General features: G+C 40.4%; 1 protein-coding gene across 2 annotated transcripts; it reads right to left on the bottom strand.

Annotated features, from left to right (window-relative positions):
- Positions 1 to 29,269: 29,269 nt before the first annotated feature.
- On the bottom strand, positions 29,270 to 65,335 carry WDR11 (WD repeat domain 11). Of its 2 annotated transcripts, none has more exons than XM_066554581.1 (29): positions 65,220 to 65,335; positions 64,163 to 64,274; positions 60,978 to 61,131; positions 59,957 to 60,130; positions 58,724 to 58,910; positions 58,091 to 58,256; positions 57,760 to 57,874; positions 56,418 to 56,613; positions 55,255 to 55,358; positions 54,592 to 54,768; positions 52,917 to 53,001; positions 48,171 to 48,277; positions 45,858 to 45,933; positions 44,289 to 44,397; positions 43,862 to 43,986; positions 43,298 to 43,445; positions 42,874 to 42,980; positions 42,295 to 42,409; positions 40,936 to 41,107; positions 38,444 to 38,552; positions 37,631 to 37,693; positions 36,579 to 36,644; positions 35,686 to 35,854; positions 35,354 to 35,449; positions 34,832 to 34,997; positions 33,860 to 33,957; positions 32,773 to 32,918; positions 31,905 to 31,984; positions 29,270 to 31,380 (listed from the first exon to the last, which is right to left on the bottom strand). In XM_066554581.1, exons 1-29 carry the CDS (start codon positions 65,303 to 65,305, stop codon positions 31,223 to 31,225), a joined length of 3,666 nt encoding a protein of 1,221 aa, XP_066410678.1. In that variant the 5' UTR covers positions 65,306 to 65,335; the 3' UTR covers positions 29,270 to 31,222. The 2 variants fall into 2 exon arrangements, with proteins under 2 accessions (XP_066410678.1, XP_066410679.1); XM_066554582.1 differs by having other exon boundaries at positions 54,592 to 54,765.
- Between the last annotated feature and the right edge of the window lie 6,754 nt (positions 65,336 to 72,089).

Here is a 72,089-nt window from a genome sequence, read left to right as displayed (position 1 = left end):
GGCACAAATAAGAGGCTTCATTTTCATTGCCAAAGTCAAGTCAGATTACTTTTTAGAGTTATGCAAACCTCAAAGTTTTGCCTGGAGGAGATCCTGGGAGAGAATTTGAGGAAGGCTCATTTCAATTCCTGCTATTTGATCCACAAAGGAGAAACACTGCTGGCATTAGCTCAGCACACCCTGGGATGCTCTTGGCCTGGGAAAGACGAGAAGAATTGCTGCTGGGAAGGGGCAAGTGGTCCCCACACAGTGAGCCCAAATTGCACCAGCCTCCACCAGCAGGATTCAGAAGCCACTGTGAAGTTAGCTGGCTATTTTGCATCACTGTTTCTGTCATGTTCTGTATTTTTTTTTTATTGTTCCATCTCTAATCAGGATCCTTTCACCCATTTGATAACAAACATTATCAGTTTAACATAATACATCCCCCCAGTTTCTGTGCAAAAAGGTAGAAGTGACCTTTTCTTCCCCCAAGCCCACGTTCTAGTGCCAGCAGGACAGGATTTCGACTGCAGTGTTTTGTTTGTTTGACATTCCGGCAGTTTGGGGGAAGATGGAAACGATGCTTTTGGCACTTGCATACCTGGATCATGCTCCAGCTTGCCAGGAGAAAAGGAACAAAACCTGAGCCTGCAGGGACATCCTGTAGTAATGGCCCATTAATCCAAACAGAGCCATCCCTTACCTGTCAGACTGAAAGAATTTAGACAACATTTTAAATAGCTTCTCTGCTTGTTTGTCACATAATGAGCACTAATCTGCATTTTTCCAGTCTCCTAAACCAAGAGAGCATGAGAGCAGCCCCTGCACCCTGAGGATTGCAATACTACAACTTTGGTTTTGCTCCTTTTTGTACCACTCTTGGTATTGCTCCTTAAGCAAAGCAGATTTCCCCAGAGCACTACCCCTGAAACATCTTCTCCTCCCTGGCAGGGCAGATCTTTATCATGTCACTCCTTGAGAATAATTTGCAGAGCCTAAAGAGACAAAGGAATTGTTTCATCCACATGGTTCTAAGAGGAGGGGGACATGTTGGAATGCAAGCCTCGTTGAGTTCCTCAGAGAGACACAGATGAATGCAGGGGTTGAATTAAAAACCTTTAGAGAAATTAAGATATATTAAGCCACACAGATGTGAAGTAGAAGTGTAGGTTTGAGTCTTAAGTAGAAATACATTTTAAGTGCCTTAAGAAACTGTGTTAGCTAATAAAGGCCCTAAGGCCTAGTTTAAAGTTCAGTAACTTAGCTCCAGACAACCTTACTTATTTTTTATTATGCTTTTAGAATTATTTTTCTTTTCTGATTTGCCTTTGCTGTGGTGTACAGCACCAGCTGGAACATTGCCCATGGTCACATCATCCCAGGAGCAGCAGCAGCAGGACAAGAATAATGTCCCATTACTGCTGGGGCATTTAATTTGCCTTTGCCAGCTGAAAGATTAACCCTTGGACTGACAATTCCAAGAATTCCATGTTTTGCAGGAGTAGAGACACAGCTCTGCACACCTATCTGCAGCATAGCGGAAGGAGAGAGGCCACTGAGAGAGCCAGCCTTGAGAACAAAGATTCTTTGACTCCTGTAGGACCCTGACCCTAACCCTAACCCTAACCCTAACCCTAACCCTAACCCTAACCCTAACCCATGTCCCAGAATGGGAGACAGACATTAACCCTGCTTTTTCTTTCTTACAATGAAATATCAATATAGACCTACAAAAGCCATTTTCTCAAATAAAAGAAAACTTCAAATGATTAAACATTTCATCAAGTTTTTAAACCTGTCAAAATCCCAGGGTTTGTGAATGTCTCCTCAGCCTCGGATCATCTCTTTAGGCTTTTTAATTTTGGATTTTTGACATTATTCCAATAAAGGGAGGTGTCGTAGACATCTTTTATGAAAAATCCCTTTCCTTAAGATTTTTCCTCCTATGAAGCTGAGAAGCCTCAGGAACAAAATGTAAACATTGATTATCTGCTGCTGTAAAATGTAACAGGTTTGATTGACCCATGTTAGTTGTTTTTAATTAATGGCCAATCACAGTCAGCTGGCTCGCACAGAAAGTCTGAGACAGCTGCTTTTGTTATCATTCTTTCTTTTTCTATTCTTAGTTAGCCTTCTGAAGAAATCTTTTCTTCTAATCTTTTAGTATGGTTTTAATGTAATATATATCATAAAATAATAAATCAAGCCTTCTGAAACATGGAGTCAGATCCTCATCTCTTCCCTCAACCTGAGACCCCTGTGACCCCCGTCACAGGGAGATTTGTTTTATGATTTTTTTTCTGTGAAAACAGGAAAAACAGTAGAAGCTCAATGATGTGTGTTCAGTGTTCCGTGAAAAGCAAACTTGTAAAAATTACATCCTGGGGTAACTTATTAATTAATTACCCTGCAATTATTATTCAATCCAGCTTATCCAGTTCAGCACTGAAAGGATGTTCCTGATTGTCACTGAGAGCTCAGTAAAGGTAAAGCCTGATGTTTTCTGGGTCATGCTTTCTGAAAAGACCTTCTAAAGAGAATGTTGAAAAGTCTCAATATGAGAGCCAGAACCCCATTTACCTTCCACTTCTACAAGGCTGACAAAACCCCCAAAGAGCACCAGTGGGTTATTTAAAGACCAAAAGAAATAGATCTAAGTAGGTACAGGGAACAGGTTAAAATGTCCCTTGATTGTGGCAGGGGAGATTTAGGTTGGATATTAGGAAAAAATCTCTTGATGGGAAGGGCTGCCCAGCCCTGGCACAGCTGGAATCACCACCTGTGGAGGGGTTTAAAAGCCATGTAGATGTGGCCCTTGGGGACATGGTTTTGTGGTGGCCTTGGCAGTGCTGGGGGACTGATTGCACTCAAAGATCCTACAGATATTTCCTATTCTTTTCCACCAGGTGTCTGTTTGAGCCTATAAAGATTCAGGTCAGCTTCAGCCAGCTCAGGGCAGGGATGTATCTTTGTATATCCCAGGAAATTTGTTGTTGGGGCCATGACTACACAGCGTGTTTGTGGGCAGATATGATCCAACACCACACCCAGCCCAGATTCTCTGCAATTGTTTTTTTCCCTCAGAATTACTCCCACACCAATCATGGCTACACAGCCTCCAGTTTGCTCAGATCAGGGGGAAAGAGAGGCCAGGTAAAACTCAAAACGTGGCTCAAATACGTGCTGGATCCTGCAGGCAGAGCCCAGGGAAAGCCTTCAGACAAAACCAACACCCTCTGTGGTCTGAGACCTCCCCAGCTCCTAGCTGGAGTCCAGAGCACTGCTGGGATGGGTTTTATAGGGATGCAGTGACATTACCAGCCAGCACTGTACGTAACTGTGGCATTTTCCTAAGCTGTTACAGATGTAGATGAATAAAATCAAACCTTCTCCTAGCACTGAGCCCACTTGGTGGGCACAGGGCTCCCTTGGTGTGAGGCTATTTATTCTAATTTACTGTGCTCTTGGCTGTGTTCATGAGGCTCAGGACACCCAGGGAGAAGGGGCTGTTTTCCTTTCATTTCTCCCAAAGCCTTGGGCTGCAGCAGAAGCTCCCCTGCCTCACCAAGTGTGCTGCTCCTCATGGCAGCTCATCAGCTGGGAAGGTGTCAACCATGCTACAACCCAGCAGGAAGTTTATAAAGAAATGTAGAGGGAATGAGAAACTAAAAGATCTAATCTGGAAGAAATGTGTGTATTACTCCTGTTACTGAAACACTGGAAGGCAGGCCAAAACACAGATGAAAGAATAATATGACCTCTAGAAAATTCTGAATAACTGTAGAAGCTAGATCTATTTAAACTTCCAAAGGTGACCTGCCACCATTTTGACCCTAATATAGAGTGAAATGTGGAAAAAAAATGACACTAGAGGATTTTTAAAATAAAGCATATTAAACAAAGACAGGCTGAAAGACTGGAAGCTGAAGGTACATAAATTCAAAGTGGAAAACGGGTGATGACTTTTCCTCGGTAGCAGTCAGTCACTGCAAGAACTTCTCATGCATGGTTTCCCCATCACTAAAAATTTTTAAACAAAAGTGGATGTCTTTCTAAAACATATCCTTTTGTGGAATAATGCAGTCTGCCCTGGGTTACATAGGAAGTTAAATATTCCCTTCTGGCCTTAATCTAGGAATGGTTATGTTCTTTTTCTATAAAGTTACTTGCTCCTATGGAACAAGTTTGTTTCCTCCCCACTCGAGGTGATATTTTCAAGACATCAAATGAAACTAGACAAGGTGTGTTTGACAAAAACGTGCTGTCAGCTTGATTTCTGTGAATCACAGCTGGACCTGCAGGGTCCTTAGCAAGTCAATCTAGAGACAGGGGTCTTAGAGCACCCCAGGTACACTCCAGGGCTGTGTCACACCCATGGGTGCAGGTGTGCCATCCTGGGCTGCTCTGGAGGGGACAGCCACCACCTTTGGCCCTTTTCCTCGTCCCTGTGCTGCCCAGTGATGATGGGGAGGTGATTTTCTCTCACACTACAATTACTGGTGTGTGCCCATCTCACTTGCAGGAACAAAACATCACCAATAAATAAAGAGGTGCATTTCTTTCCTGCCTTACAGATGTTGTTGCAACAGCTTTGCAGAGAACTCACAGGTGGGCTTTGGGCTCCTGTTGGGTGTCATGCAAGCAACAAAGCCTTGCAGGTGTTTCCCACATCTTTGTGGTCACTCCTTTGGAAGCACAGCTTGCCCACTGCTTCACAAAACACAACCTGGCACTGCTGGGTGTTTGCCTTTGCTTTAACTGCCCACCCACACCGAGGCAGAGGGTGTTTTATGGTGTTTTATGGTGTTTAGGAAGGCTGTGGGTACAATGTGAGGCTTTGAACAGCGAGGCTCTCCCCTCCAGAGCGGGAGGCACGGTGAGGAAAGGTGACCCAGGGCTGTGGTCACGTTTTTCACCTGGACCTCCCTCTCCAGGAGCTCTGCTGTGATGGTTGGCACTGGCTGCTCTCCCACCTGCATCCCCTCAGCCTCCCAGCCCACAACTGCACAAACCCCAGCCTGTCCCAGCTAACTGCACTCAGAAAGCAGAGGCAGGTCACCCCCGCATTACACATCTTATTAAGCACCTCATGATACCTAAAATTAAGATAAATGAAAGCAAATTTCCTAAAACACTTCTGTGGTCACAGGCTGTGTAGTTGACATGAGTTTGGTAAGCTTTCCTAGGCTATGAGTCTATACTTTCTATAACCTTTTGGAAAAGCTGTGATTTATTTTCATTTTGCTTCTGTAATAATTACCAATACTCCACAAAGCAGTCAAAATAAAAGAAGCAATGGAAGCAGGGCATAGGAAAACACCCAAAAACTTCCAGCCTAATGTAGATGGAGGCTGTACACAATTTTCTTCTCAATTTTTATTGATCTAATAGCTAAGTTGGACTTTCAAAATATTCTGGAAGTCAGAGGATTATATTAGACAGTGCTAATTGACTTTAATTAAAACTAATTTTAATTAAATATTGATTAATTTTATTATAAGAGCAGCATAAGGTTGATTTTTTCCCCTTCAAGATATGGTTTAGACACCACTGGGAGTTATTTGGATGCTGCTTTCCAAACTCTGGGCTTTCACTTTTAAATAACATCATGCACTGGCTAGGCCAGCACTTGCCAAATTCGAGCCCATGCCTTTAGAAGCAGAGCCCAAACCAGACAGGGCCTCACTCACACTTAATTGCTTTTGGAAAATAAACATTTTACTTCATATTTCCAACGCTCTGCCTGACAACATGGTAGGTCCTGTCCTTCTCCTGCGTGGAGAGAGATTAAGGAGGGCTTGAGAGCCCATCTGACCCCAGCCACAACTGGGAGGGGAGAGCTGCTACCCGGTGCTACCTCTTTGCTAAACCAGGCAATCTGTTTGGCAGAGGATCCCAACTTTTAAACAGTCAGTGGCTCATGCAATAAGCCCAACCTCTGCTGTGAAGCTTAGAAAGTTATTTTTCAGGAAAAGTTTTGCACTGGAGGCAGCACCAGTAACTGTGGAGGTACCAGGGTGCTCCTGACCTCCAGCAGTTCTCTGCAGTTTCCATAGGACAGCAATCTGCACATTTGCTTGCCTGCAAGAAAAAAAAAAAAATCTTTATATTTCTGGTACAGTAGATGCCTTGAAGTGAACATCTTTGCAGCCAAATGCTCTGTAGAGCAGGTTCCTGCTATTCTGTGCAGAAATTCTGTGTAATTCCCTTCCAGTTGGGTTAGCTCTAAGCAGCATTGGGATCTCAGAATGAGGACTTTTAATGCACTGATGTGTTATGCACAGGAGCCCTAAGTTCTCTGGTTTTTCATGATTCCCAGTATTGTACTGGTGACAATAGAAGTTTCAGAAGAGCAGCTCTAAGCAGACAAAATCCTTCCAGTCAGAATGGATTGGTCAAGGCAGCTACCACAGACTAATGAGCCCAGTCCACAGTCCTGATATTAGGCTGCTATCTAAATATATTTCCTTAATTACATTATTTATCTGAATGACAAAGTTTTTATGTATTTTAGTATTTTGTGTCTTCTCAGATGGTATCCTGCTCAATTTTTCTTAATAAATTCCCTCTCCTCCAAAAAAAGAATGCATGTTGATAGATTAATGAATAACTATTAATGAATAACTATTTTCCACTCTCTCTTGTTCATCTTTTCCCCCTGGATACCTTGGTCTTCATACCACAGGTACTCAGACAGCTTTCATCTTTCTTACATTTTCATTTCTTCTTACCTCAGGCATAGTAGGTGTTTTAATGATAAGATACACTGACCTAGCTTCTTATTTGTAAGTCTGAAAAATGTATTTTCACCCACAAAGCACAGGTCAACTGCATTTGAAATAATTGCCCTTAAACAAAACCCAGCACGTTCTATTTTGTTTTGCATCCCTGTTAATGAAATTCTGGATGGGAAGGGAGAAGTGTTGAGCTGGGAACAGGAGATCTGTACTGAAGAAAGTGGGAGATGGAAAAGGAATGAAGCAAAAATATAGGATCATTAGAGGTTTGCAGTAAAAAGATGGTAAATAAGGGGGGGGGGGGGAATACAAGAAGTTTCTTCAATATGTTAAAATATATCAAAATATTTATATAAAAACATACAGAGACATTGGATGGCTGATAAGTTAGCACCTGTGTTCAAGTTGTGGTAAAAACTATATTAAATAATAAAGAAACTATATTTTCTAATACTAATGTAAGTATTTCAGATGGAACTTCATGTTCAGGCCTGAGAAACTCTTACTATGCTTATATAGATAAAAAAACAACTAAACTGAAATGTGGGTTTGTGTTTATCACTACTAAAGAGTAACATCATTTGGAAGTTGTTAGCTTGAAATAAATTTATTCCATGTAATGTCACCCCAGACAACTTTGTTCTTTTTAAAATTGGCTTGAATTTCACTGAAGCCTTTGGTATAGACACCAGATTTGGCTCTCAAATGCTAAATTCCTAGGTGAAATACTTTCAAAATAAGTTTTTGAAACAGTTGGGACAGAAAAAGATGACCTGTACTCAGATAGTATAAAACCAAATAGAATTGCTTTCAGAGCTAGAATCCTTTCTCTTTTCCCAGAGTGGTTTTAATTTGTTCTCTCTACAGCATTACTGCCTGATCACTCAAATAATGTCTGTGACTGTGGTCACAAGGGTTTTCAGGATGAAGAAGAGACGAGAATGTTGACTCTATGGTCAGAAGGCTTGATTTATTATTTTATGATATATGTTACATTAAGACTATACTAAAAAGAAATAGAAAAGAAAAGGTTTCTTCAGAAGCTAGCTAAGCTAAGAATAGAAAAGAATGAATAACAAAGATCTGTGTCTCAGACAGAGCAAGAGCCAGCTCTGCTATGAGTAGTCAAGAAATCTTAACATCTACAAGAGACTAATCACAAGTTTACCTGTTGCATTCTACAGCAGCAGATAACCATTGTTTACTTTTAGTTGCTGAAGCTGCAGCTTCTCACAAAGAAAAATCCTAAGAAAGGATTTTTCATGAAAGATGTCTGCGACAAATGTCATCATTGAAAACCAAATAATTAATAAACCCAAGCCCACTGGTCTTCTCAAGCCCTTTAATTTCCTGAAGAATGCATTTCCCACTAAGTCCTCTGCAGAATGATGCTGCACTTAGGTTTCACTGGAATTAGAGCAACACTTTGCATGTTCCCCATTTCCCAGCTTCAGGAAAACGCTGGCAGGACCTGCAGCCTCTCACCCTCCCTCAAGCTCTGCCCTCCTCTGCAAATTCTTGCTGCTGTCTTGTCTTCAGGGAAAGCCTTAGAAGTGCAGGCTTATCTCAGTGATTTAAACTCAGCTACCTCAGGATGTGCTGGATTTCCTCTGCTGCAGCCCCCAGCCAGGAGCTGATGGATGTCTCAGGGCCATGTTACAGCTCAGACACGCAGAGGTGCCTGATGCAGAAATTACAGGGTCAGACTCCCAGACCTGCCTTCTGTGGGAGGTCAGGCAAGGTGAGCTGGCACTTCAAACCAGTGCATCTGCTCTGTAAATCTCAAAGACGTCTGCAGAACTGTGACAGGCACAAGGAATTAAATGGAAAGCACTTACTTTTTCTTTTTTGTCTGAGCTGTAACCCAAGGCTTTGCCTTTCCACCACATCATTTTGAAAGGAAATTGATTTCCCTGCTCACTAGTTTAACTGAAATTATTTAAAGCAATTTTTCAGCTACCACTTAGTAGAGCATAAAAACTTTCTTAAGGCCAAAGCTCTCTCATTTCAACACTTCCCTCCAAAAGCAGTTCCACCTGAAACAAAATTAATTTCCCTACCTTTCAACTCAGGACTCTCTACTCAACTTTAATTATAACTCTAGGGAAGAGGATTTCCCTCTCCTTTTTCTTCATATTTCCTGTGCCCTGCTTCTTATGTCCCAGCATCTTCTGAGCACCAGGCTGTGCCACATTTAACTTCTGGAAAAGATTCTGTGGAGGAAGAGTAGGCACAGAGGAGGCTGGACATTGCTGTGGGGTCATTTCTGGGCTTGGAGAAGCTCAAAAAGAGAAGGAAACAACTCTAGCAAAACAAGTCTCCAGCTTTGTAACAAAACAAGGCAAGGAAGTGCCAGGTTATCACGACATGGAAACAGCTGAGGAATGGTAAAAGAACTGACACTTGCAGGATGGAGAAAAGAGGTCATTGCAAAGAGTGCTGGGGGGAAAGTGGAGTCCTGTAACTCTAAACAGGAATGGGAGCAGGTTGGTTACCTGCAAAAACACAGCCTGGAGAGCTGAGACAGCCTCGGTGGGCTGGCAGCAGCAGCCCAGGTTTCTGAGCACTGGGCCTTTATGAGCTGAGCACTTTAATGAGCATGTTTTCTTTAGTGTTTATTTCCACAGAGTCAGACTGATCTCATGTTCCAAGAATGAAACCCTGGCATGGAAGTGGTATATCTGCCAGTTAATGTCAACAGTTGATGTGCAGAGTGCAAACAGGATTTCATGTTGTGGTAAAAGTTGAGTTACTATTTGCTTTAATTCTGTTTTCTTTGTGTCAGATATATTAAGAGTAAAAAGTAAAAGAATTTTGGTTTTGCTTAAAAAAAAAAAAGAGACAAGAAATACCCTTATTTGCTGAAAGAAAATAAGCTGAAGAAAAATGTTCTATCTACCTACTAATGAATAGCTTGAAATGTCCTCTTCAAAAGGTATGATAATAAAAGACCCCAGTGATTTGCACAGTGCTGTTAAGGAGGGGAAGAACACAGCTGTGAATGAACAGAGTGAAAATCCTCCCCGATTTAAACACAGGCAGATGAAGTTATCACACCAGGCAGGTTCAGCAGTGTCTCAATCTCACCAACAATAGAAACCCTGCCCTGTGTGAACACCCCAGCTCATCCCGTGCTGATCACTTGGGTGATCACAGGAGATCACCTTTCAACATCGTGTCCCAGCTTTGGGGACAGCAGGCCAGCCTGGATTCCCTCAGCTCTGAGCTGCTGCTGGTGCTCAGAGCCAGCAGGATTCAGTCTTAGGCTCAGAAATGCAGTGATTAATGGCACCCACCCCTGGCACAGAACTTCTGGCACACCTGTGGCAGGGCAATGGAGCTGCTGAGCTCACAGCCCCTTCCACCCCCAGCTTCTGGGGTTTCATCAATTGTCAGTCACACCTACGGGTGATCTGGCTGTAAAAGCCCAGCCATGCAGCAAAGCTGGCAGGGCAGCCCTGTGGTCTGAGGCTTAGCTGTGTCTGAAAGGCTGAAAGGGGGGTAGAAAACTTCAGGACTGGTGTTTACACTCGCTTTCAAATACATGCAAAGGCAAAATCCAGTTACACAGACAACAAACTCACCTGGAGTTTGGAGGCTGTAGGACAGATGCAACTGAAAAAAAAAAAAAAAAGGAAAATAAACCAAATTCCATCTAAACACCACCTATATGAAAAAGAGACTGACACAAAGGTGTTCAAAAGGTTGGCAAAGATTTCCCTGTGTTGCAGGAGGTCCCTAAAACAAGGCAAGGGAGCTCAGGAAGGCTCTGTACCCACTGCTGGCTCTCAGCTCAGTGGAAGCAATTGAACATTGGGTTATCTACACCACCTACCTGGCCACTGTGACCCTGACCCTGGGGCAGAGCTCCCTGTTTAGTGCTTGTTTCTGCAGGAGAAGCTCTCTTTGTTCCAAGCACAGCAAGTCTAATAAAGCAACAAAAATATGTACGAAACAGAGAGACAGAACTGGTTTAATCTTCCCCTCCAAACTCCTGTGATGGGAAGGGAAATGCTGGAAAGCAGGTTTTCAAATCACACACCAGCACCCTAAAGCTGTCACTGCCCTTCATCTCCCTGGGTTGTGGTGTTGTGTTTATGTGGCATGGCCTCTGTGCTTGGTTTAAATCATGCTATAGACAAGGGCCATTCAAAGTGCAGAGCTGGAAAGTGCTCATGTAAAGTGTTCTGCACTTTTAAATGAGATTTCAGAGCAGGTCCCTCTCCACCACTGTTGGGAAAGGGTGTTCAGAGCTGCCATGGCTTTCCCAGGTGTTTCCTACAGGGACAGAGTGTGGAGTGAGCAGTTAATCATGAGTGCATTGCAGTGTCCTTGGGTGAAAGCTGCTGCAGACATTGAAAAAGTGTTTAATAATCAGAGCCCCATGTCCTGAGCGCAGCCTGGGTTCACAGGAGTTCATACACCTCTGAAGAGCCTCAGGCCAACACGTAAGGAGAAGCTGCAGCTTCAGGGGCTGCACCTTGCTGGGACTGCAGCCCAGGAAAAGTCAGCCCAAAGGGTGACCCAGGCAATGCTCCTGAGATGCAAACTGATCTCAGAAGGTGCCCAGGGAAACGCCCCTGCAGGTCACCACCCTGGGATCTCTGTTCTCTCTCCAGGGGCACTCAGCTCCAGATTTCCATTCTGCACATACAGTCAGGAAAAAAAAAACCAAGTTCACAAAAAAAACCACCCCAAAAAGTTCACAAAAAAAACCCCCAAACAACACCAAAAACAAACAAACCAAAAAATTCACCAAAACCAAACAAAAAAACCCGAAACAACGTTTTTATCACAATTAACTCACTTATAATTATTTATCTTTGAGAATACATGTAACAACCACTCTCATGAGGAATCAGATTAGGGGTCCAACTCTCTGGAAATGCATTGGCAAGTCAAAATGCCTTTTTCTGCCTCATTTGCATTGTGCTCTCATAAAAGGAAACTGGAGATATGAAGGCATTTTTCCACTAGAGGAGGAGGATGAGGAATTTGTTTTTCCCTTTCTCTCTCTTTATCTGAGGGGAGAACAAATTCAGCAGGTCCTTCTCACAAACACAGGATGGTTTGGGTTGGAAGGGACTTGAAATCCCACCCAGTGCCACCCCTGCCATGGCAGGGACACCTCCCACTGTCCCAGGGCTCCAAGCCCTGTCCAGCCTGGCCTTGGGCACTGCCAGGGATCCAGGGGCAGCCACAGCTGCTCTGGGCACCCTGTGCAGAGAAGAATTCCTTCCCAATATCTCATCTAAACTTACTCTCTTTCAGCCTCCACCTTCTTTCCAGTCCTGGTCAGCAGCCACTGCTCTCTCCTGCAGGGTGGAGGTTCCCTGCTGCCCTAACCCTAACCCCAACCCTCCTCCTCCTGTTCTAAAGGCTGTTTAGTATGACTTGCATGCATTTCTTAAAGTGTATGCCACACTCTTGCCCACCTGCTGCACACAGGTTTCACTTCAGACAGTGCACAAAACTCCTCCACACCACTGTGAGCCAGGCCATGGCACTGGGCTGGCTGGGGGATTTTTCTACAAAAATCTATTAAGTATTAAGAGAAGTTAATCATTAGCTGGCTGGTTGTGCATTAAGACAGAATCCCTCCTTTGTCTCTCAGTGTTATTAAATGCTTTCTGCTTTGAAATGCCACATAAAAGTGACAGATGCCCTTTCTCTAAAAGCCAGGCTTCCAGTCAAGCTATGCTTGATGCTAGCTCAGCCACAGAGAGCCCCCCTTGTTTAAATCCTTGTTTAAATATAGAAGCCTGAGGCTGATAAGGTGAAGCCAGGCTGGCTGCTGTGCCAGGCTGCCTTGATAAGGAGCTGCAGGGACAGGGGAGTGTTCCCTGTGCACCATCCCCAGAGCTCAGCTATGGCTGGGCACCAGTGGGAGGCACAGCAATGACTGAGCTCAGGCCAGGGGTGCAAATGCTCGAGTGCGTTTGGGATGATAAGGTGGTGGAAGGCTCTTGGCATTTTGAAAGATGGTTTAGAGTGGAAGCTGCTGCTTAAAACAGCTTCAGAAACAGCAAATCCCACCTGTGTAGGCTGAAAAAGGTTGTGTGTGTACCCACTGTGGAGTTTATCTTTCCAGCTGGGTTTATCCTTCTAGCCGAGTTTAACCTTCCAGTTGGGTTTATCCTTTTAGCTGGGGTTAACCTTCCAGTTGTGATTAACCGTCTAGCTGAGTTTATCTTTCTAGTTGGGTTTAAACTTCTAGATGGGTTTATCCTTTCAGCTGGGTTTATCCTTCTAGCTGAGTTTAACCTTCCAGTTGGGTTTATCCTTCTAGCTGAGTTTAACCTTCCAGTTGGGTTTATCCTTCTAGCTGGGGTTAACCTTCCAGTTGTGATCAACCGTCTAGCTGAGTTTATCTTTCTAGTTGGGTTTAAACTTCTAGATGGGTTTATCCTTCCAGCTGAGTTTATCCTTCTAGCCGAGTTTAACCTTCCAGTTGGGTTTATCCTTCTAGCTGGGGTTAACCTTTCAGTTGGGTTTATCCTTCTAGCTGGGGTTAACCTTTCAGTTGGGTTTATCCTTCTAGCTGGGGTTAACCTTTCAGTTGGGTTTATCCTTCTAGCTGGGGTTAACCTTTCAGTTGGGTTTATCCTTCTAGCTGGGGTTAACCTTTCAGTTGGGTTTATCCTTCTAGCTGGGGTTAACCTTTCAGTTGGGTTTATCCTTCTAGCTGGGGTTAACCTTTCAGTTGGGTTTATCCTTCTAGCTGGGGTTAACCTTTCAGTTGGGTTTATCCTTCTAGCTGGGGTTAACCTTTCAGTTGGGTTTATCCTTCTAGCTGGGGCTAACCTTTCAGTTGGGTTTATCCTTCTAGCTGGGGTTAACCTTTCAGTTGGGTTTATCCTTCTAGCTGGGGCTAACCTTTCAGTTGGGTTTATCCTTCTAGCTGGGGTTATCTTTCTAGTTGGGTTTAAACTTCTAGACGGGTTTATCCTTCCAGTTGGGTTTATCCTTCTAGCTGGGATTAAGCTTCCAGTTGGAATTAACCTTCCAGCTGGATTTATCCTTCCGGTTGGGATTAAGCTTCTAGATGGGTTTATCTTTCCAGTTGGGTTTATCCTTCTAGCTGGGGTTAACCTTCCAGTTGGGTTTATCCTTCTAGCTGAGTTTAACCTTCCAACTGGGATTAACCTTCCAGCTGGGTTTATCTTTCCAGTTGGGTTTAAGCTTCTAGATGGGTTTATCTTTCTAGCTGGGTTTGTCCTTCTAGCTGGCGTTAACCTTCCAGCTGGGTTTAAGCTCCTAGCTGGGTTTATCCTTCTGGCTGAGTTTAACCTTCTAGCTGAGCTTAACCTTCCATCCAACATCTGTGTTCAGAGAGCCCCAGGACTGCTTTCAGGAGCAGTGCCATCTCCTCAAACACACACACACACACACAGAGCCCTAAACAAGAAATGAGTGAACAGGGAGGCAGCAAATCAGGGCTGAGTGAAAGAGCAAGCAAATCCCCCTCCCAAATCGCTAGGAAAAAAAAAAAAAAAAGTTTCTCCCCAGAGGAATGATAAACTATATTTTTGCCTAGCAGCTTTTACAAGGTGAAAGTGTTGCTCAGGAGAATAAATGCCTGCTTTGTGTGGCCCCCCCTGGAACCAGGAGGCAGTCAAGTCTGGGCTCAGCTAATGTATAATCTATATTTACATGTCAAAATCCCCCCTTATTTAGGCTCTTGATTTACAGTCCCTAGTTTTCATAAAAGTCAGTCATTCCTAGTGAAAGAATGCAGAGCAGATTTATAGGATCTGCATTATGCCTTAAATCTTAATAGCATTTTTAAAGCATTTTTATGACTCGTCCTAAGTAATGTTTTCCCTCTTTTTTTTCAAGGCATTACTGTGTAAAACCAAATACAAATCCTTACATTAAAAACAAGATCATTTTAACCAACCCTGCTGCAATGCCAAACCTTGTCAGGAATGTCCTTATAAGCCTCTCTTTTCAAACATTCATAGCTTGAATGTAAAATGTGCTTTTCACTAAGGTTTGCCTGATAAGATCTCAACCTGCACGAGCAGTGAATTTGTTTTCACCATCACAGTCCAAATAAAATAAACTTCTGGAGGCTGCTGTGAGGTAGATGAAGGTAGAGGACCTGATTCCGTGCCTTCTCCCCCACATCGGGCTGCTCCTTGCTTTGCAAAGTCTGCTGGAAATATATGTCAGCTCAGGTTTAGTCCAGTCTGGAGCAGAAATACCCCAAGTCCATTAATCACAGGCAGAGACACAAAAATACTGGCTGGGGCTCATGTCTTTCCACCCATGGGTGGGCCCAGCACTGCAGTGTTGTTGGTTCTTCACCAGCTCTCTCAAGAACTCTCAGCCTTTAGATAGAAATTTAATTTTCAAAGAATAATCTCAGTGGTGTGTCCCAAAGTGGTTTTGTAGGGAATGAGCTTCTCAAGCATTTTCTTTTAGGGAACCAAGCACCAAATATGTTTTGGGGAAGACCTTGGAGCCCCTTCCAAAGGGGCCCCAGGAGAGCTGGAGAGGGACTTTGGACAAGGGATGGAGAGACAGGACAAGGGGGAATGGCTTCAAACTGAAAGGGAGTGGGTTTAGATTGGATATTAGGAGAAAAATTCCTCCCTGAGAGGGTGTGAGGCCCTGGCACAGGTGCCCAGAGCAGCTGTGGCTGACCCTGGATCCCTGGCAGTGCCCAAGGCCAGGCTGGACAGGGCTGGGAGCACCTGGGACAGTGGAAGGTGTCCCTGCCCATGGCAGGGGTGGCACTGGGTGGGATTTAAGGTCCCTTCCAATCCAAATTCTGGGATTCTGTGACTTCACCTGACAGAACCGACAGTGATGGGGACCAAAGAAGTGTCCCCAAATTCTCCTTGGCCACAGGAGAATTAGAGATTTCTTTAGAGAATATATTCTAACCTCTAGTTACTTAACCTGAACATGTTCAAAGGAAATGGAAAATATCTGTTACACACTGTGTTATTGCAAGCTAGAGTATGTATACATCAAATACTATCAAGAGAGAAAGAAAAATAAGTTGGGAACAGCAAATATTTCCAGTAAATTATAAATATACTTTAAGATATCTTGAATAACATTTCAAAGAACTCAGAATATTCTCCCACTAAATCAAGTATTTACTCTGGATCCAGACCTGCAACCTCCAGTCATAAGAGAGTCTCATTCATAGTAACTGGGTTTTGAAGGTGAAGACCACTCAGTTGAGTATACAGTCTTAAAGCCTGCTGTTATTCCCTTAAATGCTTTAAAATTAAACATTTCCATTTACAATAGCATTGGATATGAGAAACAGGTTTTAAAACACCAGTCTCCATTCCAAGCTGGCCAAAATTCACAGATAAAAATCAATCATAAATGCAGATATATACCCTGGCAAATATTTAGATATTTCAAAAGACTTTGTTAAAGTGTATGAAATTTTGTGTAAACAACAATTAAAATCAGTATACTATGCAGAGAAAAAAATACATTAAAAAACCCATCACATTGTGACAAATTATATTAAAAATACCTTTTCCTCAGGGAATTTATTAAATAGCCATAAAGTTTAACCTAACGACTGGTAGATATTGAAAAGTTAATCATATTTTGGATACCTACATACTTGTTTTAAATCCCCCAAAGAGGTCAGCATCAACAAGTAAATAAACCCAAAATTCCTACCTCCTACCTTCCCACAGACAAATATATATTGATATTTGTATACAATCAGTTAAGCATATTCTAAGAGAAGCATAAATGAAGAAAATAAAAAAGAAAGCCCTGAGGACTTATCAACAGAGCTGAAATTGCTTCCAGAAAGCCAGCATTAATAATACACACCTGCTCAAACAGGTATCAACCTGAGATGTGATTATACAATATTCAGAGTTCTTGGCTTTGGTCAGACATGGTTAAACTGAAATTGGAATATGTGGAGAGTGGAGCTGGAGCATCCTGGGACTGTGTGCCAAGCACTGGAGCTCTTCAGGCTGCTCCTCCACACCATCATTTTGCTGCTCTTCAGCAATTTTCAGTGGTTAAAGCTGAAACCTGAGTGCAGTTTCTGTCCTTTGCTACATCTTTGCAGTGAATAGGAAACAAACAGGAAACCTGTCCTGTATTTCCCCATGGAGGGCAAACAGGGAGGGCCACACCAGCCAGAATTCCTGGCTGCTGTCTTCCTAGAGGTGTCCAGCCTGCAAACTCTTCCTAGAGATATCCTATATCAGCTGGAACAGCTCCATGGACAGGCTGGATAAACACCCCCCCAAAACAGAGCAGGCAATGACAAAATTCTGTCCCCAAAACCAAAGCTCTACATTCCTGCCTGTTTACAGAAAGAGAATTGTCTCAAAGGCCACCACTGGTCCCATTTTCTCCTGGTTGCCAGTCTCTAGAGTCCAGTGCCCGGCAGAAATCTCTCCCTGAAAGGCCAGGGGAGCAGGCTGAGATCCTCCATCCTTGGAGGCTCCTGAGAGCAGAGCACAGGGAGCCCTGCAGAGCCCAGAGAGATCCCAGCGCTCACCCTCGCAGAGCACAAGGCTGGACAAGAGCTCTCCTGGGGTCCCTTCCAGCCTGGGGTGCTGAGAAATCATCCTCCCTCTCTCCCCTGCCCCCAAAATCAAGCCTCCCCTAGGAATATTTTCATTTGTGCCTTAATATTTTCTTCAGGAAGTCTGCTGACACTGAACTGAAGGTTGTGTTTGAGAGGGAATTACACTGTCAGCTGTCTCACGCTTTCACTGTTCTTTCATTACTGTCACAATCCCTTTTCCCCCCAGAGTGAGAGCTGCCAGCTCAGACCATTGTAATGAAACACTTGATTTCCAAATGTTCATTGAAGCAGGAAATATTTTACACCCCCTGAACTTTCCAATAGCTCAGGAGCACACTTTTTCCCACTTAGCAAAAGTTTCTAAGAGCTCTGATGTGTGATCTGTATGGAAGAGTTTATGGCTGAGCACGTTGGGATACCTGGATGCCAACTGAAAGGCAATGTCTCTTTAGATAAATTAGAGAATGTCACTTATACAGGCTATATATAAAGATATTTTTCAGAAATAAAACTAGAGTGTGAGACCATGAGATGCCAGTCACTCAACTCTCTGCCCTTGGACAATCAATCTGTGTTGCTCCCAGTAAATGTGCACCCTGCTTTCTTTAAAAATAAAACTTCGATTCTATAGATTCCAAAATCTATATAGGTTTTTAATTCAAGAGGCAAGGACACTATAACATGCTCTGATGCTTTTGGCTGTTGCTGTTATTTGAAACCTGTCCTTTTTTTGCTCTGTTTCTATTTTTTGCCAGTGCATTATGCAAGGGGAGCTTGGACACAAAGTGACCTTGTTTTCTAAATAAATGTGATTACAATCCACCTCAGTGCCTGCACACCTGGGGAAAGCATTCCCTGCCAGCCTGGGAGTGCTGAACCTCTTGACCACTCAGAGCTGAGCATTCCCTTGGCAGGAGACAATCAGCAGGGACAAGCAGGGGCAGGTAATCAGCCTCAGACACAGAACCTGTCAGAGCACGAGTTACTGCTGCCCTGGGACTGCATTAGCTCACACATTCCTCTCTTGAAAGCTTCTTTTTATGAAATGCACACTGTGGATTCCTCCAAGCCAGCACTCCCTTTCTGGCTCCAGCCCATCTGGAGTGGGAATAAACCACTTCAGAGGGAGCTTTTCTGGGATGATGAGAGAGGCACTGGCTAAAGCCCGGAGCTGCCAGCCTCACCTGCTGGCCCAGTGCTGGCCCAGGGGCTGGGATCTGCTTGCCCTGATCAGGAGCTCAGCCTGGCCCTGCAGAGGCCTCCTGGGAGGGTCTGAGGCAGCAGGGCTCCAAGCTGAGTCACCAACACAGCTACAGGGAGGCTCTGCGAGTCAGGAGGGATTCAGAATCACAGAATTCACAGAGTGACCAGGTTGAAAGAGATCTCTAAGACCATGGAGTCCAACCCAGCCCCAACAGCTCAACTCAACCCTGGCACTCAGTGCCACATCCAGGCTTTGTTAAACACACGCAGGGATGGGGACTCCAGCACCTCCCTGGGCAGCCATTCCAGAGCTTTATCACCTTTCTGTGAAAAACTTTTTCCTGCTATCCAACCTGTATTTCCCTTGAGGCTGTGTGCTCTGGTTGTGTCAGTGCTGCTGGAGAAAGAGCCCAGCCCCAGCTGAGCACAGGCACCTTTCAGGAGCTGTGAGAGCGATGAGGGCAGCCCTGAGTCTCCTTTCCTCCAGGCTGAGCACCCCCAGCTCCCTCAGGGGCTCCTCACAGGGTTTGTGTTCCCAGCCCCTCTGGATGTGCTCAGTGTCCCAAGGCCCTTCCCAAGCTGAGGGGCCAGAGCTGGGCACAGCACTCCAGGTGTGACCCCAGCAGTGCCCAGGGCAGGGCAGAGTGACCTCCCTGCTCCTCTGGCCACACCATTCCTGAGCCAGGCCAGGAGCCTTTGGCCTCCTTGGCCCCCAGGGCACTGCTGGCTCCTGTCCAGCTGTCTGTCCACCAGAGCCCCCAGGTCCCTTTGTGCCTGGGCACTGTCCAGCCACACCATCCCAGCCCAGAGCACTGCAGGGGCTATTGTGGCCAAAATGCAGGACTGGGCACTTGGATTTATTAAACTTCATCCTGTTAGACTCTGCCCATCCATCCAACCCTTCCAGGGCTCCCTGCAGAGCCCTCCTGCCTTCTGACAGATGGACACAGCTCCCAGCTCAGTGTCATCTGCAGATTTACTGATGAGAGACTCAATCCCCCCATCCATGTCATCAATAAAGATATTGACCAGAACTGGCCCCAGCACAGAGCCCTGAGGCTGGGCTGGGAGTGATGAGACAAGGGGAATCCATCCTGCAAGAGCTGGGAGGAGACAAAGGTGGTGAAGCAATGGCAAAGCCAACACTGCTCAGAGATTGAACAGCTGGGTGGGCAGTGCTCACTGTGGCCAGGGGCTCACAGGGAGCTCCAGGTGCTGCCTTGGCTCTGACCTCCTCACCAGAGACACAACAGCTTCAGCTGCAAGGTCTCTCTTTGGAATCAGATGCTAAAGGAAACCTCCAGGAAAGACGGAGAGGGATTTGTTACAAGAGTGTGTAGGGACAGAACAAGGGGAAATGGCTTCAAACTGAAAGGTTTAGATTAGATATTAGGAAAAGAAATTCCTCCCTGTGAGGGTGGGGATGCCCTGGCACAGGTGCCCAGAGCAGCTGTGGCTGCCCCTGGATCCCTGGCACTGCCCAAGGCCAGGCTGGAATCAGGCTTGGAACCACCTAGATTTTTAAATTTAATAAAACACTACCAGAGGAAAATTATAAGGAGCAACAATCCCCAATAGACTCAGTTTATCTAAAGATCATCCAACTGTAGTATGTTCTACTCAATTTTTCTTGGTAGGAATACAATTCCACAAACAGAGAAAAAGGGAACTTAATAAAGGAAAGCAGTTCCAGTTTAGAACAAGGTGTTTTACTAAATGGAGTTTTTGCATTTAATCAATATTAAAATAATTGTCACCGAACCTGTTGTGCATTTGTGCATGCCTGAATTGGTGAGAATGAACAGAATTTAAATGTCTGCATTTAAACAGAAATCTCAAAGGCTTGAGAGGGATTTTTAATCCATGAACAGCAAATCTGACCCTGATTCAAAGCCATATGAACCAAAAAACTCCCCAGGCCCCACTGATCCATATATCTGAAAGTTTTTACCCAAAAAAATCATTCTGCTGCTTATATGCCACAAACTTTTGGTGAATTTTGTGTATTTTTTAGCCAAAGTTGGGCCAGACAACACTGGAAGGACTGAGACCAGCACAGAGAATAAATGTGCAAGCAGGGGGATGGCAGAGGAAGGGGCAGGGGCACATGCACTGTGTGACACCAGGTGGGAGCAGAAATGTGGGAGCTGGGTGCCCCAGAAGGGGAAGATGCTGCTGGGATCACCCTGCCCAGGGGCCAGAGCTGCTCCCAGTGGCTTTGGGCAGCAGAAAAATCCCCAGCTCCACCCCAGGATGGATGGCTACAGGCTGAAACCAGGCCAGCTCCATCTGGAGAGGCAGCACACGGGATTTTAGCAGAAACTGTGATTTTAAATGAGACTCCAAATCTGGGGAGGGCGGCTGAGAGCTGAGCCCCTGCCTGACCAGAACCAGAGGGGCAGACGTGGGATCATGTGGCACCTTGGGAGACAGGCTGGGTTTTCCACCTCAGGAATTCATGTGTGTCAAATATGAACTTCATTTTTATCCTCTCCCACTGTCCAGAGATGTCAGAAATCAGTATAATTGCACAGGCTGGCAAGACTCCCTGGGAATTATGTGTATTTTCTCTCTTTCTCTGTCATACAGAATCCATCTCTCTGAATAATTACTGCCAGAGCTGAATCAGAGCCTGCCAGCATTACAGAAAAGAATCCAACCCTTTTCTACAAACTTTCAAAACAAATATGACTTCACTTTGCTGATTTTTTTCCCTTAATTTTTTTGTAGATCCACTGTCATTTGATTCTCTCTGAACAACTTGAATGAGTTTAGGGAAGGCGTGGTACACAAGAGATCTTTGGGCAGACCCTCAGCTGGTGTACAATTGGCTTCAGCAAAAGCCCTGCTCAGTTACATCCTGAAGATGCCTCCCAGTGAATTTGAAAAGCTCTCTTGGAGATTATTCACCTCATGTGAATGCCACTGCTCCCACCAGCTATGTCATTTTAGGGATTTCAGCTGTTAAGTCAGAGGGCAGACAATAGGATGGGACAGAGCCCAGGCAATTAACTCTTCACTTGGTTTTATTACTGAATCCTGAACTGGACTCCCACAGGGAACCTGTAACATGTTAGTCAAAGGAAAAAGGGCAAAACTTTAAATAATTAAAAGTTTGGAAGATGAAATTAAACAGCAGCACACAGAAACTTTAAGAAAAACCCAATGAAACAAAATAAAACCCAAAAGGACGTTAATTGAAACCTTTATCCCAACAAAGTATTCATCCTGAGATAATTACTGCCATAAAACCCTCTGACACTGACAGCAGAGCTGTCTTCAAAAGCTACACACGTAAGCAGCCTGGAACTGAGAGAGGAGCTGGCAAGGATGAAATCCTGCAGAGATGTGAGAAGGAGGGAAGATCCTGGAGGGAACTGGGCCTTGCAGTGTTAAGTCATTTCTCTGTGAAAACATGTTTTCATCTACCAGAGACTGAAAGAGGAAAAGGACGGGGAAGATTTGCCAGCAGAAAGGCAGCTCCTCCTATAAGTCAGAAACCAGTGGGTTAAAAAGAAAATTAGTGGCAACAAACTGGACCTTGAAATGGATTTGGGACAAATGTCAGCAATACAAGGTGGTTAAAACTGGAATCACACAAGTCCTAATTCATGGCGCATGAAGTGATGCAATCTAAAAATCTCCTAATCTCCTGCTGGTGTTCCTCTGCTCTTCCCAATTACAGACTTTTCTGAGATGCACAAAATTGAAGTTTTCTCTGTCCTTTGCTGCAGTCCTGATCATTTTGGCACTTCCCAAAGATGACAGCGACTCTTGGAGCCCAGAAGCAGGGGGGGGCTCTCTCCCTGGGATCAGTTCTGCTCCATTTGCACCTTGCAGTTCATTGTCCCATTCCAGCTTTAGCCCCTGCAGTCCCACCCTGCTTGTTTTTCTCTCTCCAGCCCACGGGGTTTGTGCTCCTGGGCTGAGATTTGGATCATTTGTCCTTGGTGCCCAGCTGGAGCAGGAATTGTTTTGTCTCCCTGCTCTGTGCACAGAGCTCAGCATCCCCTGATGTGAGCCCAGACCCACACACTAAAGCAGCACAGAATGGGAAAAATAGAAAAGCCAAACCTGAGGCATCATCAGCACAAAAATAAACGGAACCAGACTTTACCACAACCAAATTCTGAAGCAAACCCCACCTTTCCAGCATTAGATGCAACACAAAGCTTTAAATCACACCTATTAATGCATTGCCAAGCATTTCCTTTTTGCCAAATCAGAACAGATTTCAAGTGAGGGGTGACTTTGTGTTTAGTGATGACCTGAGCTCCTACTTTTATAGGAAGACTGGACACTCTCAATGCCCTTCTTTCCTTTCCTGTAGCTATTTATAGCTGATGCTAAAATCCATATCTGAGATCATTCCTGCTCGGTGGTGCCTGGGAGCTGCCACTCCTCCAGGACTGAAAAGAGGGAAAGAAAACCCCGGTCCCTTTGGCTGAGGCTGTTCCAACCCTGTCCATTCGCTGATCTCTGCTGCCCTCTCCTGCAGCACCTGCGAACTCCCAGGATTTCAGGGAAATAATTCTGTATTAAAGCTGCTATGGTGAGGTGTTTAAACTCCACGGGGATGGGACAGGAGTTTTAGGAGTAGGGAAAATTTAAGCTGAAAAGGAAAAGTGCTCATGGCAGCGTATTGAGCACAGAGGCAAAATAATGATAAGAGGTAAAATAATGATAATTATAATAATGCTAAAATGATAATAATAATGGTAATAGTGATAATAATTGTAATAAAATAATAGGAACAATGGTAATAAATTAAACAATAAGTTGGAAAAGACATCCAAGATTAACAAGTCCATCTTTTGACTTAACACCACCATGCCCACTAGTCCAGATTGTCCCCAAGTGCCACATCCACTTGGTTTTTGAGCACTTTCAGGAATGGTGACTCTTCCACTTCACTGAGGAGCCTGTTCCAGTGCTTGATCACTCTTTCAGAGAAGAAACCTTTCCCAATATCCGACCCGAATGTCCCCTGGTGTAACCTGGGGCCGTTCCCTCTGCTCCTGTCCCTGTGCCCTGGAGCAGAGCCTGACCCCTGGGCTGTGCCCTCCTGGCAGGAGCTGTGCAGAGCCACAAGGTCCCCCCTGAGCCTCCTTGGCTCCAGCTGAGCCCCCTCCCAGCTCCCTCATCCTCCCTGCGACTTATGTCCCTGAATTCTTTAGGACGTTGTCTCAAAGCGCAGGAGTTTCACAGAAACACAAACATTTTAAAAGTTCGTCAAACATGAAAATGTGGAGGAATGGGAAAGAGAAAAATGTGCTTTGCAAATAATCTTGTGGCCAAAGGAATTTGCCTGCAAAGCAGTCAGAAAGGATAAACAGATGATTTCAGTTCAGTTCAAAGAATGTGCCTTGGCTTCTTGATGAGAAGGTTGTGGCATAAAATAAGAATAAACTCCCTCCACATTGGCTTAGTCCTACTGGGAGAAAAAACTGCTACCAGAAAACATCATATCCAGGTGATGTCTGACAAATTCCCTCCCTGCTCTCTTTCCATATTAGCCAGGCTGCTTTTCCTTGCATTAATCTGCCTTTCAGCTGCCTTTTAATCAAAGCCAGGCTTAACTCTCCAGTGGAAAAAGAAAGCAGATGCTGAGGTAAACCACAGAGCAGAACTGGAAGAAACAGTCAGAAAGAAAAGGCTCCTTGGCTTGATAAGGATTTAAGAACTATTTTTCTAGAGGGGAGGGAGAATGAAAATGCTCCATTTTTTTGCAGCTTGGATAAATGGCTATGCCTGGCTTCTTTTCCCAAATGTAGGAAGCATGGGGTTTGTACAGTATTTTGCATGTGCCAGCTCCTATTTAGTTGTGCAACATAGAAAAAGCAAAAAAATCAATGCTGACAATTTGAAAATCAATCTTCAGATTGTGGAAATGAAATTTTTGTGCTGTCAGCAATTAAGTAACAAGCAAACAAGTACTCCAAACAAGCCAAGTACTCTAAGTCATTCAGCTGCTCTAGGAAGGGATTGTATGCCAACAACCAGAGACTCAGATCCAGCACTGCCATCACTGTAGGTACCAGTTAAAATTCCAGACACAAGAAATTATTGAACTAGAACATGGCAGGAAAGAAAAGACTCAGATATTTGAGGGGAGGGAGGGAGGGAGGGGTTTGTGTTGGCTTTTTTGGTTGGTTGGTTTTGTTTTGGTTAGTTGATTTTTGGTGGATTGTGTTTTGGGTTTTTTTTGGTGGGGTTTCTTTTGCGTTTGTCAGCATTTTCTAAATTTTGTTTTGGGTTTTGTTGCAGAGATCCCCAGCTGCCTTTCAAACATAAGGTCCATTGCTTTAATAAATATCCTCCTGTTCCTGAGAGAATTTTCTCCTCAAAAGAAAAGTGGTTGGTGACCAAACCACTGAGAAAAAAGTTCATTTAGGAGCCAGGAAGGTAAGAGCAAAAGCTGGTCTTGAAGAAATTACACCTGCAGCAGCAATCTAGCTGGTTTCTCCTAGCACAAGCAAATACTGGAGCTGAAGCCACACAAAATAATTACACAGTAAATCCAGACAAGAGATACAGAGCTCTGGAGAAGCTCATCACTTTCTGAAATAGCTGATCCTGCCCACTACATAAAACACCAAATGAACTTGCCTTTTATATAAAGAATTACTAGAGAAAGAAACCAAAATGGTAAAAAAGAGGTGTGTATTTAAAAGTTCACAAACAATGCTGGAAAAAAGCATTTCTAAAGGGTCACCAATTTATCCCATTATTCATGAGCCTAGGGTTGGATTCCAAAAGCAGGGAAAAAAACGTTACTCAGTAGGGCCATAAATATGAAAGCAGTTTGAAAAAATGACCACACACACAAAAAAAAAAAAAAAGGCAGAAAGATGACCTTTTTTTGCAACTGAAATTTGCTGCCTGTAGCTTTTTATTAGTTACAGCAAGTGAAATAAAAGCCAGACAAGTCTAATATAACTCTATTATCTCCTGCTACACCAGGGTGAAAAGCAATAACTGCATTTTTAAACAAACACCTGTTGGCATCTGTTTTGCCCAGTGGATGACACAATCACCCAATAAACCTCTGGAAAGCAGCCACCAAAGCAGAGTTTGCCAGGGGAACCCTCCTGACCTGCAGCGACTCTTTGCTAAGTGAAGTAGCTGTGACAATGACATGGACAATAAAAAGCATTTTCAACTTGAGGATCTGATTTCCAGAAAGAAAACCTTAAAGCTGGGCCAAGGAAGTCACACTGGAGAAGGATTTCACAGCCTTGCCTTCACCATGTGTGGAGTTTGGTCTGACAGGGACTTTGGCTTTCCCTGCTCAGGAGCTGCTCCCTCCCCATCAGCCAAATTCCTCCTGTGATGCTGCACTTGCAGGGAAGGAGGAGGAAACAGAAAGGTGGAGGGGGAAGTTTAACCTCTGAAAGGGGACCAACAGCTTCAATGAATAGCACAGAAATAAACTGAGTGTCACCTCATTGGAATTGCTGCTCTGAGATTTTCAAGACTGAAATAAACTTGCACTTACCTTCTGTGGCTGCATTTTAAATGTGCTGCTTCCCTCCTTTGGGGATCCACTGTTTTCCTTTTCTTCCAAATTGTTGTATCCAAGTCAGAAAGCCATTTTAAATCTCAAGACAAAAAAAAAAAACAAAAACAAACCCAAAAAACAACAACCAAAAAACTGAACAAAGAAAAAAAACCACATAAAACTCACAAAAAACCAAAAAAAACCCACAAACAAGCAATTAAAACCCACACTAATAGCAAATTAAACACAAAGAAATTCTAGAATTTATTTAAAGAAAACCCAACTTTAACAACTAAAACCTAGATACTCTATTTCAGCTACATTTGCATGTTTTCTGGTTTTGTTCTGCCAGAGCAGACGGATGAGGTGCCAGCTCTAATCCCTCAAACTGTGCCTATGATTTCCACCTGGATGTTAAATTTTACCTTTTCCAGTATTTCCCCTTTTAATTGGTGGTTCCACACCCAACTCATTACAACTTAATTTGTTCAGCTGGGCTCAGGAGGCAGAACAAGAGAGAGCAGGGCAGAGGTCTTTGTTACAGGAGGTTGGGAGCCTTCTAATATTTAATTCTTTAGAACAGGCTGTATTTATTCAGTTATGGCACTGTTAAGATTTGCAGGAAATCACTTAAATTATCAGTTAAGTTGTGAGGATGCACTTTGGTAGGAGGGCTTAATTCACCACACATAATGAATACTTGTCAGAAACCAGGCATGTTTCAAGAGCTGGATGTTGTTTTCTGATTAGAGGAGCAAAATATGAGAGGAAGGAAAGCACTTTGCACATGGGCAGCAAATTTTGACTCCATATTCTGCCAAGCTCTGCCCGTCCTTAGGGAAAGCGAATTCAGATCTGCAAATAAAGTTTGCATGGTCCTTCCACAGAACAGAACTTGAACGAGTCCAAATCCACCAATCTGCTTCTTAAAAAATTAATTTCATGTTTTAAAGGTGTTTCTTTCCCCCTGGAATCACCAGGAGTGGACAAAATGCACTTGGCCTGTGAGGTAACTGTGAGATCCCAGCTCCACAAAGCAATGACAACACAGCCCTGACTCGGGCAAGGGGGTGTGGAGTTGGAAAAGAATTTGAATCAGCTTGGGAAATGAACAGATATTGACTTTGCAACTCAATCTTTCAGTACTGCAGCCTTTGGAGAGGTGAGAACACAGCTCTGCTGAACCCCTCAGTGAATACTCCTGTATTAAAGCTGCCACTTTTAAGAAAAATGCTTTTGCCTTGAGTATCTGCAAATACTTCAGCAGCATCCACCTCCTGGTTTTGTTTTGCAATTCTTCCACTCCTACAGAAGCCTTTTAAACACTTTTCCCCCATCCTTATTTTTTCCTCATTCTTATCTTTCCCCCTCCTTATCTTCAGTGTTTAAATAGAAACAATTTACTATGAGAATTCCCAACTCAAAAATATCAGTGGGTCAGTATCAGCCTCATGAAAGAATTTTATGTCACTGCTTGGATCTTTGGGTATCAGTTTTTTACCCTGAACTCATTAATGATTGGTTCACATAAACATCAAAGTTGTGATGAGTTATTCTAAGAAAGTAATAAATCATTATAAAAAACCCCAAACCCTACTATTTTGTAAGCTATTCTCCTTCTCCCCAGCAAGTAAATTTTTAGCTCAACTTTTAGAATACAATTTTGGGCAGCAAGTGATCACCCTAACCAAATCCATTTCCCATTGAAGAGTCTGTGATTGTCCTCATTTTCTGTCTCCAGAGTCAGCTGCACCAAAAATGATCTCTCACATTATTTGCTCAGACTCTCAACATCAACACTCTGGGCCAGGTTTCTTGATGTATAATAAATGCCTCTCTCTGGCTGCAGTGTCTCTAAACTGGCAGACTCCATTTTAATGAAAGCAAATGATAAATAATTTGCAATATAGTACTAATACTTTTTACACTGCAATCAAGTATTTTGTGTTGTCATTTTCCCTAATTATTCCCTCTGAATCAATTCTATGCATATGTGTGTGTATAAACACATCCACACACCATTAAACTGAATTTTTTGAGAAGGACTTCAGAAATTGACCCAAGTTAGGCAATTTTAGACACTGTTGGTCAATATGTTTAATTTACAGGCTGCCTTTATTGTGAAGCACATGGTGATCTAATTAAAACTCTAATTAGGGCTTGCCTTTACTGAAGCCAAGCTGAAGGAACATTTTCTAGACTTTTCACTGACAGAATAAATAAATCCATTCTCATAGAACTGAAATAATTCGGACTTTTTTGAAGGATCACATCAGGAACTGGAAAGAAATAAGCCCATTTTTAAAATTCAGCTGTGCCAAGAGAGTCCCATGACAATATTCACCATGAGCTTCCCTCAGGTTTTACAACCACCAGTGGAATGTACAAATCTCAGATGCTTCACTAAACTGAAGACAATTTATGCAGCCCTGCAGACTCAATTTTAAGCTTTATTTTTGATTGTTGTTTTTTTGTTGTGGAAGGCCATGGAAGGTGAAAATTCTTCATATAAAACAATGAGAGGGGTAACCAGCACTAGTTGTGCTGCAAGATTTTCTCCACCTAGAAGTTCCTCATCTAGACAACTTAAATGCCCAAAAAATTCCTTATTTTCAAAGGTCCTGCCTTTTGCAAAAGAGTCTTTCAACAGTTATTGAATACTCTGCTAATCAAACATCCCAGTTAATTAATACAAGGCTGGTGTTCAAAGACAAATGCACAAAGAATCTCTGTATATTATACAGAATCTCTGTATATTGACCTGCAAACACAATTTCACCATTTCCTCATTGCCAAGGATGGTCAAACACAGGTTCCAGAGTTAGGGCTTCACTGCTGACAGAAGCTTCAAAATGCAAAATGGAAAATACAGATTATAAACCTCTGGGGCCACTTGCAGTATTCACAGGGCTTTGAGGAAGGCATTCTCAAAGGGGTTTAAAGGAGTTAAAAACATATTTATTTTAAAAATTCATTCCGTTCACTTTCTAGCCTGTGAGAACAGAAAGGGAGGAGGTTTCTTTCATCACTTATTTCTGTGCTTTGCAAAAGTCAGGATGTGCAGACCGTGTCCTGCCCTAATTTAACCCATACAAATTTGATGTTTGCTGCTAAAGCCTGGGAATGAATACTGCTCAAACCCAATGTTTCATTAGAACTAATATGGAAAATGTGACTCAGATGTACAAAGGATAATCACTTCCTCCATTAAAGCAGCCCTGAGCATTGTTCCTGTCCAGAAGGCAAAATGACAACAGTTGCACAAGCAGCACTCAATTCCAGTGATGGGCTTGTATTAAATCAAGGACACACAGAGATTTTAAAAATATTTTTATTATTGTAATGAGACTGCAATATTATCTAAATAAACTTTTCAATCACTATTACACTCTATTTTCCTCATGAAGGTTCCAGTTGGGAATGCCACAAAGTGTCCTGCAACCTGTACACTTAAAAGTTTATAGAAACATTCAGTATGAAAAGGCCTTTGCAATATGTTGTTGTTTTTATTTTTTTAACCATCAAGAGTTATAAATCCAAGTGTTTACTGAAGTAGATTTATCTCAGAGACCCACTGACAAACAGCTTCAAGGGCTCTCAAAGAACAACTTTGGGTGTGCTCACAACTCTCTGGGAGTCTTGTCCATCAGGGCTGCTACAAAAGCAGGAGATGGAGCAGAGCTGTAGCAGTCAGTGTGAGCCAGAATTCAGGCCACTGCTAATTACAGTTAATTTTAATTAATTCTGTTGCTCACGTAATACTTAAGGCAAATTTCCTTGTGTACTCATTTTCCCAAGCTAAAGCAACAACATAAGCACAGTTCACAATACACTGAACAAAAGGTATTTTAAGGTAATTTATGTAAGATGTGGCAAGAACAAATACAACACATTGCAGTTTAACTCCTACATTTCTGCTGAGAATGATGGAACTCCCTTTTTCAGTTTGCATTCAGACTTGGAACAGTCTTTTTATCATTTTATCAGAAATGTTATTTAAGACTTGAACCAAAAGTTTTCTGGAGCTGGAGGTGTCCCAAAGCTGATGGGAGTTCTGAACACATATCAACAAATCCTTGAACAAAAGGAGAATCCAATGCACTGTTACTGCAAGTAGACAACACAAAAATTACATTCAAATGAGAGACATTTTATAGGATTCTTTTCATGACAACAAACTCAACTTCAGTAGCTCCAACAAGCTGGGAAAAAGAAGAATTTAGGCTTTTAGCCTAAATGCCACAGCCTTCAGTTTGCAAGGGCAGTGTACCATCAGCAGCCACTCCTCAGCTGTAAAATTCCTCATCAGCAATACACAGAAAAGAGAAATCTGACATTAGAAACAATAACACAAACAAGTACTGAAATACTGGCAAAAAATCAGAATAGAGGTTTTTGGTGGCATCCTTGTGTGTGTGGACCATCAGGTGTGTTAGCAGGAGAAGTATCTCCTGAAAAAGCCATTGTTTGGCCTTTGCACAATGCTTTTTTCACCTTTTGTCAATCAGACATTCAATAACCCAGCAGTGACTGGGGACAGCACCAGCAGTGTCCTGACCCTGCTGCTCTGGAGGTAAAACCTTCTCCCACCCTTTGACAGACAGAATTCAGTCCCCAGGGTGTGCAGGGAGTGCACACTTGAAAATAAAATGGAATATAACACTCCCTTAACAGGAAAAAGCGATGTTTTATGGAATGTCAGGAGAGCAACATTTGTAAGTGAACCTGTTAAAGATTCCATCCCAGCCAGTTATGGAAATGTCAATAGTGAACTGATTTAAAATAACAGTATATTTAAACAAGAAATTGGAGTGGAAAAGCCATGATGTTCCAGGAAAGAACTGTGTGCTTTGTGATCTCTATTTATTTTTAAATATATTTATATTTTTACAGTACAGACTAAGTCATTTTTACATACAAATACAACAGTATTGAAGTTTTATTGAGATTTGATTTTTAGAAGTAAATGGACCAGACTTTGACACAGGTATGGAAGCCTTTCAGCACATCTTTAAATTTGATTCCTGCTACAACTGAAAAAGTGGAAATATTATTGTATAACTTTATCATAAGCTTCTTTCCCCTCTTGTGAAAGTGCAGACAAATTTAACAAAAAAGCAACACCACAGTTCTTAATCCTGACTTCCAAGACATTTAACAGTGTTTGCTCAAATCCCACAGATCAGGTATGACAGTGATTCAAGAGAAAAGTGAATTTTCACCCAGTGGAATCCCAGTCTGCCAGACAACCTCACAAGCACAGAACTCTCACTCCTGTGTCACCTCCTCCTTTGGCTGCTTGAGTTCACTCAGAAGCTCCTTCCCACTTTCCCCTGCTTTTGAGGCAAAGAGAGCAGCTCCCCCCTTAAAGCCCAGGAGCTTCAAGCTTCTGGCATAATCTGCATACACAGCATGGATCAATTTATGTAAATGAGGCATTAAGGAAAATACAAATTAATAGCAAAACAAAAAAAACTCAGAATCCTTTTTCCCCCCTTCTTACTCCTTTCCTCTCCCAAGGTGAAAATGCTGAACATTGCTGCCAATTGTGCTAATCCATTATTTTTCAGCACAAGTAAGAAAAAAAAAGTTGCTTTAATTCCTCCTTTTGAACTCATATTGGTATTTATAAAGTAACATGCAGAGTACTGTAAACTAAACCAGACAGATTTCAGACATGCTTAAGTACCTACCATGATACAGTGGCATAAATTGCAACAGAAATCTTTATATCACAAAGATTTTTTCATTAATCAGACCTGAAGTTATCTACATGACCTATTAGTGGCATTTTTTATTTACAGGCTGATGACTCCATAGGTATTATTTACATAAGCATTATTATTTATAGTATATAATACAAAAATCTGGGCAACTGCTCAGCTTCCCAGAACAGCAGGTCAGATGTGAAGATTGAGTGAGCACAGACAGGATTTCAGAAAAAGGATATTTGTGTCATCATTAACTTCAAATGCCCCGTACTTCAGACAAGCTTCTACAAATAAAGCTGCTCTATCAAAGTACCTCATACTGTTACATGGAAAACAAAAAAAGAGAATAATTTGTTAGGATACAAACCAGAACAGTATTCCAGGACATCACACCAAAACACTTGCAGAGAGGCTTTCTAAAACACTTTTATATCTCCCCTTCCTCCTTGCACTCATGAACTGACACTTGCTATAAATTTTCCTGAAAGATCAGGGCTGAAGTTACTCAGAAAAAATCATAGGTACTATAAATCATTACTGCTGGCTCCATGGGAGCTGGCAATCTGAAAGCCTGTAGTAAAATGAAATGTCAGTCAGAGCCCACAGGTTAAAACTAATTAAAGAAAAACATGCTTGTGGGAAATGGATTTGTAAAGAATTCTCAAAGTTTGACAGAAAGTTCTCCTAGTATGCATTTGTATGTAAACTTTGAGATAAGAAATACTGACTTAGAAATGCTATGGAATTGGATAGACATTGTTGAGAGAGAAATGGAACTAGAAACAAGTTTTAAAGGATGGGTATGTAAATAAGATTAGATGCTTTTGAGAAATATAACAAGAAACGCTTATAATGTATTGTAATTAGGAAATAGTTGGCTTCTGACTGTAATAGCCTGAATTATAACTATGATATAATAGTTATATTATATTATATATATTATCTGTATTGTCTCACCCTTCACATGAGAGTGAAAATGGAATAAAAGTTTGTAAAATGCCTCTCAGCTGCCCCATCTCTGGGTCAGAAAAGGATGTGAAAATAGAAACAGATACCAGAAATAGGTGTGGACAAGAGCAAACACAGGTTGTGCTGTTTCACCTTTACCTGTGTAACATCTCTGCAACTTTTGTGAAGCAGCCAAGAGACAAGAGGACCAGAATGGCCTTGGATTTCTGGTTGACCTGTGGGGAGCAGAGGTGATCGACCCAACGGCGCAGCACGTCCGCGCACTCCTCCGAGCTCAGCCGCACCTGGGGACACAGCAGAGCCTGAGGGAGCCCCCAGTGCCACACACACCCTGCTGCTGCTGCATTCCCCTCAGGGCAACGCCCTGGGCAGAAGCAAAAGCATCTGAAACCATCAGTTTTTAATAAAAAGCATTTTGCTTGAGTTAATAGGGCATTAAGGAAAATCAGAGATATCTCGGTATAAAAATACCACTTGGGTCACTCCATTTTTAGATGTGATTAACATCATTTTTACCTCAAGCTTTTCTAAATCTAAATCTTCTAAAGCTTTTCTAAATCAAGAAGTTACTCTTCATTCTTTACCAAAGACTTAAAAAAAAAATTCTTAATTTTTCTGAAAAGCAGCATTCCCTCACTTAAAAAACCTAAGTACTAACTTTTCCATTCTTTCTCCAGGAAACAAAACAGAAACTTTACCTAAGAGATGCTGAAAAATACTTACTAATTCCTGCCCATTTATAATGTGGAGAATTAATGCTGTGTCTGGGTAGTTTTGCTGTAATTTGCTGTAACAGAAGGTGATGTCAATTTATGTGGGTGGTGGTAATTTTGAAATCAGCTCACACACTACACAGAGCTCAGCACAAAGTCACTTCTCAGTTCATTATCCACATCCAGGAGCGGGGTTTGGTAGTTTATTACCAGCTTTATACTGCTGAAGCTATATGGACCTTCCCAAACTGCTGAAAAATTAAGAAATTGAGTATTCTAAGCCTTTTTAGGTCCCAGTCCTGTAATGTGGACAAGGAGAGCAAACCTGTGAGGTCAGAAGGCTGAATAATCTGCCAGCGCTGATTGAACAGCCTGGCCTCTCATAGCTGAATGGTATTTCTAATTGATGTTTCAGTGATTCAGGGAACTTCAGCACCCTGCTCAGCCTTCCTAAGCACAGATGCTGAGCAGGTGGTCGGTGCTCTCAGCCTGGGAAGTGGGGAATTGCTCACCTTGGCCAGCCACGCCGCTCGGTTCCACTCGCCGTAGGTCTGCAGGTAGCGACAGGCGTCGGCAGCCTTGTCAATCAGACACAGCAGCTGCACCCCCTCTGGAACACAAACATGCACCCACTCAGGAAATAATCCAGGGAAAAAGAGCTGCTAAGTGTGCAAAAGGATCCCCATATCCTCAGCACATGAAGATGTTGAGAATGCTCTCCATGTAACCTGGGTGCCAGTTATTGCATCTTCGTTCTGGGCTACAGAGGCCAAACAAAGCTCTCATTTATCTTTGTTTTGAACACAAATTTAGGGGTTCACAGGACTTCTCATCATAAAGACATAATGATCTTTGTTTAATAGATTAAATTAAATATTAAATTAAATAAAATAAATAGATTTCATGGGTAGTTCTTTATTTTAATTTAATGTTGTCCACAGTGCAATTATTAACAGTCTACAGAGTGGAAAGTAGTTTTTTTCCAGGCAAGTACAGACTTTTAACTCTCTCAGCATGTTTATTTCAGTTATATGGTTGTAACTGAAATATTTCAGTTATGTTTCAGCTCTTGCATTAAGCAAAATTAACCTGTACTTGTAAAAAAACACGTATTATGAATAAAGTTCTGAACTGAAAAGGAGACTAAATCTGTATTTCACATTTTGTAACAGGGACACCAAACTTTAGTTAATCCTTTAATTAGAAAAGTGGAAAATACATGTTATGTGATCAGCTTCTTCTTGTGCAAACAACTGCTAAAAGATTTACTCCAGAAGTGAATTTTCCAGTGAAAATAAATCAAGACAAGCTGGATTTTATAACTCAGTCACTGATCATTTTTGTGTTAACTACTCCATGCAGTGTCTACTGCAGCACACCCAACATGTAAGATCCATCACAGCTGGATTCACTCCTATTTTACTGGCATCCTTAAAAATGATGAGAATTATCAGTTTACAAGCAAAGAGAAAGAGATATTTTACCTGCAAGCTTTCCATTGGCTATCATGTTGGTTGCTACCAGTTTAATGGTGCTTTGAGATGGCCCTGATGAGGTGACAGTTGTGACCAGGCAAGCTTTGAGTGAATCACAGTAATAATGTGCATTCTCTGAACTGGTTTCCAGCAGTAGTTGCACTGCTCTGTCAGTCTGGCAAGAGAAAAAAAATACAACTTTGACCACAATATATTAATTTTGTTTAAAAGCCTTTCTATTTTTACCCTTTTTAAGACATGTAACAAATAAACAATGGAAGTTATTCTAAAACAGGCTACAAAAATATCTCCTTGTCTAGTAATGACTAAGATTCTACTTCAATAGGTCACTTGCAATAAGGACAGCATTGAAAACTCATCATGAATTTAACATAAGAATGCAAAAACTCTGCACTGGGCTCACACAAGTAGGAAATAACAAATAAAGCTAGAAAAAGCTTTCTTTGAATAGGCTAAGTACACAAAACAGACAGGGAAGAAGAATAAAAAATTCAAATATTACCCACAAACCTGGCCCAAGAGAAGAAGTTGATCAGCACATTTCCTGGTATGATCATATGTTGATCTCTTCACTTCCTGGAGATTTACCCTTTCCAGCTGGAATTTCTGGACAAAGAAGGAAAAATATTTTAAATGTAAGCCTACCATAAGAAATAAAACCAGGCTTTCACAAGACATTTACATATCTTGCCAGTTTTTTGACCAGCCTCTATTTTTAAGTGTGAGGAATGTTTTAACACAGACTGGTATGTTACTAATAAAAGTGAAATATGCACAGGGAACTGAGGGTTCATTGTACTGATGACATTCCTTTAAATTTGGTTTTGAACTCTTTGACATACCTGGAAGTAAGAATTTTCACACAGCACATCATAGCATATATCCAGAGGATTTCCCAGCTGCTCCTGAAGGACAGCTGTGTCTGGCTTTGCAGGCTTTTCCTGGCATAAGCTGTGCAAATAGTGGGCAGCAATAGTCCAGAAGTGCAGTTCAGATTCATCCCCATACAGTCTGAGAAGATACAAAGCAGGATGTGAAACAGGCTTGTATTTTTTCATACACCACATAAAAATAGGATATATTTCATTTTCTCAAGGACTGGGCATTCCTGTGGACAACACAAGAACTTTGCTTTATCAGTGGGACAAACTGAGAGAGAGGATTATGGAATGACATTCAGCAAAGTAAGTTACAACAGCATTTAAACCCCAGGAATGTTCAGCACAGAAATATGTGGAAATTGATATTTATTATTATTTTGCACTTAGTCACTGATATCCTCTTTCAACCACAAGTTACTAAGTTTGAAAACATCTCTGAATACAGACAGACTAAAATGAGCTCAGTTTAGGCAGAAGAACCACACAGAACAAGGACACTTGAAATAAACCCCAGGCCCTGCCCTGTTTGTACAGAGCTATTGTGAATTCTAAATGACATTTTGGGGCAAGATCAACTTAATGTAATGTGGCTGCCAGAGCTGCAGTTATAAAAGTGCCACCATGACTGAGGGAATTTCCTTGTATCCAGCAAGCAAATAAAACTGTTCCAGTGAGGTAAAATTTCCATTTTGGTTCTAAGGCCACTCCACTAAATGGGTAACAAAGTAATTTAGGGACTGTGCTAAGTTAAAGGACAACTGGGGGAGTTCCTAAACTTCAGCTCATTCCTGTGTATTAATAACATCAAGATTTTCCTAGGAAACATTTCCTGTATTCATCTGAATCTCTTTTACCTGGCAACCAGGAGACATCTCTGCAGGAGAGTAAAATCTGGATCAAGCAGAAGTTTCTTTATGTCACTGCAAAAGAGAAATTGTTAAACTGTAAAGTGCTGGGCAGGATTGTTTGGTTGCTTTTGAACACAAACAGGATCCATCACTTACAAACTGAAAAGATCAACCCCCAAAATACAGAATTTCTTTTCTGAAATGAAAAGATGCATCTATGAAAACAATTACAACAGGAATTATATATAATTTGAAATATAACTCCAGGGGCGAATGCAGGGAGATCAGTTATATTTCAAATTATATATGAAATAATTTGGAACTCTTTATCCTTGCAATATAAGGAATCACCACCAGGGTGTATGCAAAGCTGCCAATTAGTCTGCAGGAATTCTACTAATTACAATATTAATTCAGCTACAAATAATCTTGCAGCTATGTGGTGTCACAGCAGAAGGGATGCACATGCATCAATTTAGGCTTTCCACAGGTGTTTCAGACTGGATAAAAATAGGCTGTTACCTTTGCCATCCTACTAAATGGAAGGACAAAAGGAAAAGGGACAAAGTTGTCTATTTACTAGCTTGAACTATAATTTTCAAGGTTTAAATTGAATGTCAAAATCTGTTTTCTCTGTAAATAGAGCAAAGTGCAACAACATTACTCTGGAATTATACCTTCAGCAAAGGATTTTTGGAATAATCTTTTTTTCCTCACAAATAAGCCTTGGAGTATTTAAGTAGCAGTGTCCAATGCAGTCTGGATCAGCATAAAGAACCCCTAAACCCCTGAGAAGTACTGCCTAAAACACTCCGAATGTTCACAGGTCAGTTGCAAATCATGTACTGACCCTATCAGTACCTTTAAAGCACCAAGTTTAGAATTAAATAAAATTTACATTAAAAATCCTTTTTTTTTTAATAAAAACTGTCATTACTCAGGCACATCTTTAGAGAAAAGAATTCTTTCTTCATTAACTGTGAGTTGCCACAAACTTCAGATATTTTGCCTTCTGAGAATTCCATAGCTTACACAAGTAATAACAGAAAAATTCTTACTTGGACAATGAATTCAACTGCTCTTGAAGAAGGTTTTTAATATTTTCATTCTCTGGATAATCACTGGAATAAAAAAAAAAATAGAGGTTTTCTGTGTTACAAAAATGACAGAATTATCTGAAAAGAGCACTACTTGTAGGAGAAAAACACAGATTAACAATTACATGTTAACAATTTTTCAAATTCTTTGGGTAAGCCATTGATACAGGATTCTTTATCCAGTTCCCAGTTCCAAAATAGCAGTGAAAGATTTGGTTTGCTTCCATTGAGCCTCAGAGTAAATTCCAATCTTTCTTTTCCCATTTTTCTTTTTTTTCATTAACCATAAAATTAATAAAAATGGCAATGCCTAGAGCATTACTAAGTGACCACGAGCACAGCCCAGGACACAGAAATGTGCTCCTCTGGTGATGGGAATGTGGCTCTCCAAGAGTACAGACAGCTCTATCAGGATATCAGAATATCACTTTCCTTGACACTTTAGGAACAACTCTGATGGCTGCATTAACTTCTAGAACAAAGAGAACAGAGTTTTTCTCAGAAGTAATATAATGCCATAAAAATATTGCCAGGACTGAAAGCAGACTGCAGTTTTTAACAGCCAAGTGCTACTGAAAGCCAGAAGAAATACCTGACCTTAGAGCCTTACCTATATTACTTTCAGTAATAAATAGTGAACTAATTATAATTTTGACAGTCCCCAAGAGTGAGGAAACTTATACATCCAACAGTTATTTGCACAGAAAGACTAATAAAAGATATAGGCTTTAAAAAATAATAATATGTTTTATATAGATGTATATTTTTTCTTACATGTCCATAATATCTAGGGAATATTTCTCATCCCAGGGTTGATGCAGCAGGAATGCTTTTAAAGCTAATGAAGCCCTTGGAACAAGCAGGTAGGGACACCAGACAGGTTCTGAAACAAAAAGAAAGGATTCATTGTCCAGAGAGTCATGTACAATAATGCTGTGTTCATTGATCAGAAAATGTGCCTTCAGAAAATATACCACAGAAAATGTATCACAGAAAATATCCCACCAGAAAATGGGCACCAGAAAATATATCACAGAAAATGCACCACAGAAAATATCCCACCAGAAAATGGGCACCAGAAAATGTATCACAGAAAATGGGCACCAGAAAATGGGCACTAGAAAATGTATCACAGAAAATGTACCACCAGAAAATGCACCACAGAATGTATATATCTAAAAATGTACTTCCAGAAAATGTATCACAGAAAATGTGCACCAGAAAATGGGCACTAGAAAATGTATCACAGAAAATGGGCACCAGAAAATGTCCCAGGTTGTTTGCAAGCACCAGGAAAATCATACATAGAAGTCTTTTCACATACCCAGCACAGACTGCTAGACACAAAAGTTTTCAATACACTCAACAAAAACATTTCATAGAGGGTACAGGGTTATCAGCCATGGTCAAATGAGAATTTCAGGATATTCCATGGTGACTTTAGCCATAGACTCCTGGAATGCATTTTACTGGCTTTGGCAGAGCTGTGTACAATGATTATTGCTACATGGTGCAAAGTAAAGCTAGACCCTATAAATATCATAAGGCATGTTTAGTTTTGCTTTGTCCCCCTAATTCCTGTACAATACAAGGATATTAAACCCCATCATCTGGAAAGGATGGTGGGAAGTTTAGTAAGATACAAATGATAAATCAGTGAGTCTGTATCCAGTACAAGGTGTGGGTGACAGGCAGCAAATGCTACCCAGTGACTGAGGAGTAAAACAAGTACAAAAAGCAGCTCCATCATTAACATTCACAACTCCCTGTACTTGGTGTGCACTCAGGGATGTAGGACTCTTGTAAATGTGATTTGGTAATTAAAACATTACCACAGCAGGACAGCTCAATCACAGGCAGCCTTACAGCTGGCACAGCCTCCTTTCAGCTTGCTTGGCTTTACAACATTCATCTTTAGAACTTAATATTGCAGAAAACTCCTTTGGTAGCAAAAATGGCTGTGATAAATTACATGTTTCCTCAAACAAACCCACACCACAGCTCCCCACATCACAGTTTATTACATATGTCTTAGAATCTACTGGTTTTAAGGAAATTTAAGAGTAAAGGTAGGATTGACTCAAAAGGCAACAACAAGAAGAGTTATTTGGAAAACCAGTAATAATAAATACAAAAAAAATGTAGTTTAGTCAACTAGTTAAATGTTTCAAGTCCCTTCTTAGACATATGGCTAAAAAGGCCAACAGCGTTAATATTGCTATTTTAAATGTCAGTTTGAAGAGCAATGAATCAATCTACAGACACCTGAAAAAAAATCAGAAAATACATTTTTACCCATCAACAAATGTTTCTAAATCATGTAATGAGTATCAGTGATGCAGGTACTGATACCTAATTGATGTGTCAATGCTTTTTGAGTCAATTTGCTAGATATCAGTACAAAAAGCTCTTATTTTCTTCATTTATATTTAAATTAAGATATTAAAAAGTATGCGCTATTTGGGAGATTAAACTTGTATTAAAAAAACCCATGCATATTATTGGTTTCTCTGGGTTTGGATTGAAGGCATTTGAGACAGAAATTTGTGTTTGGACTCAGGTGTTTATTATTTCTTATCAGTAAAACAGTCTCACTACTGTAAGTTTGGCAGCTTTTCATTAGAAGGCACAAAATGGCCAACAATCTCTTGGTACAAGGTCTTTTAAGACTAAACCATCCAATTAAGAGCTGACACCTGGATTGTTTTCCCTTTTAACCCAATCACTGATCCCACAGAGCCCACAATGGGGACTTTTCTGCCCAATTACAAAATGCCACCCAAACCCAAGAAGAAGAAGGAAGAAGAAGCATGAAGAAGAAACTTAGGACGACACCCTGTGACTTCCATCTTGCTTCCATCCACAACATACTAAAAATCCCAAAACCTAAATTTCTCACCAAGTGATACACCTACACTACTCTCTATCATCTATTTCACACTTTTGTGGATTCTAGGAATTGAATCCTACAAGTCTAGGAAAGTCTTGAAGTTTAGGAAACTTTCTCCATGAATGAGGGTCAAAGTCAGTGCTCCCCTGGGGGTCAGGGCACCCCAGAGCAGACAGAGAAATATCCCTGATGCCCTGGGTTTCCACACATATGACCTAAGCATAAAAAAAATGACCTGTATCCATGAAAAGCAGTAGAAAGGCACCAACATCTCCACATGTGACAAGTGCCTGCTCTAACAGAAGGGCTGAGCTCCACTTTCCAAAGAGGAGGGCAGAAGTGCCCAGCAGTGGGCAGCAAGGAAGACATGCCAAACCTATTAAATCCTGCTCGTCCATCCTGAAACACGAGGGCTTCATGGACAAGTCCAGCACTCGGATGCATCCATCATCTGATGCCAGCACCACTTTGTCTGACGTGCACCAGTCCACGTCCAGGACCCGGAAATTCACATTTCTCCCGCTCCTTAAACTGCTCACCATTTGTACCTGCAAAAGTTCAGTTGTTTTTTATTTTTAGCAGCCTCTCCATCACCCATTGTGAGGCTGTGTCACACACCCAGGAGGCACAGCACAAAATTCACCATGAAAGGTGAAGTTAGCTATAAATCATTTCAATAATGGTCTTTTCTGGAGAGTAGGGAATTTAGAAACCTTAGAGTAGGTCACATGCTTGCCCTGGAACAATACTATTTCCTAATTTAGGGCTGAGAAAAAATCCTTTTGAGCATAGTGTACAGCTGCCTTTTTGTTATCTTTTCTAACAAAACAGGATTAGATGTATAATAGAACTGAGACTATAAAGTATTACTACAGATATTCTGAAAGACTTTTGACTGAAAATGTGAATTTAATTTTAAATGCTTTCATGTAGGAAACTCCTTTATCCTAAAAAAAAAGAAGGAACAGCTACAGTATCTTGTGGCACCTAAACTATTCAAATGTGCTACAAGGAGAGACTCATTGGGTAATATCCTACTCTGCTTATGTAATTCACAGTAGTTGTTCATATCTGCTGTCCATTCTTATCATCAGTGGAGTTTCATATTGCACTAATTAAGGGTCTGAGTTTGGAGCTGGTCCTCATTACAAAGGAAACAGGAAAAAAGTTAAAATTCCTCTTCCATACCCTGATACCCTGAACTTATTCCAGGGCCTAAGTTAAAACAGTACAATTGTATTTCCTTCTCCATGGTACTATAATCCCCTGAGAGACCTAAAAGCAAACCCCAGAAGGTTTGTGAACATAACTAGAGAGTTTGTGAGTAAGAAGAGAAGCTAGAGTGTTAATAAACAGGTGTCTGGTTTTCCCTAACAAATCAATTGACCATACACAGAAAACCTGCAGTGAAAGCAATCTCCTCTCCACAGATTAAAGTCTCAAACTGGGGAGTCCCTCTTAAATTTTCAAGGTCTGCCTCAAAACCATTACAAAAGGATGACAAAGAGGATCTCAGACACTGTCAGCTTTAAGAGTGGAAGACACTTCTCATTGATGGCAGCTCAAAGATAATTCATAGGGTGTAAAAGTCTTCTGAAGAAGCCATATGAGTTTATCATACAAGTGCCAGCAAGAAATCCTGACTCAGTAAAACTTAATCCCTCACTCATCCTCATTTTCAGAGCTGAGGTGTGGGCTTTGAAGAGAAGAGTCTATCAAACCCACAGCCACTTACCTCTTTGGAATCCCAAATTTCTACCCCATCATTGTACATTGCAAGGAGTTTTTGGTTTCCTTTCCCTGGGGCAAACCGTATTTTTTTCACCCAGCTCCGGTGAGTAGGAATCCCCCTAAGCAAAGACAAGATTAGGATCCATCATTCTGTACCAAATATTGTAGGAAATGGAATCCTTTCCAGGAACTTTACAGATCCTGCTATTGCAGAGACTGAACAGAACAACCTCTCTATAGATGCACACACAAATGGATGTCCAGATTATGAATTTATTAAACTAAAATGATGAAAAGCTTAGAATAAATACTACAATACTTAATGTTTTACCAGAAGCCACTGCAGATTTAATGTAAAAAAAGATATCTAGCTGGTTTTAAAACCTTGATTAAATGTTAATTCTTCTGAAAACACAAGAGATTAAATGTAGGGAACTGTGACACAGTAGACATTTTCTGAATTTTTATTCCAAAATGTTTGCATTTTTCCCTACAGTAAAGAACAAAAATGAGGAAGGATGAAAACATTCCACATTCTAATACTCATCCTCTCATGTTTGACAGACTTAATTTGCATTCATACCTGGATACTCTAGCTTTCAAATCCCAGAAGTTTAAGTTTCCATCAACATCTCCAAGTACCAGGATATCCCCTTTCCAGGCAATACAAGTAATGCTACCCATACTTCCCTGAAAATATTTAAGAAACAGAAAAATATCTTGTGATTAATAGACTCAAACATATGAATAAATATTTCAACATTGGTATTCATTAAAAAAAATATTATACAACATGATAGACTAAACTGTACTCAGTTAAAACAGGAAAAATTATTTATAAGACTGTGAAAACAGAACTGCTATCAGTTTTTATGTAGGAATTCATTTCAGATTTCAAAATACTACATTACTGACTTGCTGCTACAAAGCTTATCCTTGATTTTTTCTAGCAGTCAAAGCTAATCAAAAAATTCAAGCATCAATGATACAGAAAAATTGGAACTCACATCTGGGGGAATTCTTGCACTGTCTTTTACTGAGTTTCCCTCTACTGTGAGATGATAAACCTGCCCATCAGCACCTGTAAACACAAAGTGCTCCCTGGCAGAGATGTTCTGGCTCAGCTCTGATTTACTTTCAGCTTCCTGCAACAAACTTTAAAAAGAACATAATGAGACACAATTATTTCTTTCTTGAAATCAGAATTGCAAGACAAATTCTACCTAGTGCACAGAAACAACACAAAACAAAAAGTATATATTCTTTTAAAGAATTTATATAACAGTTAACTATTTCTTACTTCCACTCTTGTGGAAAAGGCAAGTAACTTGTCCAAGGGCAAGTAAGAGTTTTACTTGAAGAACCAGGTCACCAGTGGACTGCCATAGACACACCTGAGTAACGGGTACAGCAAAGTCCCACATGCAAAAACTAAAGGGAGGGCCATCAAGTTGTTTTGCTTGCTATGTACTCAAGAATCAGTTCCAAAATATTCTTTTCATTAGAAGAATGGCACATGGTGGGAAACCCACAATTGCTGTAGGCCAGGACTCCATCAGGAGGGGGGATACCTGATCACAGAGGATTCCACACTGCTGACTTCAGTGTCTGATGCCACTGTCTGCCGGGCCATGGCCTCCCTGGCTGCCAGCTGCTTCTTCCTCAGGCTCTTTAAGTTATGGGAAGGTGACCACTCCTGTGGAAAATGGCCCAGGAAAAATGGAAAAGACAAAGGTTTATTCTCTGAATGTACTGGGGCTTTGGAATGATATCCAAGGAAATTGCTTTCTGCAGTTCCTCCCTCCATCACCCAAGGGACAGAGCAGATTTCTTCACCAGAACCCCCTTTTTTCCTGCCTTCATTTGGTGACAGATGAAATGTTAAAGCACTTCTCTGTATATGCTACAGCTACAGTAACATTTTCTGCAAAATTGTTCAAAGATTTTATACTATTTCAATGTTACATTTATTAAAAGATAATAGCATTTATTCCTTACCAAAGCAGTGGCTGTAGGGGAGTTTTTAGACATTTCTCTGAGCAGAGTGCAAGTTCTGACATCCCAGATCTCCAGTGGTTTGTCTTTAAATACCACAGCTAGGTACTGCCTGAAACAAATGAGAATTTACTCCAGCAAGAGTCATTTGAGCATTTTACTTCACTTGTGTTGCTCACAGCAGCACTCTGGAGACCCTCAAAAACTACAAGTTAGCAGAGCAAATCAAATTCCCCTCTGAAGCTTGTGATTCCCTTGAGTTACTGAGGAGCAAAAGAATGTCTAAAAAGAATTCCCCTCAAAGCTAACAGAATTATAAATTTCTGCCAGCTGGTTCTGCACAATTACTGTGGAGGAGACAAGGGGGATAATTCAGAGAGAGCAGCAGCAGCACCTCTGATCTCACCATGTTCAGCCTGAGTTGATGGCACAAAATACCAGAAAAACACACAAGACTGCAGGCTGGACAGAGGTTTTCCCTCCTGCAGATAATACATGCCACTTCCCACTCTCAGGATAAATGAGCATTAAATCATCCCACACTAAAACACTTTTCAGCCATGTCTTCAGACTGCTCATCTGTGGAGCTGGGCGAGTGTAAACACCTTTAATCCACCACTTTTCACATTTAACTTGAAAATACAGAGGGCATGCAGCAATTTGTCCTCTCAGGCACTCATCTTGCATTCATCTCTCTGCAAGTGAACCTCCTTTCTTGTCTCATTCAACACCCTCCAGCCTCTTCATCTAAGCCCAAGGCTGCTCTTAATTTTTAATGCATTATTAAGAACATCGTATGGTTGAACTCTTCCAGATTCTCTGGAACTCCTACACACAAAAATACTTCTGTGCAAGCTAGAGACATTATTTTTTTTCCTCCACTATAAAGAAGAAACTTTTAAGATTTAGAGACCATGCCCTATTAAAATCAACACTATTTTAATTTCATTTATACAAGAAAGTGAAGTAATTTTCCAGAGTACTATAATTATCATTTTTGATACAATGAAAATCAAGACCTCCTGTCACAGGCCTGAGCTCAAAATAATGAGGACTTGAAAGGAAAATTTGGTCATTTATCAGCTGACTTTTCAAACAACTATATCTCACACCTGGTTTTCCAGCAGACAATCATTGCAAAGGTGTGAAATACTTACAAAAGCTAAATAAATACGAATAATCTTTAATGCCAAACTTCCTAGTTTTAAGTAAGGCTTAAGTTATAGAAAAGTGAATTAACTCATAACAGAATCAAAGTTGAAAAAAGACTTTTATTCTCCTTAATGTCATCAAAAAGCCTGTTCAGTAAACACAATATCTGTAAGAAATAAAATATTAATTACTGCTTTTGCAATGTGATTGGATCTCGAAGTGACAAAGTCAACCACAGAAACAATCACAGCTTTTTCACTTAGAAGTAATATTCTGAAGCATTTTCCTCTTGATTGAATATGAGTTGAATATTTTCCTATACGCTCTGGAGTGCTTTTTTTCCTGGAATATCTATGATATTCTGAGGATTTTCATGCAGCACAGTGAAATTTGTAAACCTCCCAAGGCTGAGGCACTTACTTCAAATGAGACACCTTGATCATTTCGATGGCTGGCTCGTCATTGCCTCGCTCCCCGCGGAATGCAACGCTCCTGCCTGGAGCACAGAACGGGGAGAACAGCAACAGTCAACAAACGAAACAGAAATTGAGACATTTAAATAGAAACTGCTCTGGTTGTAAACAGAACCAGCTTCCTAACCAAACCACAACATCTCCAAATCACCTGTCATCTCTAAATTACTCTTGCCATTGTCAAAGTTTTACTGCGTTTCATTTTACTGCATTTCAGAGTTCATCATTAAAATCTCCATGTTTACATTAAATATATTGTAAACTCTGCTGTCAATCTTTACATTAAATATATTGTAAACTCTGCTGTCAAATCTAACTCCTGGCTCACTTCCAGAGCACAGCAACTCAAAAGGATGCATCAGGATTACATAAATATAGAGACGGAGTTCCAACAGTTATTATTTTCCACTCAATGTCAATGAGAGATTCTCTCCATTCCCAAAGGAGGAAATTCATGAATAGATTTCAAGTTTGATAAGAGAAATTAACTCTGCCATGAACTGAGTGTGATAGAATTTCATGCTGAGCTACATTCTACACTTATCAGAACCATTCTCTCTTCCTTTCCAGCTAAAATAGTAAATCTTAAACGTTTATAATTTCATCCCCAAGAAAATTTTCATCCACTTGTAGGAAGTGTTGCAGAATTATAGGTGTTAGAGATAGATTTATCAAAATAAATCATGATCTACAAACAACATCTTCTATGCAAGTTTCATTCTCCTTAGCTTTAAAGAAAATTCAAGCTATAAACTTTAGCTCCTCTTGTAGCTCACAGCTAAATTACCTAAGCCAGCTACATGAATAAATCTAGTTATAAGAACATGAGTTAGAGCTCTCCTGTCAGAGGCTACTGGAATTCTTTCTACTCTATTTTCAACATCTTAACAATTTTCTTTCATATTTCTCTTCAGAAACATACATGAGAATTTTGTCAAGTAAATCTGAATCAGCAGTTTTCCTGAGCCTAAAGCAGGAAGCTGGGCTCCTAAATGAGGGAAGAAGCAAAAACCAAACAGTTAAATTGCTGTGCCTTTTTTGAAAGATTTAAAAGAGGAAATGTACCATTTTTAAGCAGACCAAGTGCTAAGGTCTCATGTATTAATATTTATTCAAAACTTGGTTGCCTGCAGAAATTCTGAACCTTTAATGACTTCTGCCTATAATTTACAAGCTGAGTGAAAAATCAGATTCCCATTTTACATGAGATTAATTTCCCAGTGCAAATATCTTTTCTGTTTTGATTTTAAACAGATGAACAAAAGACATTATATGAAAAAACTTTACAGTAATATTATGCTACCAGAATAGCCTCTCTGTGCAGCACCCTGGAAATACAACTGAGGTTTTTCCATAAGTTTAAAAAAAACCCAATTAAAAAGTCACTTTGTATAAACCAATTCAGAATTAGCCATGTGCTACAAGACTGAGGCTCTTCAATTAGAAGTGGCTCCAGGCTTTCACATTCAAAAATAATGTAAAATTATTGAAGTCCTTCCTCTTCTGGGCTGTGTAATCTCCCTAGTTATACCTCTTGTGCAAATACTGAGTTCATTACAAATGTATTTATCATCCATTATGAGGCCAAAATAGTTGTAACCTGTTAATTTTGCTATCAACAGGATCTTTTAACAGTTATTTACTCTTTAACCTTTCCAATTCTTTATAAAAGTACCAGTTTTTATTGTTTAAAATCCCTTTTACACTCATTCACACTCAAATCCTGACCATGTGCAATACAACAAATGGTTTGACACTATTTCAGGGGCACATGAAACAGTGGATGCAGACTTTGACAAAACACATTTGGAAATATGGAAATATGTAGAGTTTGTGAACAAAATCCACCACTAACACCCCATGTGGCTGCTCTTAAACCCTCTGCTGACACTTATTATTCTTTTAATAAATTCTTTAAATTTGACAAAACACATTTGGAAATATGGAAATATGTAGAGTTTGTGAACAAAATCCACCACTAATACCCCATGTGGCTGCTCCTAAACCCTCTGCTGACACTTATTATTCTTTTGATCACCTTTGCAAAAACAAGATGTTTTTGCAAAGGTGATGCTTCAAGTCTGTCTGCAGAGCACCAGACAAAGCACATCTTGTGGCTTCACAAAGAAGAGCAGGAAAAGTTAAAGCTCCTTTATTATTTTATTTTGTCACGACAAGAGAAAGAATTAAAAGAAATAGAACTTGTCACTCCCCAGCAAATCTGTCAGCTCCTGGAGCAGATTTCCCAGGAAACACAAACCTGTTGGAAGGTCCACCAGCTGCAGCTCATTCCTGACCAGTCCCAGATTGTTGGGTGTTGATGTGGCAAAGGAAATGAAGCCAGTCAAGCTGATCCACTCAATTCCCCTGTGAGCAGAAGGAAATACATGGAGCATATCAGCTAAAATATTTGAATGGTTAGAAGCCTGAAGTATTTTTTTTTCACATATATTCTTAAAAACTCAGCACAGATGTAATTTCATCCATTTTCTGGAAACATCATATTTAAACATAAAAGGAAGCTACACATTAACAACTATGGTGTGAATATAAGTTACTGAATTAAATTTAAAAACAGCTTTCTTTTCAGACTGCATTAGCTCTACTTTGGTTAAATAAAAAATGCATTAGAAACACTGTTAACTTCTGCAAAAAGCCCTGACAGATACTCAGCAGTGGAGTGGATTAAAAGCCCTGCTCTGATCAAATCAGGGTTACTATCAAACAACTCCAAATTCCCAGCACACAGGAAAATTCATGTGGGTGGCAGTGTGGGTTGCCTTATTTCTTTCAGTCCAGAGAGAGGAGAAATAAAGATGATATAAAAAGAGAGGCCCTGAAGAGATTTCACAGAAGAACCAAAAACCTGAGGTTTTTTTTTCATTTTTGTTCTTTTAGATCACACCAAAGCAGCTCCCAAGCAAATCATGTTGCAGTGCTGCAAGGATGTAAAGTTCCAGTGCTTTAAAAAATAAATAAATAAAATTGAACTCAACAGAACATTTTGGCAGCACAGATGGACCCTCAGCCAATTCCTAAAATACACCACAGGGCAAAAGGGACAGAAAGTGGCTCTGGGTGGGACTATCCCTAAACAAGACCCTTCTCCAGCCCCATTTCCCACACACACTTGGTGCCTGCAAAAATTGCTTTATCTGTGAAATAAATCAAGGAGCTCTTCTAAAGAAAATTGAACTTTAATACACACATGTGCCCAACTTCATTTTAACACAGATAAAAGGATTTAAGGTTTCCTCCAAGCCTTCAAACACGGATTACTTAAGAACTGTTCCCAGGACAAGTATTCTGGTTCATCAGCTGCCTGCTTTGGAAGAATGTGTGTGCAGCATGAGAAAAATAAATAACAATATTTATGATTTACTGTCAGTAAATCCAACTCACACTGCATTAAGTAGGAATTTCCTAAATACAATGTACATGGGTGAAACCAAAAAGCACTCCCATGATATTCTGCACATACAATTTACAGCCATATTTATTATTTTAGTTCAAGCTTTAAAAACATGGGAAGCTTTATTCCTAAGTCCTCAAGAAAAGGTAAAAATTTAGGACCCAGTCTTTTTCCCAGCAGGACCTATGGAAGTTCAACCATTAATTTCAATAAAAATGAGAAGTATTCAATTATTAATTGAAACCTTTCAGGCATGACTGAATAGAAATCTACAAGTGCAGTAATGGGTGACATTGTAAGTCTCCAAAGGGTCATAAATCCAGGGAACTTTCTGAAATGGAAGAAATGTGAATTCTGACACTTTTCCATTTATCTCAGCTATGTTCTTTGGGAAAAGTCCACTCCTAATGCATTGTTATTGCTGGTACTTATTCACCATTCTCCTGCAAAGACCTGAAGCATTTTCTACATTTCTTTCATCAGCTCAGACTGAACAGGGCAAGTCCTTTTTCTCTGCTGCTGCCTGGCCATCTGTCAATACCTATAAAAATCCACAGAAACCCAAGACACTCGAAATCAAAAGGAAACCTTAGCTCAGCTAACTGCTTGCACCTGAAACAACATAATTTTTGTCACTGTCATACACAGAAATTGAGAATCTGAAGACAGTGTTTCAAATTTTAATGATGGAAACAAGTAATGCCTTCCCTATTGAAATAGCAAACATTTCCTAATAAAATCATATTTGCCTATCAGAATTAAGGGTTCAGAATTCAGCTGTCAACCACTTCTCAGACTGAATCCACTCTTTTAAAATGCAATATTTAGAGTTTCTAGCCATTCAACTTGTCTCAGTTACTTCAGGAGTCAGACTCAGTTGTCTTGATTAATGTTTCCAATGCATACAAATCACAAAGTGCACTGAAGTGGATAAAAACACAAATTACATTTCTAGTTGGGAATAGATTGTTGTGACTTTATGACATGGCAGCTGCTACTTAAATTTAGGGATTCTAAGAAAAAGAGGAAGGCAAAATGGGAAATTAAACCATGTGTACTCCCAAAGTGGTGGTAGATATTTTTCATTCTAATTTCTCTATTCAAGGAAAGTTTTTTTAAAGAGGTGATGAATGTTTGCAAAGCAGTTTCGCAAAGAGCAGTCAGCTGAAATTCAAATGCTGAAACAGCTTCAATTGAACAGCTAAAATTTGGATGTAATGTAGTAATTTTCAAGTTGTGCCTGCAGGCCATAGACATTCTTGTTACAGTCAGCAAGATTTTAATTTTAAAAATAAAAGCTGTTGCAGCCTTGAACTTGCTGAGCTTCAGTGACAAAGAATGAGCAGCACTGCTCCAGTCTCAGCTATTTCAATACCAGGATAAGCAAAAGCAGAACTGAGAGCTGCAAATGTGCCACTGAACTGAAAGCTGTACTGCAGGCAGTTTATTTGCATGTCTCAAATATATTCTTCTCTGCACTGAAGGTGTTTTATTATCTCCTGCATTGCCTACTGTCCCCAGGTATCACACTTGGTTATTTCTTGATTTCCCCCCTCACTTACACTCCTGGCAGTGGCTGGGTTGATTTTCCCTCTTTGTGTGCTTTAAGCATTTCTGCTGCTTCTTACCTCCATCTCCTTATAAAAATAAGATTAAACTCAACAGAAAAGTATTTACTTCCATAATTCTAAACAAACAGTGAAAGCTAAGTAATAACCATAAATAAAATTAATATTCAAGGTTACTCACAAGTATGAAATATCTTAAAAGGAAGGACAGAAAGGTAATTCTTCCCCCTTCTAGTCACAGCACAAAGTTTAAATAAAAACAAACAAAAAACTGACTATACAAAAAAATCAGCAAAAATAACTATAAAATAAATAAATCAGCATGTGACTACATATGTAGAACACTTTAATCTCAAAAAAAAAAAGAAATCATAATAGCTAAAACCCAAACAACTCAGTGGCCATTAATTCAGAACACTTGTTTTTGTAAAGGGAAATTGCCTGATTTTTATTACATTTTCTTCCTAAATAAAGAGCACTGAACTCTGCTAGCCTTGAGTTACAATTTCAGGGTATTCTCAATTACATACTAAAATAATGATGGTGCCTGAAGGTGTTCTTTCAGATAAAATGGAAACAGAGGCATTATTCAATCCATCCACATTTTAGAGGTAAAGTAACAATTCCCAGTGAAAGAAGAACTTTTGCACTCCATGAAAATGAATTTAAAAAAAGAACCTCCATGCCTTCCTCTAAATTGGTTGAAGGATTCCTTTGAACTTGTAAAAATTATGTAGAAAATCATTCAGATAATAGAGGAAACTAACAAATATTTAAAAGATGTACCCTGATAACAGCTTAAGGCTAAATAAAATTCACAAACATTTTGTAGGAATTCTAAAAAAACCTGTTGAGGGCATTTGATAGAAAGGCAATATATAATTTAAGTTGCTCAAAAGTTGCAAACCCTTTACAAAATTGAAAAACCCAAACTAACAATACTTCTACTAATGCACAAAGCTATTTTTTTTTCAAAATTGTGTTTATTTCCTCCTCCCTCTCCATCTTACTTTTTTTTTGACACATGAAATGCAAATAGGGGTTTTCATTCTGAGTTCTATAACTGCTGTCATAAAAAAGGACTCTCCTCTTGAGCTACATAACAGAAAGTAAAATTAAAATAATTTCATGTGTAGCTAATGGTATGAAACCAAGAGGTTTAAATGGTTTAGAAGAGAAAGGGCCAAGTAATCACACCACAAATATAAAGAAATGTCTTCATTTTGGTGGTAGATTCCAAGCAAGTTTCCACAATGAACTCTCAGAGCTGCCTATTCTCAGCAACCTGCACTTTCCTTAACTTTTTGCAGAATGCACAGTAAAATGTAGACCTGAACCAGAGGAAGGCTTCACAACACAATTCTGATACAATTTTTTATTAATATTTGTACTAGAAATTAGTGTTTTATTTTCATGTTTAAATCTGCCTGGAAATATTTATCCAGCAAGCAGCACCTTGAATATCTGTGCCATCAGTTATCCAAAAAGTTCTGCCATTGTGTGCACACAAACATCCAGTACAAAAGCTTTAAAACTTACTCTGCTCCTATCCTCTGATTCCTATCTTCAGTCTTTAAAAAATTATCTTTACTTCCCTTAGGATTAAAACTCTCAACAGCAATTTCAGCCCCAAAGACATAAAGTAAATAAAGCCTGACATACCAACCAGCATTATTTCGAAGGACTCAATCCCAATAGTTATAGAATAAATAAAGTTTCTTGTCCTAAAAAGACTTTGTCCTGCAGTGCACTGAAGAGGCTGGAAGTAGTTGATATGCATCCCAGATCAGCAGGCACAGATGCAATTCCAGTATTTCTTTCAGGGTAATTTTCATTACAGTTCTGTCAGGATGCTACAGCTCTCACCCAGCAAAGGCAGGGTAGGCACTCTACCCTAATTTCATTAACAATTTTCCTGATTTCATTAACAGCAAAGCAAGACACCCACACTGCTGGGTAACATCACTCAGGTGTTTCAGCATTTGTTTCCTAGAAGGATTAGAGCAGGAATGAAAATGAAACTCACTTGACTTCACAGGAATGGATGCTTAACTCTTTGTGAAGGAGTCCACTTGTGAGGTGAAACACCAGGACAGAGCCATTGCTGGTACCTATAAAAATTGATTAAAAATATAGGCACATATATTTCCTGTTCTTCCATGCTTTAGTGAAATGCAGGATTAACAGCTATTTCTCACTCTCTCTCTCTTATTTTTAGATACCTGTAACTATATATATATATATATATATATATAATCTATATACAAACTATATATATATATATAAACTATATATATATATAAAAAACTCTCTTATATTTAGATACCTACAATTCTCTTATTTTTATATACCTGTAACTATATATATATATTATCTATATATAAACTATATATATATAAAAACTATATATATATAAAACTCTCTTATATTTAGATACCTATAACTCTCTTATTTTTAGATACCTGTAACTATTAATATCTTACAATTTTACAAAAACTATGTGAATTTCTAGCACTTAAATCCCAAATATTAAACCCTCTGCAGCCACTGATATCCCCTTGGATCAAGACATTTTCCCAAACCTTTTTGCAGAGCTTGTAGAAAATCTGATTATTTTCCTTACATTTCCACAACACACCCATCCAGCTGAAGAAGAGAGGGATGTTCCTGTTCCTTTTTGCTTTTGATTACTGGAGATGGGTAAATGCATCAAGGAAATGCTTTAACTGTTATCCCCCAATAATGCCAGGGGAGAATCCTGGGTAGATTTTATGGAATCATTAAAGCAATTCTGCTTTCTCATTCTGAAATAATGACTTCTTTCAAATTAGAAATCAGTATTCTAGTAGCTTTGAGCTTCAATTACATCAAAAACCTTCTGAAATACTGAAACCTACAATTTTCCATTAGACACTGCATTAAATTCATATCAATCCTATGAAATACAGCAATGGATACCTAAAGAGCCATTCAGGTATGTTAAGAAAAAAGACCTTGCTGTAAATGCACTTTACACCTATTTGTTTTCTAATCTTTATATTTCACCTTTTTTAACAGTTGCAGCTCATGGGAAACCACAAGTTACATTTTAGCAGCATCACATCATGTCATGATGGACTGCCTATGGTTTAGAGCACAACTCTGAAAGAAGATGCCAGAAAAATCAGCTTTAAATAGGGAAAATTCTGAGTTAATACATCAGGTGCTCACTGGCAACAATTCTAATAGCTAGATGAGTTTAACTACATTTGTGGTAAGACAGAATAGATTCATCCAGAAAAAATAATGTGCTGAAGGTGTAATTTTAGAAATTCATATCAGAGCAAAAATAAAGTCTCTGTAAAGTTCATTTGCTTGTTGTGGGAATGCAGGGCTGCAGAAGTCCCTGCTTCTTGACATTCAGAATGAAGTGGGAGCAATACATAAAATGCTGAGTATATCAGCAGACCAATATCACAATAAATACGAGGATAAATAAAAACTTGCTACTATATTGCATTTTGCAGGTAGCATTGCATAAACCCAAGGCAAGAAAAAAGAACCCAAGGACTCAGAGAACCAAACCAATACACGGGTCAATAACTGCAATAAATTACAAAGCATCAACAGATACATTTTTTTTCTGTACCAACAACGATATTTGAATTTAACACGGGTTTTATTCTTTTCAGAGCAATGAATACCCTGCTGAAGGCACTCACCAACAGCAAGGATGGGCTCATACTGTTTGATGTTTTTGGTGGTGAGGGGCGGGCACATGCGGATGGCGAAGGGAGGCAGAGGCAGCCCTGACAGAAGCCCTGTCAGCAGGAATTTGAGGTGCACTTCCTGCAGGAGTGAATTCCTTAGCTCTTCTCCAGGGCTTGCACCCTGCCCTGCTTAAAAGTGAAAGCTCTTGTTAGCATGAAATTTTAATTGGAGATGTTATAGAAAGTTTTCAGACAGAAATTTGTATAATATAAATTTGCAAACAATGTATAAATAAGACACATTTCTTCCTCTTAAGCTTGGCATGATGAAACTTTTCTGAAGACTGGTTGCTGTTTAGAGTTCACAAAGAGGGGATGTGTCAGATAAATTGGCTTCTAAGATTAGTTAGAAAAAATCAAAGTGTTTTGTCCAAATTCCATTCTAAAATACTTTTTATCCTCAAAGAAAATGAACTTGGAACATTGATCCTCAACATAAAATCCTCAAGAGTATTCATTTGATGATTTCTTTAGCAAACAGGAATTCTTCTATTTCAGAGTTACTATTAGAATAGAATTCTAAAAAATACAAGTTTTTAAGTAAGGTAAGATGTACAAAATGATTCAAAACCATAAGAAATTAGTAGCAGTGGGATCAATGGAAGAAATTCTTACCAATCATGTTGTCTAACGAGAGGTCTGGAAGTTTATTTTGGAATGCTCCTACAGGGATTCCACAGAAGGAGACTGGGGAATACAGAGGTGAAGCACTGGAACTGCTGCAAGAGAAATGGGACCAAGTTCCTCATGCAGGCACCATCTCCATCCCCAAGGGACTCAAACCTGCCCTTCATTTTGGGCAGCCTTGGCAGCTGTGTCCTGCTGGGCTGGGGCAGCTCTGTGTCATCAGCTAAGAGCACAGACTTACCTGCCTCTTATAATATTATGTTTTTCCTGACAAAGATCAAGGTTTTAGAAATAACCCATAAGAATAAAAGAAGTAAAAACCAATTTAGATTCTAAACAGCTTTCCTGGATATGCAGCACAAGGAATCCATCTAGCACTATTTTTGGGAACACTAAAAATAAAAACACTAAATCTATGATGAGCAACAAGAGGATCTATGTTGAAAACCTGGAACTACTGACATTTAAAAGAACTCTATTTCTTTTAGGGCAGTAAGTTATTTCTTTTATTCCATAGGACTTTGAAGGGTTAATGCAGCAGAACAACCTTAATACATTGACTGTTCCAAGCACTGTATCACTTCCCACAGTATTTTGAGAGACTGCTCCAAATCTAAAATTCTAAAGGCTCTGTGTATAAAAACATTTTTTATGCCACCATATTCCAGTTACCTACTGTGCAGCTTCATATTGCTCAGTGTCAAATTCACACAAATCCAGCAGAAAGCCATTCCTCTACTAAAAATGTAGTTCTTTACAGACTCATTTTGGTCCTTACATGTGACTGAAAGTGAGGGATTCATTCCTAAGGGAAGTTATATGGTCTGAAAAAGCCAAATGAGAGGAAAATGCTCCCCCAAAATAAAACAGATAGTCATTCTAACTTTTGTCTTCTCAGTCCAGAGACTCAGTGTGGAACTGCCTATAAAAAAAAAAATTGAGTAAATACAGTTCCTGCACTTCCTCAAAGGAAGGGAACTGATCTGTCTGGAGGACATAATTTCTTCCTCTTCCTTCACTCCCACACATGCAGAGCACATGAAACACTTCCAGGCACAGAAGGATCACTGTTGCCTTTAAAATACAAAAAAATACTGAACACCACTTGAAAAAAAAACAGGAACATTGGCAAGAAAAGTAAATCTCGTTACCTGTTGCGCACATTTCTGCCAGAAATGCTGGATTTTAATTCCCAGATCATCACCCTGCCATCACTGACTATGAGGGCTGCAGCATTCTCATTCACTGGGCAACACACCATGCTGAAGGGTCGCACTGTTTTGGTCACCCTGATGGCATCACACTGACTTCTTAAATCATAAACCAGCTCCTGAGCTGGCTCTGGATCTGCAACACAACAGCCCACAGAGAACAGTCTGAGTGAAAGATATGGGATGGGAGCAATCAACAAAAGGGGAAATGTGAAGGATGATTGAGCACTTGGACTGAAATCCCTGTGCTTCCTGTGCAACAATCAGGAAAAGCAACCAAAAACAACACACTCTTGATCTTGCTGTACACAACAAAGCTCTGGAAAGTTCTCCAAAATGTAATTATATACATGTATTTAGATGTATATACTTTATAGATACATATAATTTATATTTCTAAAATATACATATATTTTGAATATTTAATATCTTATTCCATTTGAATCTTGAAAAACCTAAAACAGTAACTGTTGCATAGCTGGACAGAACCTGCTCTCCCACAATCCAAAACTCCAGGTTTACTGGTGAACTTGGAAGCCAGTAATGTAGCTCAATAGAAATCAGCAAACTCTCCAAACCAAAATGAACAAACAGAACTCACAATGTTTTCCCTTTTTTCCAGTCTCCACCATTACATTTAAAAGACCATTCTTAGTAACATTTCATGAGACAAAAATTTAATAATTCAGATTTTAATCTAAATTTAAGCCCACATCTTAGGTCTAAAATCAATCTTTCCAATTGACCAAATTACTTCCAAAAGGTTGTGTTTGTCAAAAAAACGTTTTTTTCTTTCAGATAAAAAGAACACACTAATATTTTATTTAAAACATTACTGTACATGTGCCTATTAAGCCACTTACTAATGTAAGTATTAGTCAGCAATTAAAGGGTATTCAGGATATTAATATATATAATATATATATTAATATCCTGAACACCCTTTAATTGCTGACTAATACCTACATTATATAATTATAATAAATAATAAATATAATTATAATAAATCATTATATATTTAATATAATTAATATAATCTATTTCACACTTAATATCAGGGAATTCAAAAGCTTTTTGAATTTGTTTTCAGAATTTGTTCTGGGAATTTGTTGTGGGAAAATACAGCATAAATTTAAATTTAAATTCAACATATAAGAGACAGAACACTAGAAGGACACAAGATTCACCATCCTGTAGGAGGCATGATGGTCATTACTGGTGTTAAATTATTAATTAAAATGCATCAAAGTTAATTTCTGGACATTTTTGACACAAAACTCACCTGGCTCCTCATTTGGAGTTGCAGTGATGCTGCAGTTGGATCTGCGAACCCTCAACGTGATACAACCATTTTCATGGAGGCAAAATAACCCATCCCTCTGGAAACAAGGGATTACCTGGGCAAAGAGGTGGCTGTTAGATTGCATTTTCAAAAGCTTACCCTTTGCAAAGGACACTTGCAAGGGAGCCCACAATTCCTGATGTTTGAGCAAATCATTAAAAATTTTACCATTAAGGCAATACTTCCACGAATTTCTTCAGCTACAGGATTTGTCACTGAGGAAATCAATTATTGGAATAAATAATTGAAAAAAATTGAAAGTCTACCTCACCTGTATGAAGGGCACCCCTGTCCTTTCAATAGCAATCACACCCACTGTCTGATTCACTTCCAAGTCAAGAATCAGAATTTCCCTGGGATACAGTAAGAGCATGTAGTTTCTTTTGGAAGGCAAATATGACAACTGAAGACAGTCATTGAGTGTTACAGATTCAGCACTGTAAAATCAGACATGAACTTTTATCAGGGTGTGTAATGAACAGATCAAATTCAAAATAAAATTTAAAGTTTCATTTTTCCTGCAACTGCATTTTTTCAAGCAACCTCTATTTTGATCACAAGCAACTGCAGATTTCCATTTCTCTGTCAGAGCAGTGCAAAGCACCACTGACTTCCAAAACCACATTCTGTTGACTTTTGTCTAAATAAGATCACAGAGTAATTTTAACAATTGCACTTCATTCAAATGGAACCAGTGTAATTCCTGCACATCTCAAATCCAAAGCAATTCACTTAGGAACAGTGCTGGCTGCCCTGACATTTACTGGCATTCATGGGAAATTACCCTCAGACACACTGCTCACCTCCATTTGAAATCTTGTGTATATTGCCTTAGAGCCTTTAACCTCAGTACATTGACAACATAAGTACACAAAGCATTATCTGAAAAGTATTTGCAACCTACCTTGGTTTTTCATTACTGATGAGGATTTTGACTTTATCAAGGGCCTTTTTGGCTCCTGTAGCAGCAGCCAGCTTGTTGTGAGAAGGACTGGAATGAGGACTGGAGATGTAAACTTTCTTCCCTGAGCTGGCAGGAGCTTTGGAAGGGGAGAAGTCAGAGATGAACACTATTCCTTCACTGGTGAGCACTGCACCAAGAAAGAAAAACAGCACAATTCAGCCTGCAATTTGACTGTGGCATTCCATTTTAATGACATTTTGGTGAGGAGAAATTCTAATAACTTTGCTAATACTGTATCAGATAGAAAACTCCTAATTCTAGACAACCAGCACTTTCTAACTGAAAGAGCACCAGATGATCCATTAAAATCAATTAACATCAAAAACCCCTCAACTTTTATATTAGAAACTATGTATTTCTGGCAGAAACTCAGTTATTCTCTCTCACCAACTGTTTTTCTTTAAGATTCACAATTCAAATAGAGGACAGAACACACACTGACTGTATCACCATTTTTTGTTCTCATTCAGTGCATTGCTCAAATAATCATTAATTCACATTATTTATGTTGCAGTATAAAGCTCAACTGTGCAGCTGAAGTGTTTACAGAAGGTTAAATGATATGGCAGATAAAAAAATCCCTAAACTACAAAGGCTGAAAACTGCACTGTCTCATTACAGGTCAGGAGTGATGAAGCTAAATTCAAGAATAAAATGGTAATCTCCTATTTCTCTCAGTTTCTCTCTGCTAAAATTAATACATCTGCACTGCATCCCCCTTGATATCTGGATCACTTCTGGTACTGATCTCCCACTGAGTCCTCAAAAATCCTTTCTGTTGAAAATAACACTTATTCTTGGTCTACTTATCTCACTGGCTTCTCCCTCAGCACCCATCCCTTAATAGCCTTTTACATTTCACAGGGCTCTCTATCCTTGCCTTCCTCCAGCTGCCTCTACACAGTTCACATTTCCTTTTGTAAAGCCTCAAACTTTTCAGATCTCTAACTTCTCCCCTCATGCCTGCTTTCCCCCTTCCCACACAGCAGCACCTTCTGAACTAAGATTCCACACTGGCCAAAGGCTCCCTCTTTGCTTTCTGACTTCTTACTGGCATTTCTGACATTATTCTCTCCAATCCATTACTTTCAGTTTCAAACATTTACATTCCAGTTTATCAATTTTCCTGCTCACACATATCCAGGCCCCACTGTTTCATACATATAAACTTACAAGCCAAATGTGAGGGATCAAAGGGGTCAAATGAAAAAGACAGGATATTTTCAGCATAACTCTTCTTCCAAAGTTTAGTGCCTGTGTCTGCATTCCACAGTACAATATAATTTGGTGGGTGAACAGCAAGCAGTAAATCTCTGGAAGCATCTTGATTCCACAGCCACTGCATGTCTGTCAAAAGAAATAGGGAACAAAGTTAATATTTGGGATGGTATCAGTTTAAACCTGGACACAAAAATCTTCTTCACACTAAAACCTTTTAATCAGTCTTAAGCTCAAGACTAAAATGAAACTGAGTATAACACTCAGCCCTTTCAGAGGTGGTAAGAGCTTTCCCTGGTTTCACAGAAAATAAAAGGTTCCGTCTGGTCTGAAAAACTGTAGAAATCTTCAAATGGCAGGGTCAGGACTTCTTTAAACCTTCAGTGAATCGGTGTCAGGAGTAAATAAAATCCAATTTATAATGCACATAAACAAAAAGTGATGAAACTAAAATGAACTGTAGACAACAAAAAAAAATTCAGTGGCCCGGTATGAGATTTAAAAAGTTGCATTTTCTTTCACAGGATTTATAAAACAGAATAATAACAAAAACCAAACAACTTAATTTTATAAGAGGACTTTTATATAATAGATTTTAAAAGCCCATCAGGTATAACATAAGCACCATCACAAATTTTTTAAATGCCCCAAAATATCCCACCTCCAGCTGAAGAGCAGGAAGATGTACTTGACATAGTAAATGTTATTATTTCAATCAATAATGTTCATAAAAATAAACTCAAATTTCATTTTTGTCACAAGAATTTGAAAAACATCACCATAATGAATTAAATCTCACAGCATTCCTCTGGGGGACAGTAAATCTTCCATTTACAAGCAAACACACACAGGGCTAGTAATCACAACAGGAAAATTCCCTGTCAGAACTGAGCAGAGTTTATAAAAGGCAGGTGATGGATTTGGCCCCAATGCTCCATAAAACAACTCCCATCTCACCAGCAGGCACTATCCTTACCTTGGATGGGCTTTGAGTGCTCCTGGATTTCACAGCGAGCTGTTCCTGTGGCCACATCCCACACAATGATTTTCCCTGTGGCATCAGCAGAAGCCAAACGTAAGGAATATGGAGAGCCAATATTGTGGTGGTAATTTTCCTTAGCCCATTTAACCTGAAAATGCAGATGGGGATTGGTTAAAGGAGACAAATGGATGGCACAGGCACCATAGTTCATGTTTTTCAGATCATGAACTCAATAAAAAAGCACAGTAATAGTCAATGCCAACAGCACCTGTGACATACCTTTAGGCCACCATCACCTGTGCAAATTGAAGGCAGGTCAGCACTGTGCTGCATGACTGCATGGCTGATATTCTCCAATTACATAAATCAACAATACTTGTTCCTGAAGCTAACTACAACAATCCAAACATATCAACCATGTAGATCAAGAATTTACTCAAATATTTAGAGGAAACCAAATGGCAATGTTTAAGGTTTTGTGGGCACCCACAAACCTAAACCCACTGACTTGCAATCAAATGAAAGCTGAGAAATTATCATTTAATTTTTATACACATCCTAAAACATGCAATTTTCCTAGTCTGACAAATGTATCGTGGTATTGGTGAGGAAGGAAGGTTAGTCTTTAATTTATGTGTTGTCTCATAAGAAAACAAAACTAAGTTATTGCTGATATTTGCTACATTTCTGGTTATTTTGCCACATTGCCACCACTGATTGCCAGGTACCACTTTCCATTTTGGGATTTCAAGCTGCACAGGCTTGTAAATTGGCAATACTTGTGAGAAATCTGTGTCTGAAATCTGAAACACTGTGTCTACAACTCCTCTCAGATTACAAGGGGAGGGATAACACTGACTTCTTCCTTATCTACCCCACATGTTTTTTCCTATCTGCTTTTAAGGTGAACTTCTGCCCCAGGACAGACTGTAGACAGTGGCAGCACACAATCTCTATAAACTCAAAGTATGTTTCTACCAGAATCACAAAGAATTCTTTAGAGACTCTCCTCAACCTACAAATTTCATTTTTGCAATTCCTGCTTCCCTGCTGTTCAAGAAAGAACTACCCCTGAGGATATCTGCAGGTGGCTGTATAACTGTAATTGTAAAAACCCACAAAGCCATTTATTTCTCAGTTAAATGCATATTACTTCAAAGCAAATTTCAATTCTGGAAGATATCCTTTCTCAAGGGAGGAGCTGTCACTAAGCTCAAAACAAGAAAAAAGGAGATCTTTATATGACCAGCCCTGAGCAGAGCCCATGTGGTGCTCCCACCCCATGAACCTCTTTCCTCTCTGCAGTCACACTGATCCAACAAGTCCCCACGTAGGATCTGACCAAAAAAGAAATTATTTTCTAGCAGTATTAGTCACTGTCTACTTGGCTTCAAAATACAGCAGAATCAGGTGAGTGTTTTAAAATTTTCACCACTCATACCACCTCATTTATGAAGCCTTATTATCACTGCTTATTAATGCATCAAAAAGGATGCATTAATAAACATAATTTCAGTCCTCTCATTCTTGTGATGGATTAAGAAACTTCTCTTGTAATTAGATTTTCTTCCATAAAAGTATGCTTTCAATACTCTTTGTAAAGGTAAAATCAGATATAATCCACTCCACACAAAGTCTTCAGTTCTGTGAATTCTGTGAATACAAACAGCATTTGGACAGATGGACAACTGACATGGATCCATTTTCAGGGAAGTTTTCACCTATTCCATACAAAGAACAGGCAAAGGAGAGGATGCATTTAAAGGAAAACAGCAAAATGGACTGTAAAGGGATTATGAAACAATTGTGTTTTCTTTGTTTTCTTCATAACAGATGTGGTGTGATTTGGAATTTTTCAGAACTGAGGCACAGGTTTTTGGGGAGAAGATCCCCAGTGCACTGAGTTTGCTGGCATGGAACTCCAAGGAGTTTAAGCCAGACTTACACAGCAGATTTCTTACAGATCCATTCCAGCTTATTTGTGCTCTTAGCATTTACAAACTCTTAAAAAAAAAACAGGAATTGAAGAAAATTTCTTAGCAATGTAAAGGTATCCGCAATGATCATGGCCCCATAATCATTTCCTGTATAATGCCTATTTTTTCACATAGAAGGGAATTTTTTTTCATTATTCCACCTCATAAATTAGCCATTTTCTTACAGTCTATTTCTGCTCATAAAGCTTCAGGTAGTGGCTTTGAAAAATTAACTCACAAATTGGACTTCAGCACTTCTGTTCTCTTCTGTTCCTGTTGAAATAATGGAACTTCTCAAAGCTAGTGAATGTAACAAAACTCATTTAAATGCTATCACTGCATATATCAAACACTAATTTTGCTACAATTTGTTACCTAAGATAATCAAAAATGTTAAAGCAGAAGACACATTCAACCTTCTTCTTCTACTACAAAAAGATCCCACTAAAAACCCCCCTCCCTAAGACTCTATTATTCTTCATAAATTATTGACAGCCTTCTAATAAACACAGCACTTGTGCCAAGGACCATCAAACACATCTGCCAGCCAAACAATCCTCTAAACCCAAAGTGAAATCTGTCATTGTTCACAATCAAAGAAAAGATGAACCAAAGAAATACATACAACCTGTTCCACACTCACCCAAAGTCAAACTCTGCAATTTCAAGTCAAGGACCTTCAAAGGAAAGTACAGGTACCCTGCACTTAAACTAAAATTTTAGCCATTTTATATCACTAAATTAATGTACAGTTTTGCCTGCTATTGCTCCTTTTCTATAGGTGGGAAAACAAGGAAAAGCTTTAAAGTAACTTCCTAGACAAATGGTGCACTTCTCCCAACAGGGAGGATCAGAAAGGGCAGCAGCAGAGAGCTTCATTTGATATTTTGTAGTGTTCCTTTGAAACCTCTTATGTTAACAGCCTTCCCACAAACATGTTCTGTAACACTAACACACATTTCCAGATATATTATCTTTTATATTCTACATCTTCTAGCAAGATATACCATCAACCTCAACTCAAATTTCAGCATGCATGATGTGACTTAGCTGCAGAAGAGGTCAGGTAAAACATATGTATTTCACATCAGATTTCATGTCAATATCCTATCAATGAACATCATGTCAAGTATTTACAGCGATTTAGAAGGATAACATAAACAGCAGAACCAAGCAATATACCATAAACCAGGAACATCTCACCTTGACAACACTGGCTTTGTGTCTTTCCAAGACCTGCAAGGTCTGAGCAGAGTTGGCATCCACTACGAGCACGAGGGAATGGCATCCATAGGCAATCAAACCTTGCCAGCCCCTGGGAGAGCACAGAGCATCATCAACAAGGAAAACACAACAAAACCTCTTCACATCAGGAATGAGGGGCTTTTTTGTTAAGCTGAATCCATGCTACTAGACACCCTATTTGATGTTTATCATATCATATTTAGTAACATAAAAGCTTTATAAAATAATATTGCATTGTCTGCGGGAGCCCTAAGCCACCACAGAGCAACTCTTTGTGTCAAAGCACCTCAGAATCTTCGAACTTCTAAGTTTAAAAAATCACATAGGAATTAATGAAGAGCATTCCTAAATTTTAGATGTAAGAACACAGATAAGAAATACATTTGCAATGATATAATTAATTGTATATCTTTTTTTATTTATTACTTATTTATAAACAAAAAAGGAGCATGTCAAGAGTCATTACAGGAACAGTGAAAATCTGCCGAGGCTTGTCTGACTTCAGGAGAAGTTAAGCACAGAATCACAGGATGGTTTGGGATGGAAGGGACCTTAAATCTCACCCAGTGCCACCCCTGCCATGGCAGGGACACCTTCCACTGTCCCAGGTGCTCCCAGCCCTGTCCAGCCTGGCCTTGGGCACTGCCAGGGATCCAGGGGCAGCCACAGCTGCTCTGGGCACCCTGTGCGAGGGCCTCACACCCTCGCAGGGAACAATTCCTTCCTGGTATCTGATCTCCACTATTCTGCTTCAATGGGCACCCGCATGTCACTGCCGGGGGGGCTGGGCCGCGCTCGTCCCTGGGCACGGCTCTGTCCCTGCCCCGGGCCGGCCAGCGGCAATCCCGGCCTCTCCCGGGCCGGATCCATCGCTACCCCGGCCGCGATTCCCGCCGCTGCTTGGGGCTCTGCGGAGGCCGGGCCAGAGCCGAGTCCGACCCGCGGCTGCGGCCAAGGGACCGCGGGGGGACCCGGCACCCCCCGCCCGCCCGGCCCGGCCCGGCCCGGCCCTCACCAGTCCGCTGCGCCCCGGTTGGGCGCGCTCAGGGCGCCCGTCAGGGTCCGTGCCGGCAGTTTGATGTTGACGGTGAAGCGCTGCATGGCGAGGCCGGCGGGGAGCGGAGCGGGGAGCGGAGCGGGGAGCGGAGCCCGGCGGGGCCGCCCCAGCCGCGGCCGCCGGTGCCGAGCCCGCGGCCCTGCCGGCACCGCCCCGCAGGAAGCGCCGCCTCGGCGCCGCCGCCGCCGCCCGCTCCGCCGGGGCCCCGCGGCCCGGGAACGGCAGTTCCGCCGCCCTGCCCTGCCCTGCCCCGCGCCGCCCTGGCCTGGCCTGGCCTGGCCTGGCCCGGGTCTCAGAGCGGTTCGGGTCGCAGGGACCTCTGGAGATCATCCACGGCAGCGGCACCCGGGCAGGGTGCGCGGGAACGCGGCCAGGTGGGCTGGAGTGCCCTCAGGCAAGGGAGATCCCCGCCCTCCCTGTGCTGCTGTCCCGCCTTCAATGTGAAGAATTCCTCCTCATGCTGAGCTGGAACTTCTTGCGTTTTAGTTTTTGGCCGTCGCTCCTCATCCTGTCGCTACCACTGAAGAGTCTGGCACCATCCTCTGGCACCCCTTAGAGATATTTAAATGCGTTGCTGAGATCCACTCTCATTCTTCTGTAGCCCAAACACTCCCTCAGTCTCTCCTCAACAGAGAGATGCTCCAGACCCCTCATCATCTTTGTGGCTGGACCATCTCAGCATCTTCGTGGCTTGCACTGAGGAAGCCAGGAGCTGTCACGGAAGGGTTCCCCAGATGTGCCACCCATGGCCGGGGACACAGTGTTGGTTGTGCATCCATGGCTGGGAGGGGAAGGAGCCGAGAGATGCCAGAGCCTCCAGCTCCAGGGATGCTCGTGCTCCTTTTCAGGCTGCAGCCTGGGCCACCTCACTGGGAAAAGGGCTTCCTGTCCCATCTCCAGCTGCTTGGATGCTGCAGGACTGCCAGAACATTTTTTTTTCGCCTTAGTGAAAAGCTCCAAAGTACCTCTTCAGGGACAAAACACAGTGACAGATCTCTGTCTGTCACAGCGGCACACATTGCACCACAAGGCACCAATCCAACCTCCAGCTGTCCCCAAGGTGTCACTCAGGCCAGGTAAAGTCACCTGGGATGACACATCCCTGTGCAGGAGCACTGGACATTTGCACTGGAGCACACCAGGCTGCAGAGCACTGAGGTTGGACTCAATAATCCCAAAGGTCTTTTCCAACCCGATTGTGTAATTCTGTGAAGCTTCTAAGCCAATTTTCTGTGCCACAGCATTGATAAGATGACAAGAATTATGTACTTGCAAACTCATTATTTAACATACATGGGCCGTTGGGGTGTTTGTTTCTCTTTGGAATTATAATTGTAATTGTTTATTTGTTATATTTTGTGGAGAAGAAGATGCCACTAGATGGCCAGAGTTGGCAAGAATGTAATGCCAGCTACCCACTCTTACATTGCTGCAGTGACACTTTTGTCACAGAAGATGCAATAATGCTGATCCTCTTTTCCTCTCTTTTCATTCTAATCACAATTGAATTTGTACAAGTGGGAATTCAAGAAAAAACCTGCAGCTGATGCCTTTTTCCATTCTAAAGAATTCTGCTCTTGAAGCACAGAACATCACTCACTGCCACTTCCAGGTCACCCTGCCATTGGAACTTTTTTCTTGAAACTGTCTCACCCCAAAAGATTTCTCTCTACTTTTAAAACTGAAAAATACCTGCTTGGGGAAGTAAAAAGCTTTTTTGTTCCCTTTTCTTTGTCATTATTTGAGGACTACATGATCTGCACCTCTGGCAATCAATTTTGTAAGAGCCTGAGCAGCTACTAGCTTCATTAATTTTAGTTATTTTTGCTAATGGTGTGTTTTTACTCTGTGTCCTTGGGCAACATTCTTCTGCTCATGTTTTTGGTTATTTTCTTGCTTTGTTGGATATGTGAGAAGGGTCTTTTGCAACTTTTATTGTACAATAGAAACAGAAGCTTTTCTTGACAGATTTCTATCCATTTTCTTGACATCAGAAAAGCAAGCAATGAGTGAAATGCCTGAAGGAAATAGATACTTCAAGGCAGTTGGAGATAAGGACAGATACCAGAAAAAGGGAAGCAAAGGAGGAAATGAAGGCTGTGTCACCAATTGGTTGGAAAAAAAAAAGAATCTGAGTGGTTTTCAGGGTCAGATAGGGTGAAAATCAGAGTGCATGAGCCATGTCAATACAGACTGAAGATTCATGAGGGGGATAGGGAGGAGATGAGGAAAAGGTTTGTGAACAATGATAAGGATCATTGGAAGAGCTGAAAGGAATAGGAACGTGCACTGGATGAACTGATTCCACTTCTGATCCACAGCTACTCACCAACACTGAGTACTTAAACTGATGCACAGCAAATGGATGTGAACTAAAGATGTTCAGAGATGTTAAATTCTTATTTTGAGGTGCTTAACCGGATGTCGTATTTCACATCTTATTGTTAATTTAAACCACTGCCAAGCAAGAATGCAAAATACATCAAGGCACTTTGTTCTCTCACTCTTCTGTAAATATAATAATAGACTTCTGGCTGCTGTAGAAAAAGCAAATCCAAGCTTTCAGCTGTTTAACTGCATAGTCAGTAATGCCATTAAACCCACTAAAACCTCTCAAGTACCCAAGATGTGATGCCCAGCGGGAGAGACTTCATTCCAGACAGCTCCAATAGTCTTCACTAAGGATATATGAAGAATAAAGTTCTGGGTGATCATAAAAACCATTTTAATAAATTAATGATTAAATAAATAATGAGAAGTACGATTCTACACAGCTTTTGGCTCATGACTGTAAATGATTTTTCTGTGAGTTTGAACAAGAGACAGTGGTACTGAAGTAGAGATGTGTGCAGTCTCCCTTTTAGGCTTCTCCTTTACAGAGTAATTATTGCAGGAATATTCCTGTGAAAGCTTCTGGGACCTCTTTGATTTCCATGGCCTTAAGTTAGAGCTGCAGGAGCTCCTGGTGAACTTTGGATCCACTTTGCATTCCTTTATCCAAACCCCAGTTTGACTGGGGGTGTGTAACAACCCCCACATGGGGCAGGGCTCTGTTTGCATTCCAAATCACTCTGCTCTTGCCTTGGTGGTGTCATTTCTGCTCTCTGCATTTGAAGCTCCTTGAGTTTTTTGCTGGTGAAGTCTCCCTGCTTGAAGAGGGGCTGACTAAAAACTGGTGCCATCCTCTCTTATCAGAGGTTTTGCATAGAGCAAGAGATTTGCACAGTTGAGTTTTGCCTCACACTTTGGGTTTTTTCCTTTCCTTTTTCAAAGGGAATATATCTCAAGTCAAGATTCGTTTAATCACGGTCTAACTTCATAATCCCAGTAGAGATCTTTTTATTTCATGTTGTATTTTCAGAAGAAGATTAAATAAAAAGTATTGATGAAGGAGATTCTATTTCTGGTGTGTCAGAGTTCTGCTAAATTTAACACAAAAATAAAACCAATATATGAATTTCAGAGTGTGGAATATTTAGCTTCTAGAACTCTATCAGCTTGATGCAAAACCAGATGGCTTTAATCAAAGACTCAAACACTTGTCTCCCTTTCCAAATGCTTTCAACTTCAAAGTTTAAAATTATCCAGAAACTTCCTTCCAAGTGAGCATGGTCTAATCCAGTTCCACTGAACCTGCTGGAGATGTAAATTTAAATTCTCAAAGGTTGTGGAGTGAACTGTGAAAAGACCCTAATGACTGCCTGCAGTCTCATTTTGTTTTGACCAAGTTTCACCAAAGGAAAAATTTCTCAAATGCTGTTGTGGTTTTTTCCTGAAAATATTTTCCTTCCCCTTATATATTTCTCTTTTTCTAAGGGTCCAAAAAGATGATGAAGTGTACAAGTATTTAATTCACGTATTAAAGTATGGGAATTGAATAATAGAACTGGTTTTGGGCCATTTCTTTCTAATTTCATCCATGACTGCTGTAACAAAATCACTGAGGAGCCCTGGCCCTCACATTTTTTTTCTGGTCCATTCTTTGAATATTCCTGCACATGAACATTTAACCACCTCCCTGAAATACATTAACTGAGTGAAAAATCTCTGGAGAAATAGTGCAGAGAAAAGAATAGAGATCTGGAAGAGGTGTGATCCCTCATGGACACAAAGAGGGAACAAGAATGCCAATTCCAGATACCAGCATCCAGGACCAATTTGATTGATTTGGACCTCAAAAATTGGGGATTTTCCTAAGAGGAGAAATCAGAATTTCCACTAGCAGAACCCTGAGGTTTTTTAGTGGTGAGTATTCCTGGAGTTCAGACTCTGGCTCTTGCTTTAGGAAAGCACAGAGGGGTGCCAGGAACTGTGATCAAACAAATGGGTTAAAGGGGAGAATTTTTGAAGTATTTCAGAGCTTTGGAAGCATCCTAGCAACCTGAGAGAGCATTTGGTTATTATTTTATTAGGTACCAAGCAAGGACTTTGTTTTTTTTCTTTTTTTTGTAGCTATTAATTTTTTTTTTTTGTAGCTATTAAGTAATTTATCAGCATCAGTGCATTATGCTGTAAGATACAGGATGAGAGCAACAGTGGTGTGAAATTGGGATTTGAGATCTGTGTGAAACAATGCAGGATACTCAACACTGATGAATCAATCAGTGCTCCTGACAACATGAGGTTTCAGGACATAAATTTTTAAAGAGGAAGAGGTCTCTAAGAAGACAGACTTCCTGAAAAAATAATGGAAAATGAAGTAAAAACTGATTTTAAGAGCCATCAGCAACTCCATGACTAAAGCTAATGAAAATGTGGGCACAGTAATTTACTGAGTTTGATAAAGTGCATATTGAGAAAGAGAAGTGTGCTCATGTATATTGCATATTAAACGGATGGAAAAAGTTTTAATCCATGTTATTAATGTTTTGGGTTGTGCAGGGTTTTATAAACTAAATTAAAAAATTCAAATGTCCAGAAACCATGGTAACCATGTATATCCAGTAAAGTGTTATTAATTGCTGCATGTTATATAACCTACACATTAATATTTAAGGTTGGATGCAGCCCAGAAATAATTCTTATGAGAGCATAAACCTTAATTATTTCATGATGTATAACATTTCCATTAAATGGTTTTCACATTCTTTGGGAAAATCCATATTAGGACTTGTTTGTATCCAATGTCCAATGGAGTTTGGGACTCAAAGTGTGGCCCTGCTTCAAGGCTCAGGATGGAAGGCACACATGGAAAATAAATGTGTAGAATTCAGTATGTAGCAGTACAATCTGCATGTGGGCAGTAAAAAACCAGCCTGGCCCATCAGCCACTTGAAGCACAACAATTCCTTCACCAGTGCCTCTCCTCCACAAAAAAAGGAGGGAATTCTGTGCTCTTTGGTTTATGAGGCAGTGAAACTTTGAGTCTCTGATAAGCTCAAGGGACACTGAAGATAATTAAATCCTGGCTTGATAAAACAATATAAAGCATCAAATAAAATGCTTGGATGACCTGTGACAGACAAAACCCCTCTATAAATACAAGGAGCATTAGCAGGGTGACAGTGACACTGAAGCAAGGTTTTGCTGACCACATTTGCTGTTCCTCAGAGCTCCTGGGCTGTCAGTGTCAGATGGATGTATTCCCACAGTCCCTCTGAGAGGAAGCCGGTAGCTGTTTCTGAGAAGGCATCACATATTCAGCATTTAAAGAAGCTTTATAATCACTCTTTTCCCCTAATAAAATATATTTTCAGAGCGTTATGCAATGTTTTTGCTGTGGGATTTGAGCTTTTTGGTGGAATTTATTGCTCTTTTTTGTAAAGCATCCTGAAAAATGCTCTTATATCTTTAAAATACTTGCATATATTAGGTGGAGGGCCTAAATCTAGCAGGTGAACGGGAGCAAAAAGTAGAAGTACCAGGAAAATTCCATAATTATGATACACAAATCTTGCTTTCCTTCTCAGCACAGTGATGACCTGTGACTTCCCTCTAGCTGTGCATGATTTCTTTTTCCTCTGGAGTAATTATAAATTGATCACAGGCAGGAAGAAAAGATGCAGTTTTTGGAACACAATTCCCAGACAACTTGATTTGGGATTTTCCACTCTTCCAGCTTAAATAAAAGCAGGAGTGATCACCAAGGGTCTTTAAGAAACAGAATACCATGCAGCAGTCTGGCAGAACAAAATTATCATCTAGTGCAATCTGTGTGGTGGCAGCAGAAAAAAAACCACACAGATTTGTGTCAGGGAGCAATTCCACACAGCTGCTGGAGTCAAGACATTAAATAAAAGTAGTTTAAAAATCAGCTTCAGGAGCTGGTTCACTGATGATGATTCAAAGGTTGTGGCTGTTGTTGACAGCAATTAAAGTTTGGGAACCACAGGAAAGAGGAAAAAATCAGTGCACTGAAGGTAGAACACAGGAGCTGCTTCTTCAAGGCAGATTCCTGCCAGTGCTGCTTTTCACACTTTAAACTTTCTCAGGAGCCATTGAGTTACAGAAAGGAATCAAATGAGTCTTAATGCTCTATCAGATTTCAGGTTTTAAAGAGCTTATGTAAATATTTCCCATAAGTGCAATAAATATTTGATCTGACTTTGAAATAGTGCTGAAAAAGCAAGTTTTATGATCACTGATAAAGGCAATGGAGAGGTAAAAATCCTCATAAGGCCCATCACTTTTGACATATTAAGTGTCCTGTCCTCAGAAGTGTCTGCAGGGTAGGAAATGATTTGGCTGAAATACTGAATCTATTAAGAGACAAATACAATTTATCCATATATATGAAAATCATCCTCAGATGAGTCCATTAAAAAAAAAAAAAAAGATCTTCTGGTAAAGATCAGAACCCTGCCTCACCAACCATGAATAAAATGTATT

Source organism: Molothrus aeneus, chromosome 8 (genome assembly GCF_037042795.1).
Source record: "Molothrus aeneus isolate 106 chromosome 8, BPBGC_Maene_1.0, whole genome shotgun sequence".
Lineage (NCBI taxonomy): Eukaryota > Metazoa > Chordata > Aves > Passeriformes > Icteridae > Molothrus > Molothrus aeneus.
This window is presented reverse-complemented; position numbering and strand designations above follow the sequence as displayed.

Coding starts and splice junctions, on each gene's coding strand:
- WDR11 (XM_066554581.1), bottom strand. CDS start 65,305: ATGCAGCGCTTCACCGTCAACATCAAACTGCCGGCACGGACCCTGACG. Junction 61,132..64,162: donor ACAAAGCCAGTGTTGTCAAG/GTGAGATGTTCC, acceptor CTGCATTTTCAG/GTTAAATGGGCTAAGGAAAA. Junction 55,359..56,417: donor GGCAGAAATGTGCGCAACAG/GTAACGAGATTT, acceptor TTTCTCTTGCAG/CAGTTCCAGTGCTTCACCTC.